The following is a 53069-nucleotide window of genomic DNA, read 5'->3' as shown; positions in this document are numbered from 1 at the left end:
TTGAGGAGTCTCGACCGCACGCTCGACTCTTCACTTCCCTAGAAACCAGTAAACCGTTTTTCCCCATCTACAGATTGACGACCACAGTGGGAGATTCATCTCTCAGTTGCAATCTCACATTCTCACAAAATGGCTGGTCTTAGGTCTGGGTTGGTTACAAATGCAAATGACGCTAGCACTAGCAACAATGATGGGATTCCAGAAACTGTTCCTGCTTCCAACAGTGGTGGTGACACTACTCCTCCTCACACCAATGTCAAAAATCATCCTCTCTTCGACCGGCATCCTAAAAAAATCGGAGAAAATCCACCTACTATTGCCGATCTCATGAAAGTCCAGGAAGTCCTCTCCAAGAATCAAACTGATATGTCTACTACTCAGAAGGAGCTATATAACTATCTCAAAACCCTCACTGACAAGATGTCATACAAAACTCAGGAGAAGGGAAAAGGAAAGGAAACATCTCCAACTACGGATCCCGAAGTTATTCCAGTCCCTGACGATGATGAAGCCCGCAAAGCTGCAGAACCTGAACCTGCCGATTTCATCACTCGTGAAGATCTGGAATGTTTTATGGAGAAACAGGGAAAATGCCATGCACCGTCCGTGCACCGTCATCAACCTCCATATCTCGCTACCACGTAAAGAATCCCTCTTCCAAAGGGCTACACTTCTCCAACATTCACACTCTACAATGGAACGGGGAACTCCCGAGAACATGTTTCTGGATTCTTAGAAGCGCTAGGGGAGTATGAACACAATCATGTTGTTCGGATAAAGGAATTCTCAAAATCTCTGGCAGGCTGGGCATATACCTGGTACAACAACATCACACCAGGAAGCATCGCCAATTGGGGAGCAATGGTTAACGCTTTCTACAGGAAATACTTATTCGTCTCTGAGAAGATTACTCTTTATGACTTAGGAAGGATGGTACAGAAGAACGCTGAAAATCCCAATGACTATGTGAAGAGGTTCAGAATTCAGGCTTTGGATTGTCATGATCCCAACGTTACTGAACAACAACTGGTGGATTTGTGCATCAACGGGATGATCCCAGTCTACAGAGATTTGCTGGAAAATCTTTGGTTCTATACTTTCTCAGAACTCCATGAAGCAACCAAGTGATCAGCAACTACTGCACCTGATTTACTGGAAAGCGCAAAGTCTGCAAGGTCGAGGAATCTCGAAGCATCCGACGCCTAGTAAAAAATCAGTACAATCTCCAACCTTCCATGAACGTTGTCTTTGGACGGAGCAAAAGGAAAGCCGAGCCACCACAGCACAAGCATGCTTCTCAAATCTCCCAGGTTCCTCCGGAAGCGCAAAGAGAGGATGATCAATCCTGAAATGCACAAACTTCAACCCTACATCAACAAATGGGGAAATGATCAGACAGACTCAAACTTCTCTCTTCTCACCGAAGAAGTGATCGAGTTACTAGAAGTCTAGATTCAAGATGATGCAACCAAATTTCCATTCACCAGGAGAGAGCCGACCGAAGAAGAAATGGAGAATCATAGAACTTTAATCTCTCCGAGCAACCTTCTGAAGAAGCAGTTCAGTCATTGATCGAGCACATCTGTGAATTGCTTTATCTGTCAAGAGCTCAAAAGAAAGACATGCTCACGGCTCTGAATCACATTGTGTCATCAAATCCATTCCGGAAATACTTCCTGAGCCTTTAGCCACAGACAAAGAGATGCACGACTGGGGACTGCTTACCAGTCAATCTCAAAGGAAATGAATTCGAAAGAATGTTGATCGATGCTGACACCGTCATCAACATCATCCCACTGAAAACCCTCAGAGCCGCTGTCATCACTCGACAAGAAGCTACTTGTCATCCCATCATTATAGCACTTCAGAACTTTCGAACTTTGACGAGGTTGAAGCAAGAACCTGCAAAAGATGCATAGACATTCGTCAAGAGGTTCCGCACTCAGGCAAGTCTCATTCCTTCCATGTCTATGTCATTTATTTCCTCACATGTTATCCTAGCATGGGGACTCAATTCTGTTGGCAACTCTGCAATACGTGAATGGTAGCTTCACCACATTAGTATTTCACCAAGTGGTTGAATCTGACACCGCTTCGAATCGAGCATCTCACCGAGACATTCACTACTGAGAGATGACAGAAGCATTGAAAAGAACACTTTGGGAATTTCTCCATAGACTTGTAGGAATATCCACGAGTATCAGAAATCTCTGATGTCTGCACAAGTGTTGAATCCCGCTATCGCAGTGGAATGCCGAATCAACAGAAGATACACGGGCCGAGACGATCAAGCCTAAGACATTTGACACTTCAGCGCTCAAGCATATAAGAATCCTTCGAATTGTACTCCCAATCAAAGAGTACACCTTCGATAATAACGCCTCTAACTTCAGCACAGTATCTCGACGTGATACACTGGTTCAACACCGACACAATCAAAGTATAGGTGAATTACAATCGATAAGCCTTCATTATACCATGATAAGACTTCTGAAGCAGATGCAACATCATTCATCAATGGATGCTACAAACTCCTTCAACTCTGCTAAGTGAATGAGGGATACACTGGGGACTTGATTTTATTGGAAATATCAATTCAATATATTTCAATAAATGTTATCCACATAACAAGTCATTGCAACCTGATGTGATTCCATGAAACGTCGTCAAACGGAACCTCTCTACATCAAGAGCCCCTGCACGACTGGGGAACTTCCTCTCTTCACCAATCATATCCAGAATGAAGACTGTTGCTGCTATCTACCGCGCAACAACATCGATTCCATGACGAAGCCACTTCACAGTAAATTCATATCAGGAGAATTTGGGTTGAAATACTAATACCTTCATCTTAGGAATGCTCAACTCACCAATTAGTTCGTGCATGTAAATGCTCACTGGATGGAAGAGCAAAGACTATCATCTTCGGTCTCTATATCAACTCCAATCATAGTATCGGCATCGGCATGTGGAGGAACTTCAATCATGGTCTCAACATCAACAAGAATTTTTGGAGAAAATTTAATTGTAATCTCAGCATCATCCTCAGGCGAAACATCCGACTTCATCAACTATCCATTTTACTGAAGCGTTACTCTATGGTCGTACTTCTTCAAGCCCTAATGATTCATATCAATATGATTAGACCTGAAAACAAGGTAACATGAACGTTTTCCCAAAGCTTACGCGACAGACGGCCATAAACCAAAGTCTTCTACAAGATGTTCTCATCGCCTCCACAAAAGAGATACAACACATTTCATGCCATGGGTTTACAAAAACGTACCAATGGGTGAGGAATGGGACAATACTTCCTCAAAAAAAGATGTTCGTCTATGTCTCTTCTATAACATACCAAAAGGGAGCATCAATCGGACATACGAGCTAAAAATATGGCCCTTACCATCAGGTCTATGAAATCTGAAAAATTTGTACGGGATTACAAATTACAAATGTGCACGCTTCGTTGGATGACCTCTACTACTCCAAATTGAGCGATTATTTTCTCATTTGATAACTCAGTCTCTTAGAATTCAAAACTTGGGGTCAAGCATCGAATTCCGCCATCTTATGAGGTTCATACAGTTTCCAGAGCATACAACATGCAAGCAGCAATTCTTAGACGGGATTCATAACTTCCATAGTCGATCGGTGTCCACAGGGTCATTCCGCTAAGTCCTTCATCAAGGTACCTCCATATTCGACCACCTAGTTCTTTACATCAATTTTTATACATGAGTCCTCTATCTAGGTCTTGCCAGAAGAAGGGAAAACGAAAAGAGAGATTTAACAAAATACTGGGGACTGACGGTCCACTGATCATGGCGATAAGTCTCACAGTCCAAGACTCGTGACACCAGACTCTCATGTGCTGATCATTCATCATAAAAGGAATGTTTCCACCGGGACATGCAATCAGTCATTACATCACCCCCTCTTGAGAGCAACCTCAGTGATGGTTCCGTGACCAGGGTTTCAGAAGTGATGTTTCTATGACTGACAGAAACAAGATGGCGCTGCAAGCACCATGCTCATGTATCAATCAAGGGGTCCTGATATCAAATGAATCAATGACATTAAAATCCTTCACCAACCATTCAAGACACAAGCGAATGGCCTAAAGACACAACATGAGTGTTTTACAACAAGCTCGTTTGAGATGATTTTACACTGTCTTGTACAAACCGACGAGCTGGGAGCAATTGGTGAAGAATATAGGGATGGGTCATATACCATTCTCTTTGTATGGATATCCTCTACAACATATCCAAATTCACAGCAATCGGAGAAACGAGCAAAGAGATGTGGCCAAAACATTGGACAACATACAATCTGAAAAGTTCTGAAAGTCTCCTGGAAGTTTACTATTTCGCCCTTTTCAGGCCCTAAACATGTTCAAAACTCAAAAATCTTCTTTCTTAAAGCTAGGAAATTTTCTGGGCTTGAAGATACATATGTAGATCGCGAAAATCCGAGGTCGAATGAAGATTCTACAGCATTTTAACTAAAAACCTGAGGTCTGAATTTTCTGGTGACGTATTTCAGCAAAATTACTCGTATACTCACATGGACTCTCATTCATTCATTCACAAATCAGCAAGTTCATACTTGTGGAAATTGAATAATTGTCCCTATTTCTAATGGGCCTTCATAAATATCCCTAACAGACTTCACAAATATCCCTGATGGCATAATTGAAATTTTATCTGAGATCATGATTTTCATAATTCCCCTTCTAGCCTTCGAGTTTTTTGTACTTCTTTTTCTTTATTATTATCGAAACACTCCGACAGAAATTCATAGCTCCCATCACCACCATCACTATCGCTCCCACAAACTCAACAATCTCTAGCGCCGCCACCACAATCAGCACCACCACCTCCATCACGCATGCTACTACTATTAACAGGTTAAAGATTGATTCAATCAAATTCAACAATCTCTATCGCCGCCGCTTACAAATTCAGTCAAAAACTATCAGCATCAGATGGTTTGTGTTCAGAGATGCTTTCTTCTTCTTCTTCTTCTTCTTCTTCTTCTTCTTCTTCTTCTTCTTCTTCTTCTTCTAAAGATTAGTTTTTATAATCAGATTTAAAGAGATCGACATCTGATTTTAGGTATTGATTTCTGGTAATTTTAGAGTTGAACTTGTTCAAATTATTAAATCTCAAGAAGTAATAATGATGATAGTGGTGGTGTGTCTAGTGGCGGCGGTGGTGGAGGAGATATGTAGTTGAATTTATTTTGTGATTTTTGTTTAAAGATCAATTAATTGGTATTGCTGGAGAAACGGTGGTGGTAATTCATCTGATGCTGATTCATTTGGTTCTTCTTCGATATAATTGATATTCTCTTTACATATTCTGTTGTTAATTGACGTTTAGTACTATAGTTTTCATGATGATGAACTTTACCTCAACTTATTTCAGTCGTCAATTTTATAGATTTAGGTTTCAATTTGCAACCCTGGCTTAAAGTAGTTTTAGTACTTTTAAGTTGCTGAAAATTGGTTCTACCGTTTACTTGAATCAATTATTGATAACAATTTTGGATTTCTTTAATGATTGGTTGTTGGTTATAGAAATTATGGCCTATGGGGATGAGTAGACTAATGGTGGTGGTGGGGGTAACTTCAAGTAGCAAGGAGGTGTGAGATGCATAACTGTTGGTGGTTGAGTTATATAACTAATGTAGGGGTTTCACATGCTGGTGCAGGTGGTGGTGGATCATATGCTAGTGTAGGAGTTTCACATGCTAGTGCAGGTGGTGGCGGTTTGTATATACTGCAGTTACTAGTGGCTCATAGGCTGGTGTAGGTAGTGGTGGTGGCCGGATATTAACATGTATATGAGGCAGATGCGAACTGTGTTTTTCTTGTAAAGAATATGTTTTACTTACAAGAGTCAGATTATTTATGAGAAGAGTTGTCTTGCTTTTGATGATTTTATGAAGATATTGCTTTTGGAGACAATTAAGTTATCTTTACTTCGCCCGTAACTTACATTTTTATTTGTAACTTTTACTATTTTTGTGTTCCAATTGTCACTAACATACTTGTTCCTTTACTTTGCTGGTTAGTTGTTTGTGTTTCAGTTGTTGGGAGTGGTACACATGTCAACTGGCTCAAGAAGTCGGTGATGATGGCTCTTACTTTACGCTCACCTGGACTTCAAGCTCTAGCTCTCATGGTAAGTCTTTTATATTGATCATACACTTGTCTCCTTTTACTGCTTATAGCTTCCCTGGAGTTGGATTATTCCTTTCTGGACTTGTGCCAGCGTCATATAGATTGGAGATTTCTAAATAACATGTTATTAGCAAAATAAGGTCTGTTTGGAAGGCTTAGAAAAATGAATAAGTGTAGATCTGAATTAAACAACAACGAATGAATAGCATTAGAAATTAAAAAAAAATTGTTTGCATTGTTTCTTATAATGTGATGTTTCTTTTTTATAGCAAATGAATATGGGTGGTATAATTATGCTTATAGTTTAAATGCTTGGACTTTATAGATGTGAATTATTCAAATGTTGAATTTGTGGTGCAATGGTAGCATGACTGACTTCTATGTCAGATGATGCGTGTTCGACTCACGCTAAGTTCACTCATTCGTATGTCAATTTTTTGTGTCAAATTTTGGTTGTTGACTCCATTTACTGGGATCAACTTCCATTGTTGATCCAGCTTAGGGGATCAACCACTGTTGTTGACCCTAAATTGGATCAATTTTTACTGTTGATCCTTTTTTTTTTATCAACTACTGTTGTTGATCCCCTAAATTGGATCAACTTCTACTGTTGATCCTTCTTTTTTTGGATCAACTACTGTTGTTGATCCCTAAATTGGGTCAACTTTTACTGTTGATCTATTGTTGTTGATCCCCTAAATTGGATCAACTTCTACTATTGATCCTTTTTTTTTCTAGATCAACTACTGTTGTTGATCCCCTAAATTGGATCAACTTCTACTGTTGATTCTTTTTTTTTCTGGATCAACTTCTATTGTTGATTTTTTTTTGGATCAACTAATGTTGTTGATCCTCCAAATTGGATCAACTTCTACTGCTGATTCTATTTTTATTTGGATCAACTATTGTTGTTGATACAAAATATCTAAACAAGTGGTGGTGGCGGCGGCGGCTGCGACGGGTGGTGACGACGGCGGCGGGTGGCGGATTGATGGCGGTGGTGGTTGTGCTGGTGGTGGATTAGTGGTGGTGGTGGTGGAGTAGTGGTTGTGGCGTCAGTGGTGGTGGCAGACTTGTGGTGATGGTGCAATAATGGTGGAGTAGTGGTGGAATATTAGCGGTGGTGGCGGTTGGTAGGTGGTGGTCGTTGAAAGTTGATGGTGATGGTGGTGCGGGTGAAATGGTAGAGGAAGAAATTTGTTTCATTTTGAAATAAAGAAAATATTATATGGGTGAGGGTATTAAGGTAATCTAATTTTAAATGGATAAGGTTATTAAAAAGTAAGGATATATTTATTGTTGTATAAGGATATATTTGTAGGATGTTAAAACTAGGGACATATAATTAATATACCCTTCATACTTCTATAGAGATATTACATGATATATACTTACTAGGGGAGTCTCTAAATCATTTGAAGGCTTAGCAACGCCGAAATCTCCATCGGCAACGCCGCTATCTCCATTCGGTTCGGGATTTCGGGAATTCTCCATATTCTCGTGTCCCAAAGAAGAGCACACTTCGTCAACATGCTGATTATCTACAATGATTTCCTCCTGGGTACAACGACAACAATTATTATTATTTCATTCAATGAGATGCCATGATCACCTGCACGAAAGAGATACTTATCGATTTCTTCATCAGTGCTGGATTCCTGAATTGTTTGTCCGGGAACAAGTTGAAGAGCGTCATGGAAATAAATAACAAACCTTGGTCTCGTGATCATAATTGGACGGGCAAGTAAAAGTCATGACACAAGGAGCGCTAACAAGTCACCAAAGAAACGACTGGGGACTGCACGTCATCCTGTAGTCCTTACTGCTGGGTTCTCCGCTCCCGTAGACTTTCTTCCATTTCCGTGGAGTCTACATTGATTCTGGATCTCACTATTCGATCATCCTATGGTAAAGCTAATGAAACAACCAGAAATACAACTCAGTATGAAGGATATCTCACAGAGGTCCCAAAAGTACCATTTCTTAAAGTTGCATCCGTAGAGAAGTCATCTCTGGAAACACCATCTTTGGAATTATCATCATGGGAGTCAGTCATTCTTGCAAAGTGGCTATTTCGGCACATCGTTCATACAAAGCGCAGGATTCAACAAAACAATGAATCATGGAATAAAGGTGCTCACAACAGCGTCTACAAAAATGATAACTAGCTGTAGTGATTACAATCTCGAGAATTTGTTCGCTCCTTCGAACCTGCAAAGACGAACAAAATTCGTTATTCACAACCATAACGTGATTTTCATAAAACTGTGAGCAATTCACGAAACTTCCATCATGTGAACAATTCACATTATTTTCACCGTGTGAGCGACTCCCACCGAGTGAACAATCATTGGTTTTGTGCATACACTACCATATCACAAAATCCATGCAAACAGTATTTCATCGAAAATTATTTACTTCTAGCAATTGCTGAAAATCAAAAACTTAATTTCACATAAGTTTTCACTGTGTGAACATTCACTGGTTTATCAAAAATTAAACAGACGTCCATTCTACAATTGTGAAAACTCACATATAGACATTATTTCACCGTGAATAATTGTCTACTTTCAAAAGTTGTTCAAAATCAAAACATTGATTTTACAAAATATATATTTTAACGTGAAACCTACGTAACTTTGAAAATATATGTATATATTTTTGCTCCCTCTCGCGAGCATCCAACTTTGAACCGATAGTTCATTCCCATTTATGAAATCTCACATATTTAAAAAAGAAAATTTTGGCTTTCGTGAAAGCGCATAGACAAAATTTTTATCAGTAGACTCAGGTCTATTTTTTTATTTCCAAAACCTAAAACACATGGGTTTCCTCTTTTGGGTTTTGGTCCCACAAACGCTAAACTGACCAAAACCGAGCCTTCGAGCGTCCAAATCAGCGGTGACTCATCTCTCCGTGCTCACGAGATGACACTCTATCTTGCTGTCAGGGTCCTTATCTATGCACTTGCTCGTACATGACACCATTGGGGCAAATCGAGGATTCTGAAACTATCTTTATATGACTGAGTTCAACCACTGATCTCGCCGACTGAAAATCACCATCTAATGCTTACCGCGGAACATGACTGTCCCTCACTAAGCAGGAGACTTAATATTGATGGTGGATTTTCAACAAAGGGTAAAACCATAAAATCATGAGGCATGTTTTTGACACGGCTTTCAGGCATGCAACGATTCTTATTTTACGAAGCCATGATGAATATGTTTCCTGAAAGGCCTCCACTAGCTGAGCGTTCAGTGCCACGCATTTCATCATGTCCTCTATGTAGAATAACATAATTGGGTGGTTCTCCGTAAGATTGAGAGTAACAACGCCTTCAGGACGTCGGTGACACTCACTATTCCCTGACTACATGAGAGAGACCCGCCTCTACATAGAAGAACGATTGGGAGGTTCTCCGTAGATTGAGAGCAACAACGCCTTCAAGACGCCGGTGACACTCACTGTTCCCTGACTATGTAGAGAGACTGTGTATAGATCCAGGCGGTTCTCCGTAGATTGAGAGCAACAACGTCTTCAGGACTTCGGCAACTCGCTATCTTCTGACTATACACCTTCGGAATGAGTATGACGCTTTAACTGGCTAATATCTCTTATGCAATAGATTAATTCTTCCGTGAGATTTACCACTGAATTCCCAGAATGATCTATAATTGCTTATATTCCATGGTCGAATCCACGGCCTGATCCCATGGAATGGCAATAACAATTGCTCCTATTCCATGGTCGAATCCACTGCCTGATCCCATGGAATGGCAATAACAATTACTCCTATTCCATGGTCTAATCCACTTCCTGATCCCATGGAATGGCAATAACAATTGCTCCTATTCCATAGTCGAATCCACGACCTGATCCCATGGAATGGCAATAACAATTTCTCTTGTTCCATGGTCGAATCCATGGCCTGTTCCCATGGAATGGCAATAACAATTGCTCATATTCCATGGTCGAACCCACGGCCTGATCCCATGGAATGGCAATAAATAATTGTATCATCTCATTATTCCGATTTCATGATCAAATTCACGGCTAATCTCATGGAATTATAATAGATAATTTTATTACTCCGATTTCATGATCGAATCCACGGCTGATCTCATGAAATGGTAATATTTAATTACTCCGATTTTATGGTCGAATCCACAATCCCACGGAATGGTGATACTTAACTTTATTATTCCGAATTCATGCTCGAATCCACGACTGATCCTATGAATTGATAATAAAACAACTGCTCATTTTTATTGCTCAGTTTCATGAATCATTCTCCACTGAATTTCATAAATTAGTAATAAATACTCAACAATCAGGCATCTGGATCATCACTGAGTAAGCCCCACGAAAATGGTGCAAGTGTACTCGACAATGATGCACGAGTGAACACCCGGATGCACAAACGAGCATTCAAAAATATGGACAGATGAGCAATCCTACACAAAACAGGAGAAAAACAACAAATAATAATAAAATAATAAGAGGTGCCCAGGGGCCGGGCCCACCGGCCGGCCGACCGTGCCTTGGCCGTGGCCGGTCCCATGCCTCTTCCATTATTTTTCCCTATTTTGTTATTTTCATGAACTCATGAAAACTCCTTGATTTTAGCAACTTTCCTTGTTTGAGCAAAACTCATAAATTCTCCATAACTTCATGGATTTATGAAAAATAATATTATAAAATAGGGAAAGGTGTGCGGGACCGGGCAACCTAGCCGGCCGGCCATGCCCAAGCCGTGGCCGGTCCCACACCTCATAATCCCTAGATTTTTATAATTATTACTCATGAAAATCCTCTGTTTCAACAAAACTCACGGATTCTCCATAATTTCAAGGATTCATAAAATAATAATATAAAATTAGGGAAAGGTGTGCGGGACCGGGCAACCGAGCCGGCCGGCCATGCCCTAGCCGTGTCCGGTCCCACACCTTGCAATTCCTAGTCTTTTATAATTATTATTTTTTTCCTCAATTCATGAAACTCCTTGGTTTGAGTAAAATTCATGATTCCTTCATATTTTCTCAAATTTTCCTCGAATCGTGAAAAACTAAAAGCCAACATAATCACATGACCGCGTAGCCTCTCACGACAATTTTAAATGTTAAAATACTCTTATTTTAATATTTACAAAATATTGATTAATTGAGCATACATGCTCATTCCAACAAAAATCAAGAATTTCAGTCAAGATGAAACTCTTCTGAAAATTCACAATGTTGCTCGAACGCATATCAGAAAATGCTGAAACTCTCAGTACGGAGACACGGACACCACGGCAACACGTGCATGCCTTCATGACCGACCAGAGTCATCCCTAGGGCTTGAAAAAAACCGTCCCCACACGTTTTCATAATTCTGACCTAATTTGCTCAATTGCTCATATTGGGCCCAAACTCTCTCCAACCAACCTGGGGATTGCTCAAAGACCAACAGCTGGTCCCGTGATCACCAAGAGCCGGCTCATGCCCTCTTGGTCGGTCTCCCATCTTTCATACTTAGGTTTTATCACCTAATGTTGAACCCAACAATATTTCAATAAATGATGAATCCGGCATTTAATCATCATTCTTTCACCAACTCTCCAACTGAGAACCCTGGTGCGTGCTCACTAGAGCACTGGACATCACATGGACGCCATATCCCATGTGGTCGGTCCTTCTATCACTCATGACCTATTTTCAGCGATTCATCAGTTAACAAATAATTGATCTAAAATTAGGGTTTCGAATAAATGTCTTACGAATCATCATTCCGAGCAAGATTCAAACACTAATGAATTTATGATGGATTCAACAACCAACATCTGAATTAATCATATAATTTTTGGTAATATGCCAATATTTTAATATTTTATTGGGTCACGTCATCAATAAATATTTCGTCGAATTGAGCAATACTTGCTCAGTTGCTCAAATATTGATCCAGCTATCAATACTTAGTAATATTAGTAATTTTTCGAATTGAGCAATACCTGCTCAGTTGCACGTAAAATTATCAACGTTCAGTATTTTGTTGAAATGAGCAATACTTGCTCAGTTGCACGTCAAAATTATCAGTTTGTCGAATTGAGCAATACTTGCTCAGTTGCTCGAATATTGATCCAATTATCAATATTCAGTAATTTATGAATCGAGCAATACTTGCTCAGTTTCTCGAATAATCCATGTATATTCAGTAACTCATCAATATTCAACAACTCGTCGAATTTACAATATTTGCTCAGACGAGCAATATTAATACTCATGAATCACTGAGCATTCGTCAATCATGCTCGATTCAACAAAACTTAGACTCACTGTCTAATCAGTCAATAACTGACTAATTAAAACACGTCTGCCTTGCAGAACTCCACGATTTGTGAGACATCAATCACATCACAAATGGGGGGATATCACTTAGGTTTCTGGTCTGGCGGTCTACGGCACGTGGATTCATCCACGACGAGAAATGTGTGTAAGTCGTGCAAACGGTTGAAGGAGTTAGAAAAGTAGTGGGTGCACGATCAGTCAAGTATCCACACAACATGGAACTGACTTTAACACGATCTCCCACTTTCTCACTCTTTCACTCAAGAAACCGTCACACTTACAGGGATCAATGTGTTCACAACTCTGACAATATAAATAAGTCTCTGAATCCGTGATTGAAATATAATGACATCATCAGCAATCGTCCACACAAAATTTCTCGAGTAACTACTCTCAAGAATTCATTAATCCATCAGAGCTTATCCAAACTTCACAGTTTACCAATTATTGCAGAAACCTTCAACACATCCAAAATCTTTGATCATCACTGATCCCACACAATTCTCAACTTCCCTCCTACATATCAACCCATCTCCCTCTTTGCGACTGAATTGACTCTGGAACGGCCATTGACTAGGTTTAGGCCGGAGTCCTACAGATTGATCTCTCGAATCTAAGAACTCCCTTTTCAGTGCATCTGTGTGAGGTTCAACAGTTTGCTCGGTTGAGGAGTCTTGACCGCACGCTCGACTCTTCACTTCCCTAAAAACCAGTAAACCGTTTTTCCCCATCTAAACCCCCGCTTTTTCAATTGGTATCAGAGGAGCAAACACGTTTATGACCTTACAAGTCTGTGTTTGTAGCGATCTGACTCTATGGACAAGAGTACTATCTCTAATGACGCAACATCAGTTCAGAGACTCTCGGGTGAGCTTCAAAGTCCTGAAACTTCTGAGAAAAACTCTATCTCCGGTTCCTTGACTGAACCTGCATTCGACTGGAAAAAATCTCTTGATGAGAAGTTGGATGAACTGTCAGATGACAGTGATTCAGAAGAAGGACAAAGTATCGATGAGGAAGTCTCTCAATATATTAAGTTGTTTGACCATGCTTTGAAAGAAAAGAAGTCAACAACTTGCTTGACTAATTATATGACTCCGTTTTGTCAAGAAAACAGAAAATTGAGAAAACTATTTAAAGGATATGATGGCGGATATAATCTCATAAAATCTATCGTTAAAGATCGTGAGGAAGATGTACGCATATAAAGGTCTGAATGTGATAATCTTCTCTGAAATATCTTTGTGTTGAAAGAAAGACCTGCAGAAGCTGAAGCAAGATATGACTCTCAACAAAAATGTTTTGATGACAAAGAACTCAGTCATCTTGCCAAAGAAAAATCCTTGGAGACTGACCTTGCAGCTGCTCTTGATAAAGTGAAATCACTGATAGACGCATTTTTGTGTATAATTTGTCCTCAATGTTTCGTATTGTTGGTACTCGATTTCGTACTTATTATTTTGTTTTTGTATTTGTGTAGGTGTTTTTGGAAAAATAAACATGTGTGGAAAAATCGGCTCGAAAAGTTGCTCGGGCACCCTCGGAGGACATTTGCTATGCTGACTCTCATCTTGGATAAAGGGCTCTCAATTACAAAGGGGCACCCAGATGATATTCACACCCCCAGCTGTTGGATAAGGGCTGACCATCCTCTTCGTTTGAATTTCTTGTTTTGGCGGGAAATTGTGTTCATCACTAACAGAAATTAGGGTTCGTGTTCTGGAGGTGATTTAAGCAGACTCAACGGCTGAAATTGCATGCGACGACTTCATTAAGCTTAACAGGCGAGGTATGATCAATGGCTTGGACCAGAATTGGTTGAAGAATTCGATTGAGCATATCAGGGAAAGATGGTTTTATTCTCGGTTTTTCAGTTTGAAACAAAGAATGGTTTGAGAGAGATTAAATTTCGGGTCTGGATTGGAACCAGCCTGTTTCTACGAAACAAGGTTGGTATGGTTGTTTGTTTCGACTAGGCTTGGCTGAATCATCGAACAGGGAAGATTTCTCTTGATTATCGTTAAACAGACTTGGAATATTCTCGGGATTCTTCCGAGCCATTTATGGTAATTGTGTGTGACCCGAGTGTACTGTAATCAAGTTGTTACGTGTCTGGATGATGACTCAGCGTGTTGAATGGGGTTAGGAAGCTGCAGGCGCTTGAGAAGTTAAAACAGGAAGCAAAAGATTCCCGAGTTAATGGTTTGACAGTGAGAAGATTTCAGAGTTTATTACGAAGATATTTGGGTGTTGTGACTATATAAAGGGTGTAAGGACTCACAAGAGGGGGATCGAGAGTTGGGAGAGGCGACAGAGAGGAATAGGAAGCTGCAAAGCAGATTTTTATGCTGCTGCAGGGAAGAAGAACCTGAAGAACATAAAACCGTATAAAACTGTCGTTTTAAGGGTCGCATATTTAACAGTTTGTAACGGCCAGTTTCTAACGATTACCTTCAGTTTGTAACAATTATTGTAACTGTGATCTCTGTAACGCTTTTTCAGTGTTGCGAATTGCCTGAGTTATATTTTCCTCTTTGTAAACACCTATTGAGCAATACAAAATTCCTTTGAGTGTGTTTTCACCATGTGGAGCTAGAACCCATCACTGGGACAACGGAGGAAGCTGGATTTCATCCTTGGGGTAATTTAATTAATTCCTTATTTACTTTTTGCACCGATCTTAAATGATTTATGATTTCTATTAATCAATTGTTATCTTGTTAGCTAGTGTATGCTTAGTCTTAGGTGTTTTAGACTAAGACTATGCTTGTAATTTACAATTGATGTTTTACGAAATCTACTTTGGAAAAGAATAGAGTCATTGTTTCTTTTCTTTTGAGCTATTAATGTCTAGGATAAATTTATGAATCCTATGAACATGAAAAGCAGTGGAATCTCGAGTCTCGGTCCCTCTTCATCCTGTGACTTTATTTTGTATATATATATTTTCTTATTTTTAGTATTTTCTTTTATTAAAACATAAAATCAATCCGACAAGTCTGAGTGAACGACAACCTTTCTTACCACTATTAAAATTCGATCAATTTTTGGCGCCGCCAACGCGGAATGGTGTATAGATTTATTTTTAGGTTTTATTTTTATTTTTATTATTTTTGTTCTTTTTTACGCCTTTTGGTATTTCTTATTTGTTTTCAGATTTGGAGCTGAGCTAAAGAAAAAGGGAGAAAGTGCTGAAAACAAAAGCGAAGCCAAAGAAGGAAAGAAAAGAGGAATCCAAAAGGAGTGAAGAAGAAGATTTTGTATATTATTTTATTTTATTTTTTTAGAAACTGTAATTAAGGTTTTTATTTTTGTAATATTTTATTTTTGGACATTTATTTTTTCTTTTCTTTCGGACATTGAGCTTTGGGACTTTATTTTTTTTAAAACTCTACGGAAGGGTAGTTTTAAATATAAAATGTGTGCAGAGAAAGACGGCGATTACGATATCGCCTCGGCCCCTCGGGTTCGTACATGACATAGGAGTCGTGGCCCGAGTCGACTTCAACGGTTCAACCCCCGTCTGGAACGGGAGGTAAGAATTCTAAACACCCGCGAATCCCCTGTCAGCGGGTTTACTGGATGATTTTGTATGCATATATGTTGAGGACCTGAAATCGGATTTAATTTTCTAGTAAAGGGCAAGGCCTGGCCAAATCAAGATAAGGACTCGGATTTCATCACTGTTTCCTTCTTGCCCGCCTTAGGAACACGTGACCTACGCGAACCTAAGCTTAAAATATTGACTAGAACGAGACCGATAGGGTAACGAGCTTAATAGGAAAGTCATTCGAAAAATATTGGTTACTCTTCTAAGCATACTTCGAAGTTCATGATGGTTTCTGTGAGTTGAATGCGTGACTGCGTCGCCTTGTAATACCGGTGAGGCCTTGGGTATCAAAGCTCCACCGAGCTTCCCTCGCCTCTATTCAACTTACTTTGACTCGGATTTGATTCCAGAGGGGTATGCTTAAATTGTAACGAATTCCCTTTCGAAGAATTAGAAGTTGTTCTAGAAACAATCTAAGTGGAGCCATCATGCTTTTTGTTTGCTAGATAAAATAGGCTTGTTTTGGTCGAGTCATCCTTCTTTGTGTTTGTTTAGAATTCCCTTGCAGTTAGGATGTCGAACTGGTATTATAATAGCCAATACAATGAGTATCCGACTGAGCATCTTGGATATTATCCTTTTTATGACCATAGTGTGAATAATGATTGGGAACGCGAAACCTTTGAAGGTTATGGTCTATACCATTGTGATCCCAATTACTATGCACATACCCACAGGTCATACGAGCAAAACAATCCTTCTATTTCTCTAGAAGAGTCTCTCAAGAGTTTTAATGAGTCAACACGGAAGTTATTTATGAAAGAGACTTATAATATTGTTCTCCCAGAAGAGTCCGTAGAGAAGTCAACTAAGATTTCTCTAGAAGAGTCCCTCAAGCAATTTACTGAGAGTGCAAATAGGATTGTGGAAAAACTTGCTCAGGATAGTCTTAATTTCCAATATAGTGTTCCCAATACCACCCTTGAAAATAAGGATAGTTTTTATTCACATAATCAAGATGACGAGGTTAGAATTGGTAACACTACTTGTTTAGATGAAGTTCGATCATTATCATGTTATTATAATGATGATTATGATAAGGATAGTATTGATGAAGAACATGAAATATGTAGGCATAGTGATCAGGAATTTGTTACTCCGATTGAGATTTATAATGATAGTGTTGTTTCTAGTACAAATCCAAATAATTATAATAATTATTCACCTATTCAAAAGGATGAGGATTTGACTAGAGATACCACCGTTTTAGACGATGTAGTTCATGATCCTTTAGCCTGCAGTATGTTGGATAATCCATTATTTGATGTGCCTATCAGTGAATCGGAGGAAGTAACTATGATTAACACCTTAGTTAATGAGCCTTTACTAGAAACTTTCGCTGGTAATCCTTTATATGATTGTGATGATGGTTTAGAGGAAAGAATTTACCCTGAGAATAATGTTTTAGAGTCTAGCAATTTAGAAACACTAATCTTAGAAGACCATAAACTCGTAGAGATGAGTGAGGATGAACCAGACTTAGAAGAATCAATTGACCATTTTCAGGAATCTGATGACCTAGAAATTAGGGAAGTTGTGACTAGTCTTTCTAGAGACACGGAAAACTCTAAGTTTGGGGGTAATTATCATTCTCCATTTTAACTATTAGAAAGTTCCCTCGTGTAGGACTTGAAATTTGTGCCTCAACCATCTTACAAGATTATCTTCATACACATTTTACCGAACCTAATGATGTCCAGAAAGAAGCTCAGTTGTTAGAAACCCATCCTCTGGTTGATGTGGTTAACCCAGGCTATGATACCAAGATTGACTTTGTTTTCCCACCAAAAACTTTTCTTCCAATTGTGAGAACATATGATTTTCAGATGTGTTGGTTATTAAGTTTTGAGACTAAACCTAATTACTTTAGGATATTAGGGTCGACACATTTTCTTAAGAATGACCATTATTATGGTCAACTATGTGAGTCAAATCTGATTGACTTAGAGGATCCCCAATTATTCAGGTTGTTGTTATGTGCTTCTAAGTTCATAGTTGAGTTTTTCCAGACTCTAATACCTGAACCGGATCTTAGATTTGAGGAAATCCAACCAATAAAAGCTTTTTATTTATACCCTTTTATAGAGCCTGAACCTGAACCACAACTAGATGTAGTTGTCTTAAGCAAGGGTATGTTCGGTATCTTCTTGGTCTGTTGCAGTTTCCTCTTCTTGTGGGTAATACTTTTTGATCTAGATGACCCACAATTATTCCGGCTACTGCTATATGATTCTACGAGGTGACTAATTCTTCCAATGTCTGGATGAAGACTTTAAACTTAGCACTTCTTGGGAGGTAACCCATTTTCATGCGACACGGTAATATTCTTCCTTATTTCTTTTCCCTCAAGTGGTAATAGTTTCTCCATGTTCATGTTTTCAATTTATCTTTAGAACATTGAGGACAATGTTAGATTTAATTTTGGGGGTAAGGGAGAAACTTCTAGCGTCACATAGTATCCGGTTAGCTAAGTTTACATACTGTTTCTCACCGAAAAGATAGAAATTGGAATTACTAGGGATAACATTCTACTGAGACATTAGAGAAAAAGCCATTGAGATCTTTGAAATCCAGGAGAGAACTTGTTCCTTTTAGAGGGTAACCGTGATGGACCTAACCATCCATGATAGAAAGGCAAGTAGGTCATAAGGAAATGCCAGAAAGACAAAGCAACCTCACAATGTAGTCTTAGTTACTGGATTACGACTCTCTCTCAGTAGAAACTTATCATCATAAACAAGCGGAGAGACATCAAAATCTATGAAGAAAGTTGAATACATTTAAGGTTTAGAAGCAACAATAGAAAAGAATAATTCAAAAATCAAAGTTGAAGACTTAGTAACAAGAAGTTATAAGAGCAAATGATATAAGTTGTTGAAGTTCATGATACCAAGACATCACAAGTTGCGAAGATCCAAGTTCTAAAGTCCTTCTCTCATGGTCATTCAAATTTTTGTCTTGTGATTTTTGTGTTAAAAAAAAATTAAAAAAAAAATCATCATTACGTTCTTAGTTTTTTGTTCAATAAAGCCATAGGGAAGTAGAAATCTATAAGGAAGTTTCAAGCAAGAAACTAAGGAGAAAAGTTAAATTGTCAAGGTTCTACGAGATTCAAGAGTTTATCATCAACAGTTGAAGTCGAAGAAGACGTTGTTTCTACTGAGCACTATGAGAGAGTCGAAGAGAGATGCATATTGGTTGCTTTGTTAGTCCGCTTTCCATTTGGCACAAGATCTTTCTAGCACTGGTTCAACTCATCACACGTAATTAGTCCAGCTGTGTAGAAGATGTCCCTCTCATCTTTATCTCTCTCCTAATCTTATCCAGCTGTAAAGCGGATGCATCTTACAATGTTTATCTAGATGTGTAGCGGATATCTCTTTATCTAGCAGTGTTGTGGATGTGTCTCCCCTTTTCTTTAGTCAGCTTTAGAGCTGGTGCCTTTAATTTCTCTGACAATTCTAGTTACTTGGAGATAGGTTGAGAATATGTATGTCCTCATAGATCTTTGGATACTTGTGACCAATTAGAAGTCTTGGTTTTGTGGGTACACCTCTGGTAAACCCTCCTGAGATTAACTCGGTTTTATTTTTTATTAGTTTTGCTCGAGGACTAGCAAATAATAAGTTTGGGGGTATTTGATAGACGCATTTTTGTGTTTAATTTGTCCTCAATGTTTCGTATTGTTGGTACTCGATTTCGTACTTATTATTTTGTTTTTGTATTTTTGTAGGTGTTTTTGGAAAAATAAACATGTGTGGAAAAATCGGCTCGAAAAGTTGCTCGGGGCACCCCCGAAGGACATTTTCTATGCGGACTCTCATCTTGGATAAGGGGACCCTCAATTACTAAGGGGCACCCAGATGATATTCACACCCCCAGCTGTTGGATAAGGGCTGACCATCCTCTTCGTTTGAATTTCCTGTTTTGGCGGGAAATTGTGTTCATCACTAAAAGAAATTAGGGTTCGTGTTCTGGAGGTGATTTAAGCAGACTCAACGGCTGAAATTGCATGTGACGACTTCATTAAGCTTAACAGGTGAGGTATGATCAATGGCTTGGACCAGAATTGGCTGGAGAATTCGATTGAGCTTATCAGGGAAAGATGGTTTTATTCTCGGGTTTTCAGTTTGAAACAAAGAATGGTTTGAGAGAGATTAAATTTCGGGCCTGGATTGGAACCAGCCTGTTTCTACGAAACAAGGTTGGTATGGTTGTTTGTCTCGACTAGGCTTGGCTGAATCATCGAACAGGGAAGATTTCTCTTGATTATCGTTAAAAAGAGTTGGAATATTCTCGGGATTCTTCCGAGCCATTTATGGTAATTGTGTGTGACCTGAATGTGCTGTAATCAAGTTGTTACGTGTCTGGATGATGACTCTGCGTGTTGAATGGGGTTAGGAAGCTGCAGGCGCGTGAGAAGTTAAAACAGGAAGCAAAATATTCCCGAGTTAATGGTTTGACAGTGAGAAGATTTCAGAGTTTATTACGAAGATATTTGGGTGTTGTGACTATATAAAGGGTGTAAGGACTCACAGGAGGGGGATCGAGAGTTGGGAGAGGCGACAGAGAGGAATAGGAAGCTGCAAAGCAGATTTTTCTACTGTTGCAGGGAAGAAGAACCTGAAGAACATAAAACCGTATAAAACTGTCGTTTCAAGGGTCGCATGTTTAACAGTTTGTAACGGCCAGTTTCTAACGATTACCTTCAGTTTGTAACAATTATTGTAACTGTGATCTCTGTAACGCCTTTTCAGTGTTGCGAATTGCCTGAGTTATATTTTCCTCTTTGTAAACACCTATTGAGCAATAAAAAATTCCTTTGAGTGTGTTTTCACCATGTGGAGCTAAAACCCATCACTGGGACAACGGAGGAAGCTGGATTTCATCCTTGGGGTAATTTAATTAATTCCTTATTTACTTTTTGCACCGATTTTAAATGATTTCTATTAATCAATTGTTATCTTGTTAGATAGTGTATGCTTAGTCTTAGGTGCTTTATATACACTATGCTTGTGATTTACAATTGATGTTTTACGAAATCTACTTTGGCAAAGAATAGAGTCATTGTTTCTTTTGTTTTGAGTTTTAAATGTCTTAGATAAATTTATGAATCCCATGAACATGAAAAGCAGTGGAATCCCTAGTCCCGGTCCCTCTTCATCCTGTGACTTTATTTTGTAAATATATATTTTCTTATTTTTAGTATTTTCTTTTATTAAAACTTAAAATCAATCCGACAAGTCTGAGTGAACGACAACCTTTATTACCACTATTAAAATTCGATCAATCACTGGAAGAGAGTCTGAAAAGATTCAATTCTAGCTCTACAAAATTGTCTTCTATGATTGGAGCATGTAAAGAACATCGTGATACACGTGGTTTGGGCTATAAAGGAATAGACGCTCCAAAAACTAGTAAGATCAACTTTTTTAAAGCTGTTGATAATTCTTCATGTGAAAAACTTTCGCAGCTGGTTATATGGCTAAAAACAAGGATTCTACTTCTTCCAAATATACTCACACGAGAACGGTTAAGAATAATTCCTTTAACTGCTATTACTGTGGGAATAAAGGATATTCTGAGCGAAGATGTCGTTTTCGTTTGAGGAATGAAAAATTTCACAACATGCTTGTATGGATGTCTAAAGAAGTTATCAAACCTGTCTCTCACATTGTTGGAGTAAAGGGCAATTTCGACAATCAAGAAAACTACTATGATAAGTCTTTTCTTAATTGTGCCTTTGAAACGAAAAATGGTAGAAGGAAGAATGGTCGAAGAGTAACTAACTTCTTAAATAACTCTGAAAAGAGGAAAAGACATATGAGAAATAAAGAAAAGTCAAGTTTCTTGTCACTCCCTCGAGAAGGCCGCAATTTCAAGAGTTCTGCTCCAGATTGCTTACATATCAATAATCGAGTCTCAGAACTTAAGGTAAGCATAAACAGAGTCAAACGGGGCATCAAAAAAACATGGAAAGCGATTGACTCAGGTACTCCTAGTTCCTTTCTTAATAAAATTCATTCGACTATGTCATGTGATTTGTCTCAAAATCCTTCTGAAGGAGAAAAAGAAGAAGTCAAAATTGATGAGCAAAATGCTCATCCTAATACACCATGACTGACCAATACAACATCTCTCTTTTAATTTAAGAAGTATGCTCATTGTTCTCAAGAAGTGTGTCTTGAGAAATGCTGTCGAGGTTGTATGTTCTCTCTTCTTGTTTTTGATTTTTAAAATATGTTGAGCTTCGCTCCAGTTTTTTCTCTTGTAGATAATCATGATCCTTCTTCCTTGAGAATTTTTTTTCTGTGTGCGTGTACTTCCTCTAAATAGTTGGTTCTCAATTATTTTTCGTGATTTTAGAACTCCATTCTTCTCTTGGTCGCATCTTAAGGCCGTGACCACCAATGCACAAACTCCTGGTCCACACGAACGTATACAAGTTTTCCTAAGGTTTTCCATGGAACTTATTTATATACTTGGGTGTCATCCCGTGTTACACTGTTCTGAAAGGTCAAAGGGGTTTACCAATTTGGTGTGCACAATGAATGGAGAAAACGAAGATGATGAAGTCAAGAAGGGGAAGACTATCGAGTTTCATGAGAATCCTGTTTTCATAACATGCCTTCATTCCTTTGATCATGAAAAAAAACCACCAGTTCAAATATCATCACAACTGGTAGGAAATCTTTTTCAATATTTTGAAGTCGTTCGTGAACAACTCGGAATTGCAACAAGGAATCTTGAGTTTTTGAAAAACGAACTGAAGAAAGCATCTGATGAGCTCATCTTTGTTCAATCTCTGGTTGCTAACCGGATCTAGTGTTTTTCAGATCATGTTCTCTATAGGAGTTTGTTTACCTAGTAAATATTATTTTGTTGTTTTGTTTAGAAGAATAACTATAGGTTGGAATAACTATTATTGTGATTACACATAGCTATGTCCAACGTTTTCATCTTCTTGTTTTATAGATTTAGTGGTTTAAATTCTAAATTTGTTTGGAAGATGATTTTTGCAGTATTAATCTTTATGATTTTATATATTGCAATATTGTTATGAGATGCGTGTGTTTACGTCCGTGAACTTGACCGTCCCATATCTTGTCAAAAGTAAAGTCTTTCGTATGTCGATATGCATGTATTGATAAAAGAATGAATGGACTTTTGACAAATACAAAAGTTAAGCCTATATTGTCAATTATTGATGAAACATAGGTTAAAATCTTTTGTTTGCAAGGATTATGTCTATTAAATATCGTTATGCGAATAGTGATGGAAAATATAATGAATCCTTGTGTATTCCTTAGTAACTAATCTTCCCTGATCCATATTTTATGTATTACTGTGAGGCTCCGTAAAGTGTCTTATGTTGAGCATTGAACAACCAAGTTGATTATTTTAATGATTAGCTTTGTTGTTGTTCCGTGAGGTACTTTATGTCGAGCATATTCAACTAAATTAATCATCTTGTTTGGTTATTTAGTTGTTGCTCCGTAAGTTTTCTTATGTCGAGCATGACCAATTAAATTGATTACTTTTGTGATTAGTTTGATTGTGTATTTCGATTAAATTAATTATGGGTTCTCTTGTGATTAATCTAATTGTATATTTTTGAGTCTCCATACGTTCACTTATGTTTGAGCATTTGTCGATTAAATTAATCATGGGTTCTCTTGTGGTTAGTTTAATTGAATATTTTGGATTCAAATACATACTTGTATGTGATTTTTTATGTCCAAAAAAATCCTTCTTTTCCTTCAAAATTAAGGTCGCTCTTGTTGTTCTCTCGGGAATGACATCATATGGGGAGAGTTCTTTTTGAACTTGCGCTTAATTGTCAAATCTTTGTGGGGAGTGCGGCTGTGGAATATTATAGGGGTTATCTTGTATCTTTAAACTCCTTGATAAATGCATTTAGCTTCGGCTTTATGATTGCATATAAATAAGATGATGTGTGTTCTTTCTTTTGGTCATGAAATGTCTCTTTCAGAAATTTCATTAGGATCCCGTTCTTGTACCGTTGCCAATTTTATTGACAAAAAGGGGGAGAATTAATATGTAGTTCACACTACAAATACATATGGTTTTCGTATCATTATGTAAGGGGAAGTGGTTTCCATGTGAGATGGAGTATTGACTAAGGGGGAGTGATACATATCACCATAGTATTGTTGTTGAAGTTGTGATACAATTGAACTTTGACGTTGTATAATGATACTATGACACTGTATATATAACAATGATTGAGAACTATTATTTTCTTATTGTTATAGCTACGGATTTTCAACAACGATGATGCTAAACTTACAACCTTTGGGATCATTGGAGTACTTGGAAGTGATGAATATTTCGAATAATGTTGAAGATTAGGCATGTGGAATAGGAGCTACAAAAGTTAATTTTTTTTTTTTGTATTCCATATGTATTAATAGTTTTGCCATTAGAGCATTGCTCGGTCGAACTCGCATGCGTTGCTATCTCAAGCATGTTTGTCAATGTTAGTGATCAAAACTATAAGTCTTGATTTCTAGCCTACATAGCTAAAGGTCTCGGACTAGGATAGAAAGTGTAGTTGAGCTCAAGAACTCCATGGCAATCATCATACAAGACGAAGGACTACTTAAGGAACTGGTGGATCTTCATCGACTAAAAGGTATGTGGAGACTTGAACTTATCTGTCACTCAAAAGTCTATTTACTCTATATCCTACTCTTGAGACAAAATTTGTTTTGATATATAGACTTTCATTATACACATTTGCTATTTGGAGCCGAGTTTATCTCGCCTATCTATTTCTCGAAATATATTTTGGCAAGCTTTCGCTTTAGCCGTATTCATCTTTACCAAGTGACGAAAGTCATGTTATGTTTCAATCACTTTGAAAATTGCTCTGACGAAAAATGGTCTGTGAATAACGGCTATATAACGTTCTCTGAGAATGTTTCAATGATTGAAATGAGAGTTTAGATTACATAACCATTGGTGGATATAAGCATTGTTGTGGAAACACATATATGCATAAGTCTTATTTCTTGAACCAAAATTTGCGAACTTTGTTGATCAAGAGAAATGGAAGTGGCGTGAGTCAAGTCCGCGAACTGGCAGAACTTCTCGGCCCGGGATTTTCTACTGGAGTTTGTGAACTCCTTCCATGAGCTTAAGTCCGCCAACCCAGTCCGCGAACTTGAGCAGGTTATATCTAAAGTCGGTTGTTCTTGAACTAATATTTAAATAAACTAAGGAATGTTTTTGAAAACCGTGGCTATAAAGTTCATGAACAGATTCGAGTGAATCAAACCGATTTTGCTTCAATTGTGTCTTGTGTAGTTACATAAGATTTCTTTGCAATTGAACAACTCTCTAACTAGTTGTAGATGGTGGATTTTCCACAAGGGAAAAATCGTAAAACCATAATTATGCATACTCCGGATCCGACAATCGGATGAGTATTGAGACTCATGTCTCTCAACAAAGCGTGAAAGCTCATGCCATAAAATCTCTGTCTGAGAAGGCTGTCTCTCAGAGTATCTGTAGATGTGTAGTCTCCCAGCTGAGGCCACGACACATCTCATGAATAATGATCAATTTCAGTAATTATTTCTATATAGAATCGAAAGATTGGACGGCTCCTAGATAGCATGCCTGCTAGTATAGAGCGACAACGTCTTCAGGATGCAACCAAGTTTTCCCTGACTATATAGGAGAAATATGATACTCCAGCAAGTTCATATTGCTCAACTCTCAGATAATTAATGCTCCTAGGTAGGAAGCCCTGCTAGTATAGAGCCATAACCGCCTGAATATCCAGCAATATTCTACGATTCTTCGTTATATTTCGTCATTTCAATTTGTGGTTCTTCCCAGCAGAATTCCACGGGTTAGTGATAAATATTCAACGAAATAAGCATCTGAGCATCGAATAAGCCCTGACTAAAATGGTGCAAGTGTACTTAGCAATAATGCACAGACCAGCATTTGAATGCGCAAACGAGGATTTAAAAAATACGAATGAACGATGAACCTATGCAAAATAGGAAGGAAAAATAATAATAAAAAAATATTAGCAAAGGCGCCAGGGACTGGGCTCACCAGCCGACTGGTCATGTCGTGACCAATCCCACACCCAATTTATATTTTATCATATTTTATTATTTTTCCCTGATCTCATGAAAATTCTCTCGTTCGAGCAAATCTCCTTCGATTCAAGGAAATTCTTTAATCTCATGATATCAAGAAAATAATAAAATTAGGGAAAGGTTTCACGGGACCGAACACCAGCCGGCCGGCCATGCCCTAGCCGTGGCCGGTCCCACACCTCACGTCCTCATTATTTTATTATTTCTCTCAATCCATGAAAATTCCCTGATTTCATGAATTTTCCCTAAACCCATGAAAAATACTATAAAATTAAGAAAACTCGTGGGACCGGGCCCTAGCCTGCCGGTCATGCCCTAGCCGGTCCCACACGCCTCTTATTCTATTATTATTATTTGTTTTGTTTTCCTCATTCCATGAAAACTCCCTGATTTCAACAAAATACCTTGGTTTCAACAAATCTCTCTGATTCTATGAAAATTCTCTAAAATCATGAAAATTACATAAAATTGGGAAGAGTGCCATGGGACCGTGCCCGTCGGCCGGCCGGCCATACCTTGGCCATTGCCGGTCCCACACTCCATCACTCCCTATTTTATTATTATTTTATTTATCTCATCTCATGGAAGTTCCCTAATTTCATAAAACTCTCCGGTTTCATGGGATTTCCCTCAATTCAGAGAAAATACGCAAAATTACATAAAACTGGGAAAAGTGTGGGACCGTGCTTGTCAGCAGGCCTGCCATGCCCTAGCCGTGGCCGGTCCCACACCTTGCAATTTCCTGTTTTATTTATTATTTTTCATCATCTTATGTATTTTTCCTAGTTTCAGCAAAACCCTGGATTCTGCATATTTTCTCAAAATGTTGCTCAAACGCACATTGGAAAATATTGAAACTCTCAGGACTGAGACACGGACACTATGGTGACACGGGCACATCCCCTTGACCGACCAAGGGTGACCCTAAGGCTAATTGCTCATATTAGGTTCAAACTCTTTCCAAACAATTGGGGGTTTGCTCAAACGACCATCAATTGGTCCCACGGTCACCAAGAGCCGGTCCCATGACCTCCTGGTCGGTCGCTCATCTTTTCATGGCTAGGCTTTGTTATCTGTCGCTCACACGAGCATTATTTTAATAAATGATTAAATCAACATTTAATCATTCTTTCACCAACTGGTCCTCAAGAGACTTTGGTATTTTGCTCATTCGAGCATATGGGCGTTACATGGTGGACTCATCATCCCATGTGGCCGGTCCCTGCTTCACTCTGTGGTTGATTTTGAATAAATCATCATTCCATTAAAATTAGGGTTTTTGAATCCAGGGCTCTGCAAAAACATGATTCTGAGCAGATTAAAAAACTGATAATTTTATGTTGATTCCATGATCAACATTTTTATTTATTATGCTCGACCCAGCAGTCAGTATCTTAGATTAATATTTTATTTGGTCCTGCTACCAACAATTCATCAAATGAGCAATATTCGCTCAAACCGGTAATATTTGCTCGAATTAGCAATATTTGCTCGAACCAGCAATATCTGCTCAGATTCAAGAATATTGGTTCAACTATCAATATTCAACAATTCAGCAACACAGTTTGTTCGTCTTTGGTAATCAACATAATAATACCTCATCTCAGCAGACATATTTAATTCATGAGTTTCAGAACATTTGCAAATCATGTTCAACTCAGCAATACATGGACTCATCGTTCCATAAAGTCAACAACTGACTCCACAATCACGAGATATCAATCGTGTCACATGGGGGGATATTAACTAGGGTTTTGGTATGGAGGTCTACGACATGTGTGTTCACCCACGATGAGAATGTGAGCAAGTCGTGCAATCAGTTGGAAGAGTCAGCAAAGTAGTGGGTGGAAAATTAACCAAGTCTCCGCACGATGAGCAACTGGTTTTAACACGATTTCCTACTTCCCCACTCTCTGATTCCAGCAACTGTCACACTTCATGGGATCATGGTGTTTTTAATTTAGTAATATAAAAAGACCTCTGAATCATGATCGAAAAGACAAGATTCGAATACTCGAACATTCGTCTAAACAAGAAATTTCTCGGCAAGTTCATACGGACAATCTTTCGTCTACACGAACCAATCGTCTGAGCAATCACTCTCAATTGAGTAAAATTCAATCATTAAGAGCGTTCTTACATTGAATTCACAGCACACCTACAATCTCAGATCACCATTGATCCCACACATTTCTCAGCTTCCCTCCTACAGATCAACCCATCCTCTCTTGTGACCGAATTGACTCTGGAACAACGATTGTTCTTGGTTTAGGCCAGAGTCTTGCAGATTGATCTCTCGAACTTAAAGCACTCCCTTCTTGCAGTGCATCTGTGTGAGGTTCAACATTTCGCTCGGTTCAAGGAGTCTCCACACGGACGTCTCCTCAATTCCGTAAAAACTAGCAAATCGTTTTTCCCCATCTACAGATTGGAGACCACAGTGGGAGATTAATCTCTCGGTTGCAATCTCATGATTTCACAAGATGGTTGGTCTTAGGACTAATTCAACTGATCCAAACCCGATCCAGAATCTTTCAAATGGTAATGTTCCTCCTTCTAATGTTATATCTAATGGCACAGAAGGCGGAAGAACCCAGACTCTGACAGAGTTGTCTCAAATCCTGGAGATTCACGCCAGGAACATGGATCCGATGAAGAATACGATGAACCACATACTCGATTTCCTCATCAAACTGACATCTGAGTTAGGCGGCATCTCCGCATTAGAAGTGCCAACACTGGGAACTGATTTGTCACCCGACCCTCAAAGCAATAGCTTCATTACTTATGAGAAGCCGGTGGATCAGGAAGTTGCACAATTGATCGAAATTTTGTGTGAACTTTTACACTTTTCCAGGGAGCAGCGTACAGACACGTTTTCCGCACTCATCCAGATATCATCTGACGTGAAAATAACTCCACCAACCCCAACAGTTGAAGAAGTATCCCTGGTGTCTGAACATTCGATCGACAACATCATTTTTGGAGAAGAAGATCGCATGGCAGATGAAGGACATAATCGGGCATTGTACGTAACTGGTTTCATCAAAGGCACCGAATTTAGGAGGGCTCTCGTTGAAACAGGCGCTTCCACAAACATCGTAACTATTAAGACTCTCAGGATAGCCAGATTCCCACAAGGTAAAATCATTCTCCATCCCATTCTAATGACAGGATTTGAAGGAAGCCAAAGCCATACGTATGGATATGCGTATATAGATTTGAGGGTAGGGCCGATTCAATCGAAAGTGAAGTTTCATGTGATCAAACAAGAACCTGACTATCACATGATACTCGGGCGACCGTGGCTCCATGAAAACAAGGTGGTCCCATCAACCTACCATCAATATATGAAGGCTTTACTCCAACAACAAGATCGTTCGCATAGCCGCTTCATCATCTCCTTACGCTCTGGCCTACGATGCTGAATTCATCGAATCCCAGAGGAGCATTCCTGAACCTACTAAGAAGATCTACAGTACTCCACTTCCAAGTTGGAAAACTATTGAAGCTGTTGATGCGTCATCACTATCTCCAGAGACAGAACCAGTCAAATCACCTGCTATACCGGTCAAACGCCGCAAGGATCATGTCACGACTCCAGGATCCAATTTTATGACCATCCATAATGCAGAAGGGAGGGTCATTTATTGGCGGCGCAAAGATTAGCAATTAATAAGGGAGATTGATCAAGAGTCTCCCCGCCCTAATGAATCATGCCAGATCGAGTAATCGCCTGATAATTAGGTTCAAGATGCTCCACAAAAGTTGCAAGATGGCACGAATTCTACTACTGATGATCTTGAAACAGTTAACATCGGCAGAGAAGAAGTCCCGAGACCAATCTTAATCAGTTCTGCACTATCACTGGAGGAACGAACATGCCTAGTAAATTTGCTGAAAGAGTATCGGGATATCTTTGCTTGGACGTACGAAGAAATGCCTGGTCTCGACGACAAGCTGGTCACTCACCGTCTGCATATCACTCTTGTCTCCAAAGATGTCAAACAACCACCTAGACAGTTCAGACATGAAGTCGAGGAACAAATCAAAGTCGAAATTCAGAAATTGCTAGTAGCAGGATTTATCAAGCCTATCCAACATCCAACATGGCTGGCCAACGTTGTCCCAGTTAAGAAGAAGAATGGTCAAATCAGATGTTGTGTAGATTTTCGGAACCTGAATAAGTGTTTCCCAAAGGATGATTTTCCTTTACCCAACATTGATATGATCGTCGATGCAACCAACGACCACGGTATGTTCTCATTCATGGATGGTTACAGTGGATACAACCAGATCAAGATGTTTGAACATGATGCTGCCAAAACCGCGTTCCGCACTCCCATTGGGAACTTTCACTGCACTGTGATTCCCTTTGGACTGAAGAATACAGGTGCTACCTACCAACGAGCCATGACAACAATATTTCATGATATGATGCATAAGCAAGTAGATACAATTGTAATAATTAGCTTGAGATTGATATCTACGATAGGCAAGATAGAAAAGTAATCACAAACAAACTTCGTCTCATCGTTTGTGATTCCGCAATATATTTTTTCGTTGCGTCGATTAAAGAGGTTGGAGTAGGCTAGTATCTGTAGCGGCTTAATACAGTGTGTGTTCAATCTGGACTAGGTCCCGGGGTTTTTCTGCATTTGCGGTTTCCTCGTTAACAAAATTCTGGTGACTGTGTTATTTCTTTTCCGCATTATATTTGTTTATATAATTGAAATATCACAGGTTGTACGTTGTTCAATCAATTAGAATTTCCAACCTTTTGGTTGTTGATTTAAATTGATTGACACTTGGATATTGGTCTTTGGTACCATCTAAGTTATCTCTCTTTGATAAAGACTCGCAGATTTCTATTTGCTTGAGTAAAGATCAAATCGAGAGATTGAGATATAAACTCGTTGATATACTTTTTATCTGGATTGAGTATGACTGTCTAGTTGATTCTCTAGAAAGTATATTGGAGTTTGTCCATATAAATTGCTAAGCAAAATATTGGGTGTGATTGTCAGACCCCCGCTTTTTCACCTACCACTACTACTACCGAGTTTGATCTTTCTCAACAGCAAAATAACACCTTTACAAGATAAAACCTTGTGCTGAAATTAAAAAACCCAAAAAAAATAAAAATACTTACCATGCATTATAAGATGTATAACAGAAGACTAGACCTCTCCTTCAGTTCCACAACACCAACAACTACACACATTAGGAAAATATTTGTAAATTTTCACGAAGATGATCTTAAGACTTCAAGGAATGCAATCCTCCTAAGTCTTCCTCAAAAGATATTCCCAATGCTCTTCAGATGATCACCACTGATCATCGTCATCGTCGGTGTTAAAGCCCTCTTCTTCATAGGAGAAGTCTACGCCGCTATCAGTGCTGGTAGAAGCTGCAGGACCATAACCTCCATCCTCATCATCTTCTGATCCTTCATTTTCTTCTTCCTAAACCTCTGCTGCAATAGGATTGCCATCTACATCCATCCTTGGTATCTCCTCACCGCCTGAATCCACGTTCAGGGGTTCAGACATGGTACGAGCAAATATCCTGGGTTGAGCTTTCTCTGCCAAATAGAGTAGATACATTTCTGCATCATCTCTCTCGTGTCTTCTTCTCTCTCGAGCCTCTATTTCTGGATCAGGGTTCAAAAGTTTGGCTCATGTATCATGCCATATCTCAAGTACCTGACCAAGTGACCAACAATTAAAATCAAAAAATGGTCAAACATAATAAGGTCCCTGCACAATTATGTATATTTATTTAATTTTAATTAGTTAACAGATGGGCCATATCTTGAACTGCAGCATGGTTTGGCTCAGGCATCATGTCATATCTCAATACCCTGGTCCCTGACCAACAACTCAAATGAGCCACAAAAATCTACCATCACTATGTCAACAGCGCCTGAGACATAACTCATTATCATTTCATCTAATTTCATTCATTTGAGCCGCACAAAACTTCATCGGCAATAACGAAAGAATCGATCAACTCTTCTGTGAAACATCGATTTAAGGATAGATTTAAGTTCAATCGATCTCTCATAGAAGTATTGACACTGATTCATAATCTTGGAAATGCAAATCTGGGTTATCTTCATCGAAGATTCATTTGGGGGTTCCTTGGAGATTCATCTGCAGAAAACTTCATCAACAACAATGAATCAATTGATTCTTCTGTGAAAGATCGATTCAGGCCTAGATTTAAGTTTCATCGATCTCCAATAGAAGTATTGATAGTGATTCATAATTTTGGAAATGCAAATCTTGGTCATCTTCATCTAAGGTATTTCTCATTCATTCATTTGGGGGTTTAATGATTTTACAAATTGGAGGTTACACACTACTGATTTTGAATGGTACAATTTCTGACGGTGATTGTGAACATCTCTAACTTTCAGATTTTAGGTTTATTATGTTGTTGTGAATTGTATCCTTTTCTAGAATGTTTTGGTAATTATGAACATCTCTATCTTTCAGATTTTAGGTTTATTATGTTGCTGTGAATTGTATCCCGTTTTTAGAATGTTTTGGTGATTATGAACATCTCAATTGCATGATTTATGCCTCCACCAAGTAGTTTTATATGTTAGTTGACAGATGATCTTAAACTCAGACATAATATTTGGTTGTAGGATGTCAGCATTGGTGAATAAAGCTTGTATTCTATTTTGAGAAGCAGCATCTCAGGAGTCTTTGTGATTTGTATTCACTGTCATCTTGTAGAAATAAATTAGGTGTGCATAAGGCTCCACCAAGTAGTGTTCATGTCATTTATGTGCAAGTCGAATACGACGCAACCAACGCAAGCCAATTTTTATTAGTCATGTATTTGACAGAAGATATAAAGATCAAACATATATGAATGTTTGTAATTTGTCCCTTTGCCAGATTGTAGATTAAGACTAGGTGTGTATATGCCTCTCCATCAAGTGAATTAGACCGGATAAAGAAACACTAAAGTGAACTGTTTTCAGTATGCATTTGTTTTCAATACATTTTATCTGTGTACATGATCCAGTTCTTTGATTGTAGTTTTAGTTTCTAGAATACATCCTGCATCTCCAACATTATCGAAGCACAATCGTTGGACAATATAAATAAGCTAACTTCATCATATTGCATTTAAAAAAGTTACAACTGTTCTGTTCATTCAGTGTTGAGCAACATTTAGCAGCAACACTATCATTTCATATCCACTTACATGTTCATAAACTAAAACATACCCATTTACAAGTATTTCACCATCTTACCCACAAAAAGTCCAAATACCAAAAAGAAAACAAAAAAGAAAAGAAAAATAAACATAACATTACCCTACATTTTCAGTCTCCATTGCCAGAACCAAAAAAGAAACACATGATTCAGTGACTTACCATTTGCATTAGACCCCCTCCATTTTAATTCTTCTCTGTACTTTGATGATAATATCTATTTCTTAACCATTTTTTAACATTATGTCATCATTTCCATTCGAGCACTTAGCCAAAAATCCACCATCTCTCTACAGAAGAATTCAAATGTCGATAAGGCTTCCTCATTGTCATAATAGGCACTCGGAATCAGAATCATCAGATTCATCTTCCTCCTCATCAGAACCCTCTTCTTCCTCATCAGACCCCACTTCCTCCTCATCAAACCCCTCTTCCTCCTCGTCTTCATCTGCATCGTCCGCTTCAGAATCGGTCTGTTGGGCCAACAATGCATCATTAATCCCAAATCTCTCATCTTTGCGAAATTCCTTAATTATCTCTTCTGGGACAGAAAAAGTATGTGTATCACTTCGATGATCAACAAAAATAACAGACTCTTCATCTTCGGAAGCATTTGCATCATTGTTATGTGGCCCATATTCTTTCTTCATTACTTCCATTTCAGCCAACCTCATCTTTTTAGCCTGCACTTCCCAGAACTTTTCCTCCTCTTCATCATCTATGAAAAAATCAAGATGACGCTTCTTTTGCAAAATCTGTACCGGTTTCTCTACCGGTTTTTCAACTGGTTTCTCTTCTGCTTTGTTTTCATTCATTGCAGCATGCGCATCTTCCTAGAGAGGTTGGACTTCAATATCATAACAAGTCACTTACTCTCTTTTGTACCTTCTTCATATCACCTTGGTCATCTGCCCAATCATTTGCATAGTGGCTGATAAACTTTCTCGTCTTTCTTTCTCTTCCAACTCTTTCAATAGTTGCTCTTCAGTCATGGGGGATTTACCCTTTCGTCTGTGTTGATCATCATCACCAGCCATTTTGATTGATTTGATTTAGAAAAATCCAGTAAACAGTAGTCTCCCTCTACAAATTTCTCTCTGAAATTATTTGCTCTCTCTATCTAACTCTTTGGTTTTCCTGTTAATCCCCTAATAAACTACTCTATCAGGAATAGTAAACTATAAATTCTTGGAGGGTCATGCCTATTCCCAAGATAAAGATTTAATCGAACACGTTCCCTAGTCTAAATGGCATCTATTCTAGCCCACTATATCATAATGACGTGATAAACCTAGGTAAAATGGCATTTTGGTTAACTAAAAATAACTAGATAAAAAAAAAGTTATTTCCTTCTCTTTCTTGCGCGGCAGAAAGACTGGAAGAGGAGAATAGAGAAAACCTAGGTAAGAAAATAGAAAAAAAAAAATTTATCCTTCTCTTATCAGATTAAATTCGAACTTACTTGTTTAATTTCATGAATAGGGGATGGGTTTTTCTTAATTTGAAATTACTATCGCTAGGGTTTCAGGTATATACATTTCCTAAAGCTAAAATCGTTTTCTACTATATTCTGTAAACCTAGGGTTCTATCAATTTTAGGAGTTTTTTATGATCTTGGCTGGGATTCTATATCTTATCTGTGATGGAAATTGTGGAAGCACATCGATATTGTTAGGGTTTCTTTTGTTTTGTTCAGGTCTTTCATTTTTCTAGAGCATTCACTGATAAATTCTAATAATAAGATTGTAATTTTGGGTTTGGGTTGACATGGATGATCACGTTTCCCTATGATTTCCTTATTGATTTTTGTTAGACAGTATTAATTGGTTGAAACAATTGATGTTTTGTGTGAATTTTGTGACGGAAATTGTGGAATTTGGTTTAGGTTGAGTTAATTTTTATTAGTAGTGTTTTTTTATGGATTTAAGAATTAGCTTTTGTTACTGTAAGGAGTAAAAGTTGCATTGTAGACTAAGTCGGCGTTGTTATAGAGCCGGAAAGGATAATTTGTTGCTGTATTCTCTCGATTTTGTTTTTCTTCACTTCACAACGGTGTTCTATCATGCTAAGCAATTGGTTTAACAGGGAAGAAGGCGTATTTGAAACTCGGTGTTCGACCAGCAACGCACGTGCACTCCACTTGTAGCCTATTAGAGAACCTACTCATTCCCTACCTCCACATACAACAAATGGCATCGGTTGACTCTGCATAAGATTTGGCAATCACCAAAGCATGGGCAGCCGAAAGTCGAGTTCTAGATCGCTCCTCGACCGAGACCTTTTGGGCGAAGATACATAACAAATTTAGCCAAGATTATGGGAACCTGAAAAGAAGAAGTGTTCAACAAATCAAGGATAGGCACAACATCATCCTTTATGCGTTAGCTGGGTTTTTTCTAATCAAACACAAGATATCGCATGCAATCCACCTTAGCTTGTCCCCTCTACAACTTGTACGTATCTTTATGGTTTATTCGGCACAATACTTTTTTCAATTTATATGTAACCAAATAAGTTTATGTGTTGTTTTTCTAGCATGAAGCCGTGAAAGCGCGCTACTTAGAGGAAAAGGGGGAAGCATTCACATTTGATGAAATCGTTTACTTCATAGTATTCATATTTTCAGAGTACCACCAGCTACGGAGTACCACCAGAACTCAATGGTGGGTGAATCAGACTTCATATTTTTGGAGTACCACCAGCTACGGAGTACCACCAGAACTCAATGGTGGGTGAATCAGACTTCATACTCTTATTTGGCTTCCAGATAGGAAAGGCCAATTCTATGTTAAGAATGTCTATAATGTGTTGTCTAGTCCATCTAATACTTTTGCAGGTACTAATTCTGTTTCTCCACAGGTATGGAAAGCTTTATGGAAGTTAAATTATTTGTTTGGAAGTGTTAAAAGATATAGTCCCAACAAGAGATAAACTAGATATGGAAATGATATTGAATTGCATTGCAGTTTGTGTAATCATCCTGTGGAATCCAGTAATCACCTATTCCTTGAATGTGGTTATGCTAGATCTATTTGGTTGGTTTTAAATATCAATGTTAGTAATATTATGGTGCAACATAGTTCATATAGGAGATGGATTCTCTCTTGGTTTTCTATTGAAAATAATATTACCTTTGGTGCAGAAATTACTAGACATGAGATTAATAAATTGCTAATGGTTTCAGTTTGGACTATTTTTTTTTTAAGCATCAGTTTGGACTATTTGATGTTCAAAGATTTTTCAGAACATAACTCCAAATAGGACAATGTTAATGGATGGCATTAATAAACTTGTGTCTCCTGGAACTATCTTGTTTCTTCTACTAATGGGGTTGTGCAGGTGCTAAGATGGAAACCTCCTGATAATGTGTATCTGAAAATAAATTTTGATGCTTCTTTTAAGTCAGATTCATTACAAGGTGGAATAGGGCTAATAATGAGGAATTGTGCAGGTAGCTGCATTCGGGTGCAAGGACAATGATTCAATGGAGGAATGAAGATAGGAGTTGAAGCTGAGGAGATGGAACGTAAGGCTATGCTGGCAGCTGTTACTCTGGCACCCTCTAAGAACTTTAATCATGTTATCTTTGAATCAGATTGTGAGACTTTCATCAAATCCATCAATGATCAAACCTATTATGTTAATTGGATGAATCAAGCTTTGGTTTTAGATATTAATTCTAATTGGACAGAACACACAAATAGAGTAATGTGTTGTAGTTCACTTAATTCTAATTGGGGCCATAGCTTCTTCCAGTTCTTACGATTTTATTTTTCAACTGCACCAACACGTACTCCAATTTTTACAAAGTTAGTTTTTTACTTCAGTACCGTTATAACAACTGCAGCAACACGTACTCCGCTTTTTAGCTATCATTTTGATTTATTTTCTGAATTCGGGTACGAACAAAGAAAATCTTCAGGATGGAATGAATATTAATTGCATCGCATCTAAGTCCGGTCTTTTAGAGCTGTCAAAGCAGAAAATTATGCAGCATGATAACAAGATTTGACTGAGAAAATTCTTAACATAGAACGTGCAACATGCAAATTAAAGGATCTTTACCTTCCTATTTTACCAAATTATTTACGATATACACTTAAATATTTTGCCAAATTATTTATTAGTAAAAATATTGCCAAATTTCCATTTACCCTCTGTGTTCATCTCTCTCGTCTTAAATTATTTCATGTTTCTACTCTTAAATCTTCTAACCTCCCCCTAGAAAACAAAACAAGTGGTTTACTTTGATCATCTGATTCATATCCTGGATAAACCATATATTCCCCTGTCAGTTTTGCTTCAAGTTGCGGAATAATCGGATCGACCGTGTAAGTATTTCTTTTCAGTACTGCTTTGTTAACTGAGATTGTAACTCTAATGGTCATAGTAGGGTAAATATTATCTTCACATGCAACTGTATGTAGGTAGCTAACCTCTAATTATTTGTATGATTCATATATGATAACTGAACTCACATTGTGATTTGTGATTACTCTTGGTGTACGTATTAATCTTTGCAATGATAATTCGTAGTTTTATTCGGACCACAATAGCATTTTCACAAGATGATGACAAGTTTTTTCTCCGTCCAGGTATATGAGAATTCATAATGGATCATAGAGTAATGGATAAATCTTTGATGTATACCGATAGAACCAAACCGCGTTATCAAGATGGAGTCGATGCATTTATAAAGTTTGCAACGCATACATACCAACAATATATTGCGAATGGGAAACGGAAACCATACGACAAGGGAAAAGTTAAGTTTTTATGTCCATGTGTGAAATGTCTCAACGTATATGTGCACAAGGCAAGTAAAGTTAAGTTTCATTTATATTCTTCTGGATTCATTCAAAATTATGCCGTATGGACTAAGCACGGAGAAGGAGATGAGTCATCAAGGTGGACACTTCTGGATGGTAATGGAAGCGACGATCCGCACTCTGATGACCAACACATGCTGCAGAGACTATAGAAATGGTAAGTGATTTATTAGGAGACAACTTTTCAAAGGATTCTGAGAAGATGCAACGGATACTCAAAGATGTTGGGAAACCCCTATACGAAGGATGTGCCGATTTTACAAAGATATCTGCAATGTGTGAACTGTTTAACTTGAAGAGCAAGCACGGAGCTTCCGAAAAGTTATTTAATGAACTTCTACCGCTGTTAAAATCCATGCTCCCTCCAGGAAATGAGATGATGAAAAGTACATATGAAGCTAAGAAGGTGATGAGAGATTTGGGTTCAGGTTACGTAAAGATACATGTATGCATCAATGACTGCATTCTCTATAGGAAGAATTACAAGGATCACATCAAGTGTCCCACATGTGGGGAATCAAGATGAAAAGTTGACGACACCACCCAAGAGGTGCATGAAAAATTTCCGGCAAAAGTCTTGTGGTATTTCCCAATTATCCCAAGACTGAAACGGATGTTTCAATCAAAGAGAATTGTCGAACATTTATTGTGGCACGACACCAGAAAGAAAGAAGAGGGTGTTTTACGGCATCCGGCGGACTCACCAGCACGGAAAAATATAGATGAAAGATATCCCGTAAATCGTGATGATCCTCGAAATCTGCGGCTAGGCATTTCGGCTGATGGGGTTGACGTAAACAAAGACATGCAAAAACAGCACAGTGTGTGGCCAATTCTGACAGTGATTTACAACCTTCCGCCAGAGTTGTGTATGAAGAGAAAATTCATCATGCTGTCATTAATTATCGATGGGGGGCCTTGTAAGGACACTGATGTTATGTTACAACCGTTTGTCGAGGATCTCAAGGAATTGTTTGAGGGAGTCGAATGTTTTGATGCGCTGAAACAAGAGATGTTTACTCTACGTGCGGTTGTTTTATGGACAATAAATGATTACCCGGCTCTCGGTACACTGTGCGGTTGCCCCTACAAGGGACGAGACGCCTGTAAGGTGTGTGGGAGAAATACTTACTATGTCATGCTAAAACATTGTAGAAAAGAGGTTTATACCGGGCATAGAAGATACCTGCCATACGATCATTCATTCAGACGTCAGAAGGGGTTCAACGTAAAAGAAGAAACTGAAAAGGCTCAGGAACTTATGACCCCATCAGAAATATACAATGAGGTAAAGTCTATAAAGAATAAATGGGGAAAGGGACGGAAGAACATTGTGGTGGAATTCGTGCAGGATAACCCTAGAAGAGGTGGAAAGATGAACATAATCAAAAAGACCATCGACCCAAAAAAGGGGAAGGGGAAAGAGAAGGGGAAGGAGAAGGAGGCCGACATGCCCTACTGGAAAAAGTTTAATATATGGTTTCGGCTCCTCCCCTACTGGAGGTATCATGTTTTCCACCATTGCATAGATCTCATGCACGTCGAAAAGAATGTATGTGAGAGTATCGTTGGAACATTGTTGAACTATGAATTTAAGTCGAAAGACCACTTTGCTGCTTGATTGGATCTGAAGCACATGGGTTTTAGAGACAAGTTGCAACCTCAGGAAAATGGCAAAGGGGGATATATATATGATAGGTGTTGTAAAAAACCTAATTTTATATCTAGTATTTATGCTTTCTTTGTTATTATCCTTGTGAATTGCATCTCTTATGTTTAGTTTTGAGTTATTAGGTGCAATGGAGTCCTTGGGAGCAAAAGAAGGAGAAAACGTTCATTTGGAGCGAAAATGGCAAAAAGATCGATTCTCAGGCGACAATTGGGCAAGCTAATGTTGCGCAAGAAGGAGCGAAGGATGAACTATCGGTTTTGCGAGACTGACAGGCTAAACAGTACATGGATAACCCTTATCAGAGTTCTGGATGCCTGTGGTACTTCTTATCATTACCACACCCTAGAATTCAGAAGAGAATTCATTTTCTCAATCATCCAGTCCCTAACTCAGAGAGAGGAAATGGAGGCGCAGGAAGTGTGTTTGAAAGAGAGATGAAGAGAGGTTGTAGTTTTACGAGAAACGGATGAGGTTCGAGTTGGAGTTTGATTCTAAAGAAGCTAGGAGGTGCAGTCGTTGGTTGAAGACAAGAAATTGGAGCTGGAAATAAAGGGGAATCTGATTTGAAGAGTTACAGGAATTGAATGAAGATGGGTTGTTGTTGATTTTGGGTTTGATAGTGAACTTCAGTCGTATATGGTTTTTGTATCTGTTGCAGTCAAGAACAAGATGAAGAGGAATTACGGATGCCGTTGTTTATACCAGTGAGAACTAGGGTTTGAAGCTGGGTTCAATTTCAGAGATTGATTGAGGTGATTCTGTGATGGATTTCAGAAAAGAAAGAGAATGAAAAGAAGTTATTGCTGCTACAGATCGAGAGATTCAGGGAGAAGAAAATGGAAGAGCTTGAATGGATTTTAGTGAGTTCTAAGGCTGAGAAGACCAAGGATCTGTTACTGTTCAGATGGGGTTTGTGTGATGAATTTCTGAAGCTGAGCAATCAATAAATCATGGTTCGCTTATGCAGAGAAGAACACAAGAACGAATAAGTGTTTTTGTTGTTGTGGATGATTGGAATTATGGTTTTGTTGGTAATGGTGATCAATTGCAGCTGAGTAGAATGCAAGAGGAATCAGTAGGGTTGCTGTGAAACTGAAGGTGTTGTTTGCTGATGAGACAATGGATTTGGTAGTACTTGAGACTGATATCGCAATGGCAGTAATGAACCTGGTGGAGATTAGTGCCAGTGCTGATGCAGATAACAGGTGAAGATGTAATGGCCACAAACTGGTGGTTGTAAGCTCAGGTTACAGGTGAAATTTGAGAATGCAGGGATTAGATGAATGCAATTATGCTTACAAGGAAGAGATGAGCTGTGATAGACATTGTATGAAGCTACATATGATGCAAGAAGATACAGGTACAGGCAATGGCATGTTGTTATGATAATGTACACGAACTGAGATTGCAGCTGTTGGCCAGAGAATATGATGGTGTTTATTGTGAAGCTGAACTGCGGCGCAAGACTCAGGAAATGGCTTTGGTGATACTGAATTGTGGAACTGAAGTTTAAATGGATGAATGAGCTGAGGAGCTGGCTGTCATGTTGGTGTTGATGCTTGAGAGTATGGTTGAGCTGTAATGGTGCTGGGTACCTGATCGCAGGTTGATTTGATAACAGGGATGCCGAAACTGGTAGATGTGAGCTGCAGATGTTGGTTGAGCATTGCTATGGAAAGTGACAGAGAATAAGAAATGGTGACGAAGGCGCTGGTTGTTGTGGCATAAGGTGATGAAGTTGAGTTGAGAAGAGAATAGAAATAAATGTATGCTTAGGAACTTTACAGGGAAGTTTGGAATGGGGAGTACATGAAGTTGCAGCTGCAGTTAAAGCTCAGATGGAACTGGAATTGCAGGTTGTAGTGCCTATTGGTGTGTGGCTGTGATAATGGGTTATATGCATGATTGGTGGCTTTGAGCTCAGTTGCAATTGAAGTTGAAGTGATAACTGCTACTGAGTTGAACTTGGAGGTAATACTTCTGTTGGAGTTGGTGTCTAGTACAGCTGAAATATGAACATTTAGGTCTGGTGTTGGTAATGACTCTCAACTGGAGTAGGTGGTGCTGAGAAAGTACAACTGAAGATGGTAAGTGCAATGGTTTTGGTTTGCGAATGAAATTGAGTTCAGAGTTGCAGGTGGAGGTTATGATTACAGGCTTGTGCAGTTATGTTGTGAAGCTGGTGGTCATGTGTGTAAATGGAATAACAGGTGCTGGTGGATTGCAGAAGCCAAGGAAGGAGATTTGAGGTTGCAGTTGTCACTGCAATTGATGAAACTGCAGGCTAAGCTGTAGATGTGTTATTGTTGATACAAGAAATCACATGGATTGGTGGAAGCTGGCGTTCGAGTGGAGTTATGGAATGAATGAGTTGCAGGAGGAAGCCAGAGAAGGTTTGAAATGCTGCTTGTGGAACTGATGCAGCACCAAAATGTCTGGTACTAGTTGTATATTGGTGCAACACAAGACCAGGCTGTGCAAGATGGGTTTGGCCTGGCAGTCAGACTCTGACTCACCTAGTTAGTGTATGACTCGTTTCTGAATCAATCAGTCTGACTCGGTTAATGCCGGTAGTGACCGTTTTAAAGTCTACCGTTATGTTTGACCGGTGACCGGGTGGATTTTTCCGGTCACTTGAACTACTTCTCCGACCATTCTCCGGCCAATTTCCGGTCATTTTACCAGTTTTCCGGCGACCTCTTTTGGGACATATTTTGACTTGGGTACTCCTCACATATGGGCTAGGTGGACATCTTGTTATTGGACTTTGGGCTTTGAAGACCTAGTTTTGGAAAGATGAAAAGCTACAAAAGGAGAAAGTTTCTACTTCTTTTGGGATCACGTATTTTCTACTTGGAACTTTGGAGAGCGGCGATTCTACTAGGGTTTTCTTTCGTTTATTTTTCATCTTCTTCAATTCATTTTTGATTATGATTATGATGAACTCAAAAGCTATGAGTAGCTAAACACATATTATTGGTTATGGGATAAAGTTGATTTCCAACATGTTATTTGATTCAATGAATTAGTTTTGTCCCAATACTTTATTGTTTATGATTCATTATTGATATTGTCATATGATTTGAATGCTAGTTTGGTTGAGTCCGGAATAAATTAGATTAGTCTTCATCTCTATTGCTAGATTAGGGTTATTATACGAAAAAGTGATAATTCCTGATTGCAAGTAGCATAGTGCCATTATTACTTGTAGTGATACATCCCTTTAATTGCATATGAATCATAACCTTTGTTAAAACGAATTAGTGTTTTTACACGTTTCTTTGCATTGATTAGTCTTATTTCATAGAACTTATTTCTCTTAGGAAGTTAAACTTAATTGTGCTTTTACACTTTAGGTTGCTTTCTAGGTAGATTTCACAATAACATCTTTTAATATTGTTTGTGATAAAATCGGGAAATAAACGGGATACTCTTGCGATCAAGGTATCCTAGGACTTTTAGTAAACGAGAGATTAAAATTTCAATTCTAGCCATTGATGAAAATGCATGTTTGTGAATGAAACTATCCCATGACCAATATTTTCTCCTTATTGATTATTCAAGTTATTTTATTGCTTTCAATTTATTTTATTGTTTAGATAAAAACAAAAATTGCCCCCTTGGTTACTAAGAAACTGAAATTTTATAACAACAAAAGCCTCACTATGGGAACGAACTCTTTCTTACCACATACTTCACTTAAATTTAGTTGAGTGAGAAAGTGAATTATTTTTGACGCATACGACAACGATCAAATTTTGGCGCCGCTGCTGGGGAGGCATACGGATTGTTATTAAGTTTTTAGTTTCTTATCATCATTTCTGCTTTCATATTTGCTTTTTGTTTTCTTGTCTTGTTTCTCACTTGTTTGTGAGAATTGTTTTCAGGTACCTAATCCCTGGCTTCTAAAAATTGGAACTATCCAAGGTGCGGATAGCTACTCGAAGAGGCACAATACTCCAACCAAGTCAAGACACGACGGAAGAACAAGAGTTAGAAGTGGAAGAAGAGTTACAACTAGAAGAAGAACAAGAGGTTCCATTCGTAGAAGAAGCACTAGTTGAAGAAGAAGAAGCAATGGGTGATGCAAATCGTACACTCAAGGACTTGGCTTCTCATAGGCTTGATGCACAAAGGTGGTGTATTCAAACAAACTCAACCTTCGAGATCAAATTGGGGTTGATTAGAGAGTTTCCGAAGTTTCATGGAATGACGAATGAAGATCCAAACAAGCATCTCATGGATTTCTACAACGTTATCATGGACATGCTTCCACCGGAGACTAATGCGGATGGAGAAATGTTGAAAGCTTTTCCGTTTTCTTTGGCGGACAATGCTAAGGAGTGGTTGTATTACTTGCCATATGGAAGTGTCACTACATGGAACGGGTTGAAAAAACTTTTTCTAGAGAGGTATTTTCCTGCGTCAAAGGCTACTCAAATTCGCAAAGACATTTGTGGGATAAAGCAACACGTAGGAGAATCTTTTTATGAATGTTGGGAGCGATACAAGAGATTGGTGGCAAGCTGTCCACACCACCAATTTAGTGACGTGATGATAATACAATACTTCTAAGAAGGTCTCCAACCAAGTAATAGATATCTTCTTGATGCAGCGGGTGGTGGTGCACTAGTGAACAAGACGGTGGCCCAAGCTACCGAGTTGATTGAAAGCATGGCTGCAAACTCGCAACAATTCTACACAAGAGGTGAACCAATGGTTAGGCGAGTGCATGAAGTTACGGATTCATCATCACACCGTGATCAGAGAATGGATAATATGGAGCAAATGATGGAAAAGATGGCTGCAGTTATTTTATCATCATATGGTGAAGAGTTGGAGCAAGCTAGTGCGGTTTTTCCAAACCAGCAAAGACGGTATGATCCCTACTCCAACACTTACAATTCGGGATGGAGAGATCATCCAAACTTTAGCTATGTCAACAAGCAAGGAGCGGTCCAACAACCTTCTTTCAACCATTCGAGTGGATTTCAACCACAACAACAACAATTCCAACCGCAACAACAACAATTTCAGCAACCACAAACACAACAAGCAACTCAAAATCAAGGTTCTGATATCGATGCAAAGCTTCAAACGTTTATGCAAGGCATTTCTACCATGTTTAAAGAAAGTCAACAAGAAACTAAGAGTGTTGTCAAGGAGTTGCAGACACAAATGGGCTCCATGGCGATGGACATAAACAAATTGAAGGCACAAAATAGTGGGAAACTCCCTTCTCAACCCATTAACCCAAAAGAGGGTGTCAATGCTATTACGTTGAGAAGTGGTACACAACTTGTGCAACCCGAGGTTACTGATTCGGGCAAGGTGGAAACACCAAAGGAACCTGTTTTGGAGGAGAAGAGTGATGATTCTCCCCAAACTTCTGAGGTACCTATTCCTAACTCTAAAACTCCGGTTTCTACTTATGTTCCTCCTTTACCTTTTCCTCGCAGATTTGCAAACTCCAAGAAGGAGAAACTAGAAAAGAAGATTTTAGACGTTCTAAAGAAGATCCATGTGAACATACCACTCATTGATGCTATCAAGCAAGTTACCAAGTATGCGAAGGTGTTGAAGGACTTGTGTACCAATAAGCAAAGGCTCAAAGGTAATGAAGTGCCTAGTGTGGGGAGAATGCTTCGACAATCTTACAACACAAACTCCCACTGAAATGTAAGGATCCCGGTAGCTTTGACATTCCAGTCAAAATTGGTAACACCACATTTAACAAAGCTATGTTAGATTTAGGTGCATCCGTTAATGTTATGCCTGCATCTATGTACAATTCACTTGAGTTAGGTCCTCTTAAAAAGGCTGGAATTGTATTGCAATTAGCCGATGCTATAATGTTTACCCAATGGGTATTGTTGAGGATGTTCTTGTGCAGGTTAATCAATTAGTATTTCCAGCTGACTTTTGCGTGTTAGGGATGAATGAAGGGTCACCGGACTCGTCTCTTCCATTGTTACTTGGGCGTCCCTTCATGAAAACGGAGAAAACCATTATTGATGTGGACAAGGGAACGCTAACTATGGAGTTTGATGGAGAAACAATATGTTTCAACATTTTCGAGACGATGAGATATCCTAGTGATGTCCACTCTTGTTTCTCCATTGATGTTATGGATACATTGCACAACAAGTGTTTGAATTGAATGGTGATGATGCTTTGGAAACTGTTTTAACTACATCCATGGATAATGGTGTAGAGTGTGGTAATGAAGTCAAGGAATCCCTTGGTGATCTTAATTCACTACAAGGATGCCCGGAAACTCATAATATATCTTTTATTTCCTTACCATATAGTGATGAAAAGCTTGTACCTTCCATTGTTAAATCTCCAAAGTTAGAATTGAAACCTCTTCCCGATCACCTAAAGTACTTATACTTGGGTGACAAGGAAGATTTACATGTGATTGTTTCTAACAAGCTTAGTGAATTACAGGAGCAAAAACTTCTAAGGGTGCTAAAGAAGTACAAGACGGCCATAGGATGGACAATTGCTGATATCAAGGGTATAAGCCCTGCCGCTTGTATGCACAAAATCCGTTTGGAGGACGAAGCAAAGCCTAAAAGGGAAGCGCAACGTCGTTTGAACCCTCCCATGATGGAAGTTGTGAAAAAGGAGATACTAAAGCTTTTGGACGTGGGTGTTATCTACCCCATATCCGATAGTAAGTGGGTGAGCCCGGTACAAGTAGTACCAAAAAAATCAGGTGTGACGGTGGTGGAGAATGATAAGAATGAACTTGTCCCAACTCGTGTGCAAACCGGTGGGAGGGTTTGTATTGATTACAGGAAATTGAATGCCACCACTAGGAAGGATCATTTTCCATTGCCTTTTATTGATCAAATGCTTGAACGTTTAGCTAGACACTCTTACTATTGCTTCCTTGATGGTTATTCAGGTTACAATCAGATTGTGATAGCACCGGAGGATCAAGAGAAAACCACTTTGACTTGTCCTTTCGGTACTTTTACTTATAGAAGGATGACTTTTGGCTTGTGCAATGCTCCATCTACCTTTCAAAGGTGTATGGTAAGTATTTTTTCAGAATATGTTGAAAACATAATCGAAGTGTTTATGGATGACTTTAGTGTCTTGGTGATTCATTTGACCTTTGCTTGCACAACTTGTTACTAATGCTTGAACGATGTGTTGAAACAAATCTTGTGCTTAATTGGGAGAAGTGCCATTTCATGGTAACTCATGGCATAGTTTTAGGCCATATAATATCTTCTAAAGGCTTGGAAGTCGATAAATCTAAAATAGACCTTATTCGTGCTTTAACCCCTCCCACTACGGTGACGGAGATACGCTCTTTTCTTGGTCATGCAGGTTTTTATCGTAGATTTATCAAAGACTTTTCCAAGATAGCATCACCACTTTGCAACTTATTGCAAAAAGATGTGGTTTTTAACTTTGATGAAAAGTGTATGGAGGCATTCAATCGTTTGAAAGAACTTTTGATTTCAGCCCCTATCATTAAACCACCGGATTGGAGCAAGCCTTTTGAGCTCATGTGTGATGCAAGTGACCATGCGGTTGGTGCGGTGCTTGGGCAACGTGTGGGGAAGATACCTCATGCTATTTATTATGCTTCTAGAACGTTAAATGAGGCCCAACAAAACTACACAACCACTGAAAAAGAGTTGTTAGCTATTGTTTTTGCTTTGGAAAAGTTTATCTCTTATCTAATTGGTACGAAAGTTGTTGTCTTTTCTGATCATGCAGCACTTAGGTACTTGCTAATGAAGAAAGAAGCGAAACTGAGGCTCATATGATGGATTTTTCTCTTGCAAGAGTTTGATATTGAAATCAAGGACAAGAAAGGAATTGAGAACACCGTTGCGGATCATTTGAGCCGTCTTGCTGTGGATAAGGAAGTTATCCCATTGCGTGAAAGTTTCCCGGATGAGCAACTATTCTCAATTGCCTTTGGAGAACCATGGTATATTGCCAATTACTTGGTGTCTAAACAAATCCCAAAGAACTTGTCTCGTACTGAGAGGGACAAACTTAAGAGGTTAGGGAACCAATACATATGGGATGATCCATACTTATGGAAACAAGGTAGTGACCAAGTATTACGAAGGTGCGTTCCCGAATCTTAATTTAATTCTATCTTGTCTTTTTGTCACTCCTATGTTTGTGGAGGACATTTTGGGAGTAATAGAACCGCTCACAAGGTACTTGAAAGTGGTTTCTATTGGCCAACCTTGTTCAAGGATGCATATATATGTTTTGTACAACTTGTGATAGATGCCAAAGAACAGGCAATCTAGGTGCCCAAAATCAAATGCCACAAACTTTTATTCAATTTATTGAAGTTTTCGATGTATGGGGTATTGATTTTATGGGTCCTTTTGTCAACTCTCATGGGAATTTTTATATCTTACTTGCTGTTGATTATGTCTCTAAATGGGTGGAAGCTAAGGCCACCCCAACTAATGATTCTAAAGTGGTTTCATATTTTGTGCAAGCTAATATATTTGCAAGGTTTGGAATTCCAAGATCCATAATTAGCGATGGGGGTTCTCACTTCAAAAACATGATCTTACAAAGCTTGTTGAAGAAGTACAATGTGTCGCACAAGATTGCAACACCTTATCATCCCCAAACAAATGGACAAGCTGAGGTGTCTAACCGGGAGGTGAAATCCATTCTTGAGAAGACGGTGAATCCAACAAGGAAAGATTGGAGCATGCGACTTAATGATGCTTTGTTGGCTTATAGAACCGCATACAAGACACCTATTGGGATGTCTCCCTTTAGACTTGTGTATGGTAAACCTTGTCATTTACCCGTTGAAATTGAGCATAAGGCGTTTTGGGCTATTAAGCAATGCAATATGGAGATGGATAGGGATGGAAAGCAAAGGAAGTTACAACTCCAAGAGATAGAGGAGATTCGCAATGATGCATTTGAAAGCTCACGCATTTATAAGGAAAAGACGAAAGCATTTCATGATAACATGATTTCTAGGAAACAATTTTGCATTTGGCAGAAAGTGCTTTTGTTTAATTCTCGCTTGCATTTATTTCCGGGTAAATTAAGGTCACGTTGGATTGGAACTTTTATTGTTACTAATGTGTTTTCTCATGGTGCAGTAGAAATTCGTAGCATAGCTACATGCAAGGAACTTAAAGTTAATGGGCACCGGTTGAAACCATATTATGAGAATTTCACTTCTGAAGTGGTGGAAGGAGCTAACTTTGTGGATGCACTCCCTCTGTAGGAGGCTTAGAAAGCAAGGATATAGTCGGGCTGACGACTTTAAACCAAGCGCTAAATGGGAGGCAACCCATAGGATGAGTATTTCTTGTCTTGTATTTATTTCTTGTCTTGTTTTTAGTTTTTCTTGTCTTGTCTTGTTTTGTTTTTATTTTTATTTTTTTTCTGATTTCTTGTCATTATCATTATAAGATTTCCCACCTTGACTTTCTTTGTACGATTCAATTTACACTGAGGACAATGTAAAGTTTAAGTGTGGGGGAGTGGTTAAGTATTTGCATTGTAAATTTTTCATGAAATTTTCAATTTTTTTTGTAAATTAGTGAATAAAAAACTCCAACTTGTAGTTAGTTTAGAGTCACATAGTATACATGTCGCTGAGGTTACATCGAGATTCTCATAAGAGTGACTGAACTTAGAGATGACAAAGAACATGATCGGGTTTCTTACTTGTATGAGAGTTAAAGTTGGATTTAACCATCCCAGTGGCAAATGAGGTGCAGACTGAATTCGGTATTTGGCAGGCTTTGAAAAGGTCTTAAAAATTATCCCCGGCCAAAAACTTGGTGGGCCCGGAGATATGTATAAAATTAAGCGCAATAAAAACGGGGGCCTACAGTAATACCGCAAGTGCACGGTCGTCGGTTGTAGCTCGTGCAAGTACGGGTCGATGCACAGAGATCGGGTGTGTTTTGGAGTGTTTAGCTAATTGGGTTCCTAGTTGCTATTGGGCTATGAAGCCTTTTGGCTTAGCTTGGGCTTTGAGTACTAATGGGTTTGATAACAATAAAATGAACTGAGCTTGGGCTCAGTTGGTCTTTGAAGTGTAAATGGGCTTTGGCCTTAAACTTAGGCTTTTGATTAAGCCTGAATTGGATTGGGCCTTAATAATGAACTTGGGCTTTGGTCTTAAACTTAGGCTTGGGCTCAGTTGTACAAACAATAGACAGTGGGCTTAGAACTGAGAACTAGGCCTTGAACTGGACTGATGGGCTTTTGCTTGGCAGCAGGCTTGGCAGCAACAACAGCAGCAGCAGCACAAGTGCTGCACAGCAGCAGCAGCAGCTTGGCAGAGGCAACACAGAGAGGGCACCAGCAGCAGCACAAGGCAAAGATGGAAGCAGCAGCAGTACTGCAGGGCAGAGGCAAGTGGTAGCAGGAAAAGGCAACAGGAGAGTTGCAGGGCAGATGGGTTGCAGCAGCAGCTGCACAAGCAGTGGAAGGGAGGCAACAAGAGAAGAAGTAGCAGCAGCACAAGGCAGTGAATGCAGCAGCAGCAGCAGTACTGCAGGGCAGTGGAAGCAGAAGCAAGGACAATGAAGCAAATGAAGAAAACAAAAGAACAGCCAAGAACTAAACAAAGCAAATACTAGACAGCAAAGAAAGATGACAATACAAACCAAGGCCTAAGGCCAAGGGCAGGGATGTGGAGATAGCTAAGGAAAATGAATAAGAAAAAGAAACAAAGCCAAGTCAATGGCTCTAGGCATTCTTCCAGAGTGGGAAGAGAACTAGCTTGCTCATTGTCACTAGTGAGCACTAGTTTCTCCCCACTACTCAATCAACTCAGTGCATCCTAAGCATACAAATGGAATGGAAAGAGAATTAGCTTGCTATGAGCACTAATTTCTCCCATTGCACAATCAAATCAATGCTTCAAAGCTCTAACCTAGCATTCCACTACTTAACAGTGAGTTGAAGCAACAGATACATTAACAGAATTATCATTAACAGGGGACAAACATTAACAATGAACAAAATTAACCTAAACAGGATACTAACATAACATTTGAAAATCAGTGAAAATTAAACAGGATACTAGCATAACATGGATACTAACATAACATTTGAAAATTAACCTAAAATGAACAAACCTAGACAGTGAAATTGATAAAGACAGTGAAATTGAAAATCAAAAGAAATTAAGAGTAGACATTAACATGGAATTAACATTTAACACTAACAGGAAATTAAAATTGAAACATAACAGGGAATTAAAATTGAAACCCTAAATTGAAATTTAATTGAAATTTAAGAACTGAAATTAAACCTAAACTAACCCAATTTTGGGGGAATCTCGGCTAGCCCAAGAACACCCTGAAATTGCTCTACACACTCTCTATTTATAGCATACAAATACCCAATTTTTTCAAACCCTAAAATTAGAAATTAGGTATTTTCAATTCCGAAATTGCTCACCAAATCCGCTGAATTGGTGGTGACCCATGCCTCTTTTCTTCTATCTCGGTCCTTCTCTGTCTCCAATTGCGTCAATTTCTCCCTAATTCGAGGTGTTTTATCAACCCTCACCTAGGTCAGTTGGTGAGAGGAGTTAAAGCAACTCGGCTAGGGGGATGGTGTGGTGTCGGGTGATGATGGTGAAGAAGTGATGGCGCTGCAGAGGTGAGGTGGTAGAGATGGTGGAGCAGGTGGTAGGGTAAGGCTCTGCTGTGGAGAAGAAGAAAGGGGGAGAAGGTGAGGGTCGACTGTTTTGGGAAGAAGGGTATTAGGTATTTGGGTATTAAGGTGTGAGGCAGGGATAAAGATTTTGATGTTCCGCAAAGCTTAGCCGTGGGATGTGGAGCTGGTAGGTAGATCGTACGGTGATGCGGAGGCAAGCGAGGAGCGACCGTCGGATGAATGGATACAACGAAACGAACGGTGCTAGATTAGGTTAGATGCTGTAGTGTAAGGCGGAGATATCAAACTTTGATGCACAGCAAGGGAGCAACTGTTGGATTCAACTACCATCTAATCTGAAGGCTTGGAATTTCAGCGCTGTGGTGCTTGGCAGAGACTTCAGATTTTGATGCTCTATGAAGGAGCGACCGTCGGACGCTTCTGAGAACTGATCTGATGGCTGAGAACGGAGGCGTTTTTGTGTGTAGAAAATGAGGTTGTGCGCACCATTCTTCGCGGCTTCCTTGCGTGATTTCTCCCGGCTTTTCACTACTTTTCTGCTCTTTTCGCTCCGCGACTCATCCGAACTTTATTTATTACCTAAAAATGCAAAATTAATTAATAAAAATATTTATTCTTGAAAACAATGAAAATACAGAATATGGGATAAAATGTAGAATTAATGCATAAAAGATGAGTTAAATGCCAACAAAAAGGGATAAATATATACAATATTTGGCACTCATCAGTATTAGATTTGTGATCCCCTATAGTGGAGACTACCCATGTTACATCATGAGAGGCACCGACCTTCAATTCTTTGTACCTGTCTAAATTTGTGCTTTTAGAGTGTGTGTCACCGTACGTAAACTCCGGGTAGAATGGTGAGCTACCCAACCTCCCACCAATAGAAGCACTATTTTGATCTCTTGAGTGCTATTTTATCAATCATGAACGGTGACATCGAATTGCTAACTTACATACCACTTGTAAGTTGTTCGCAGTTAGCAGCATCCACTTTATCTTTCTTTACACCAAGAGATCCATAGAAAGACCATCATCATCAACAAGAGGAGCATCACAAATTCGAAGGAAAGTTGAAGACGTTTTAGGTTTACAAGCAACAGTACAGAAATGAGCAGATTTCAGATTCAAGTAAAGCAACAAGACAAGGAGCAGAATTTTTACAAGTTGAAGACTATTGTACGAGAGCGAATATTATCAAGATGAGAGTCAAGAAGTTTATGATATCGAGACACACAAGTTGTGAAGAATCGAGCGGTAAAGTACTTACACCGTGGCCTTTGTATTTTATTTTATCTTTATTTTTATTTGTTAATTTGTATTTTATTTTCTCTTGTCTAAAAAAAAAGAATTAAAAAAGACAAGAGAAAAGTTTATTAGGTCCATCATTAGTTTTAATTTTTTT

The 53069-nt window shown here is 38.8% G+C and overlaps 1 protein-coding gene across 1 annotated transcript; it reads right to left on the bottom strand.

Annotated features, from left to right (window-relative positions):
- Positions 1-33828: 33828 nt before the first annotated feature.
- LOC113327599 (glutamic acid-rich protein-like) lies at positions 33829-34314 on the bottom strand. Its single transcript, XM_026574775.1, has one exon. The coding sequence runs from the start codon at positions 34312-34314 to the stop codon at positions 33829-33831; it is 486 nt and encodes a 161-aa protein (XP_026430560.1).
- Between the last annotated feature and the right edge of the window lie 18755 nt (positions 34315-53069).

This window comes from Papaver somniferum, unplaced genomic scaffold (assembly GCF_003573695.1).
Source record: "Papaver somniferum cultivar HN1 unplaced genomic scaffold, ASM357369v1 unplaced-scaffold_104, whole genome shotgun sequence".
Classification (NCBI taxonomy): Eukaryota; Viridiplantae; Streptophyta; class Magnoliopsida; order Ranunculales; family Papaveraceae; genus Papaver; species Papaver somniferum.
This window is presented reverse-complemented; position numbering and strand designations above follow the sequence as displayed.

What these genes read in the sequence shown, in the direction of transcription:
- LOC113327599 (XM_026574775.1), bottom strand. Translation starts at nt 34,314, where the DNA reads ATGAATGAAAACAAAGCAGAAGAGAAACCAGTTGAAAAACCGGTAGAG.